The sequence below is a fragment of the Aphelocoma coerulescens genome, chromosome 7, assembly GCF_041296385.1.
Source record: "Aphelocoma coerulescens isolate FSJ_1873_10779 chromosome 7, UR_Acoe_1.0, whole genome shotgun sequence".
Lineage (NCBI taxonomy): Eukaryota > Metazoa > Chordata > Aves > Passeriformes > Corvidae > Aphelocoma > Aphelocoma coerulescens.
Window position 1 is genome coordinate 28,626,773 of NC_091021.1, and position 70,902 is coordinate 28,697,674.

The following is a 70,902-nucleotide window of genomic DNA, read 5'->3' on the forward strand; positions in this document are numbered from 1 at the left end:
CTTTAGTTCCCCTTGGTCAATCTGGGCCCATATATTTCTCATGCAGGAAACAATCTCGTTATTAAAGGGTTTCTCACTGGAGACAAGGATGCCTGGGAGATGACCGAGTGTTACTGTGCTGTAAAGAAGGATGATAAGGAGAACTTGGAGACCTATTGTGATGGTCTTTGCAGCTTCCCCTGCAATGAGCTGCCTCCTTTTCTGATGCATGCTAATTTATAAATAGCCCTGGTTCTGCTACTCGGAGAAAGCTTTTGTTTCTCCTTGTACTCAATATATGTGATACTCTGCAGTGGAGAGCAGATGTTCGTACCAGATTCTGCTCCCATGGAAATGGGCAGTAGAAGACTCAGAGGCGAGGGGTGAAATAGCATCGGGGTTATCTCTTACCCTCAGCTCAGAGCTCCTGTTACAGCCAGTCTGAAAGGCCAGGAGACACCCTTGGACTTAGCAGCACAGTCTCGAGCGTATGCCTGTGTCTCTGCTGGAAATGAACATCCTGTTGTTTGCAGAGTCCAGTTACAGCTAAAGCTAAAAAAAAAGTATCTGTCTGCATAAACAGGAATTTTCCTCAATTGCAGGAGCCAGCAGAGGACACTGCTTTGTCTCTGTCTCTGAAAGGGCTGAGTAATGGTTTGTTTGTTTGTTTTGTTCTTTTTGTTGCCTTCTTCCAGCTCCGTGACTTTGGTGGCGCCTTTGGCAGAAGAACAGTTGCCATTGCTTCCATTTTATCCATATCCACCAGAGGATTTTGTTTTCCAGATTGTTTGCTGCTGCTAAAGCCATAGCAATAATGCTCCTGTATGGCTTTACTTAAGGGAGGGAAGAAACGAAACCACATGACAAATTGGTCCAATTTATCACAGCAACAGAAACCTGCAATTCAGCTCAATCGCCCCCACAGGCCAGCTTAGACAGCGTCAATATTTAATGACCTGAGCGCCACTGCCTTCGCAGCTCGGGCTCCACCTCTGCCCCTCTCGTCATCGCAGGTACCCCCAGGTGTGTCACTCCACCAGTGTGGAGAGCACCCCTAAAATTCCTCTGGGTGAGCAAGGTCTGCCTTCAGCCTGCCAGGTTTGTGCCACCCAAAGGGGCACAGCCGAGACCTGCTGGCTACAACCAAACTCTGCCCCTTTTTCCTGCCTGGCTGGACTACCCATGCTGTAGGTTTATGACCAAGTAACAGCTCCAGGCTTTCTGGGCATGCCTGTGGTCTGTGGCAAACAGGAAAGGAGGAGTAGGACTGGACCGTCACAGCTCATGGCCTCTCCTACAGTCTTGTTTTGGGTAATTGTATAACCCAGACAGGACTGTTCACTTGGTAGCAAGGTGGAGGTGACTTCTGTTCAGATGTCTGTATCTGTTCCCATTATTCAGGCAGGAGTATTTTATTCCAGAAGGAGCTGCAGTGAAATAAAATGCCAGCAACATGTCCTGCACATGGTGCAGGAAGACTTGAAAAGAGGATGAATCAAGCTATGCCAAATTCCTCCCACTGTGAGCAAAGGTGGGCAACAGAGGAGGAGGCTGGGAATCTTTTACTGGGCCCAGGCTCCAAACTGGCCACAGCAACTGGCATCCAAGAGCATCTCCCAGCTCCACCCCAGCATGTGACCCCTTTCTGGCTCGCTCTTCCTGGGACAGTAACAGGAACAGGTGACAGGTTATACAGCTATATATCGCCATAGGCATGTTCCCTCATGGCTCTCTTGCCTCAGGTTTCCTGGTCTGTAAAATGCAGCTGACTGTGATTTCCTGGTGACAAGCACAAAGTAAAACAAAGCATTTTTATCAGGGCTGTGGTGGAGCAGAGGAATTTGTGCTGCTGGACCAGCAACTTGAGTTCCTCCAGCAAGACAGCATCTTCCACTAGGCTCTCTGTTCACTTGAAAACCGCCATGATTTAGGAATTTGCATATTCCAAAGGGGGAGTTCATTATCCACTCCACTGGCAGTGAGTGGCAGAGGCCATTACAATAAATGGCTTTTTGGGAGGATGGCTCTCTAATTCACTTGGTATTTAACACTGGCCATGGGGGTCAGCTGTTTATAAAGATAGATTCAGCAAAGCCCTTTTGTGACCATCTCCCTGCACTAAGGAGCTGTTAGAATAAGGGTGACTAGGAATAAACATAAGAGCAGAGGCATCTGCATCAAAATAGTTTGGGCCAGTGGCTGCACAGCTGAGGGGACAATGATGTGCACAGAGGACTCAGGTATTCAGGAGGGAAAAGCTGGTTTGCTGCAGTTCATCCAGAGGTGTTGGGCCACTTCCAGTGCCAGAGCTTGGCTGCTGAGGGATAGCTTCCATCCCATGGAGCACTTGGTGACTGCCCCCAGACCCTTTGCTCTTGTAGTTGTAGGGCACTTGTCTTGTTATGGCCATGACTCAAATGCCCAACAGAGCTGTGCAGAATAATATGTAACTCAACAGACACCTGCAAGTGCCCTAGCAAATACTTAATGGATTGTTCCACCAGTTAACTGTCCAAGAAAGGAATTGTGAGCCAATTCAGTGCATTCCAAATCGCAACTCTGTTAAAAAAAATTAACATAGAGCACAGCTCTTCCTCCTGGCAGCCATCCAGTTATTAATTTCCATGTATCAACTGCATCTGAATGGGCTTGGTCTTCTGCCCACTGTTTCTATTTATTTGTTTTCCATTCATCTCCACTAAAATTAAAACTCAAAGCCTTCCAGAGAGAATGGAAAACAAACATGCTGAACCAATACTGCTGCCCAGATACAACCAGCAGAAACCACTGCACTTTTTCCTCCTCTGCAGTGAGGCATGATCTAATTTTTGAGACTCTGGTCTTTCACCTGAAAAATAGCATAGGTAGCTATGGCATTAGCAGAGCCTCAAATTCTTCTTCCAGACACATCACTAGGCAGCACCATCCAGCTCTTGACTAGTGTTTACTGTCCTCCAGGTCACAGTGACTGCAGAGGCCCTGCACTGGAGATCTTTCTGGATTAAACAACTTCTGCTTGGTTTAAAAAGACAGAGCTGATGGTCCAGATGGTCACACCGGCTGAAGTTTACGAGTCAGGATTAAAGGGAAGGTAGGGATTGGTGACATCATAGTAGGGGTCTGCTTCAGACTGTCCAAACAGGAAGATTGAGCTGATAAAGTCCTCTACAAACAGATAGAAACAGCATCATGTTCACAAGTCCTGGTCCTCATGGGGGACTTCAACCACCCCAATACCTGTTAGAGAGACAACACAGAGGGAACAGGCAGTCCAGGAGGTTCCCAGAATGCACTGCTGATTACTTCCTTCTCCAAGACACAGAGGAACCAACTAGGAGAGGTGGAATGCTGCACCATGTCCTCATCCACAGGGAGGGGCCGGTGGGGAATGCAAAGTTCAAGGGCAGCCTTGGCTGCAGTAACCATGGAATGGTGGAGTTCAAGGATGGCAAGGAGGGTGCGCAGCAAGCTCACTGCCCTGGACTTCAGGAGAGCAGACTGGCTTCTTCAGGACCTGCTTGGTGGAGTACCCTGGGACAAAGCCCTGGAGGGCCCAAGAAAGCTGGTTAATAGTCAAGAATCACCTTTTCCAAGCTCAGGAGCAATGCATCACAATAAAAAGGAAGCGGGCAAAGACACCAGGAAGCCTTCATGGATGAATAAAGAGCTCCTGGACAAAGTCAAATAAAAGGAAACCTACAGAGGGTGGAAGCAAGGACAGCTATGTGGATACTAAAAAGCTAGCAGAGAAATTTTCTAGCTTTCTACAGCTGCCTGTGAAAGTCTCCTTTCTCGTGCAGACTAGCTGGGAAACAGTTTGAGATTTTGTAAACTATCTCACAGGTGCAGAAGTGTTTTGGTATACTGGGAAAAATATTTTGGAAATGGGTGTTATACCATTCAGCCAATCACTCTGGTAGGTGGTTGATCAATGGACCAATCATATCATTCCTCTATTGCGAACCAAGTTATAAAAGACGGATTTAATTCATTCATAAATCAGCCATTTATCCTGGACTTGAGTTCTGTGCTGTTCTTCTCGCCATCCCCGGTACAACAGCGACACAGCTATTCTGGGAGGCATACAAAGAAAGCATCCAGCCTCCCTCATGCTTGCTTGATTTCTTACTGGTGTCTTGGTTTGTTCTGGATCCATCTCTATTTCAAAGCACATCACCCAATAAAATGTTTTGCTCTAAAATCCCAGGCTTTTACAATGGCCTGATTCTTTATGCATCCCATTGTGAATAACTGAAAAACCAAAGGTTATGAACTTACTTTTAAAGTGATACAAATTACAAAATACCCTCATTTACAAATACAGTATTTAAATCCTATTTGCAACAGCACAATCAATAGGACCCAACTGTTAATGTACGGGAAGGGATTCTTACTAAGTAAAATGCACTAAAATAAGGCTTTGGTCTTTTTCAGTCTTTTTCAAATGTTTTCCTTCTTTAAAAGCATACACAAGTGAGTGCATAGTGCTAGATATGAGTCTGGTTGAATATGAAATTCATCTGCTTGTTACCTAAAAGGATTTCCTTCCTCCAATAAAGAGAGTTTCCAGTTCTGTGTTTATGGTATCGTCAGGAATTACATCATCCTCCATAAACTCATCCCCAAGCTTCTTCCACCATGGCCAACGAGTGTATTTCAGCATAGTGTTGTGGGTTTGTCTTGCCTTGGTAGCTACAGGGATTGATCGACTCATAAAGGCACCAAGATCTTTTTCTGTGGTCTCTGCTAAACCTGGAGCATCTGCAAGAACAAGGAGGAGAGTTTTCTGTATTTTGTTTGTGGTTTTATGAGTATTTACAAAAAAAAAAAGGAGCACTACCCTCCCACTTCCCACTGTCCTAGGTCACTCCTTTCCCTGTGCGGGCATCGCAATTTTATGACTACATGATAAATCATAAATCTGATTGGAGAGGCAATCCAAATAAAAATAAATACATAATACATGGGGCAGAAAGAAGAAAGGGGAAAGATGGACTACTTCTTTCAGGTGCAGTGGTGGCATCCACCAAAATGATTTCCTATGGAAGTATAACCTAAGAGGATGTCCTGGTCACTACTGCTGGATCAGTGTTCCTGGTACAGGGTGACATCAGCATGGTGTTCCCACTGCTCTGGTGCAGCAGCACTGTGAATTCCCTGCTTGGAGGACCCAGCACAGTGTAAGAGTGCGTTGTTGATTTGCCTGCTCAGGGAGTGATGAGCTGCAGTGACACAGCACGTGACAGACTAAATAATGGAATTCAGTAACTTGCTGAATTCTGCCCGGCTTGGGTGCTCTCTGGTGGCTGCAGTTTGCTACTCTCGTTCTTTCATGCAGCCACTTGTCTGGGATTAAGACAGCACAGTAGTGAATTCTGTTTCACCTAAAGCCAGGCCAGAGAAAATGAAAACACGGAATTCACAGCTCAAAGATTTTCCTCTTTATCTGGAAGGGGTGAGAGTGCTTTAACCAGCAGCTTACTTACAACACAAGAAAACAAACCAAAGCAAAAAAAATGTGGATGAATATGTTGTGTGAGACCCCCTTTGAAGAAATTCTAATGTCTGTTACAGTGCCACTGCTTTTCTTGTGAACATATCAGAGAGACACTTTCAGAAGAAGAGTAAGATGCTCCTTGAAAAACAGGTGTGTATACTTAAACCTACAGCAGCACTTGGATAATCTCTAATAAAGTCTGAATCTCAAGATAAGGCATATGGCAAATGAAGAAAGAAATTTCAGTTTTGAAATGAGGCTTTACCACTGCTCACTCTAATTTTCCCTCTAAATTGGTTTAATCCAAATCATAATCAAAGCCATGATCAGAGCAGTCACATACTCATTAGCAGCTCCACGTCAGTGTTGACCTGAGCCAGTAAAGCCTCTCTCCGCTGCGCTGCTCTCTGATCCAGCCTGCTCCTCAACAGGAACTGTGCCAGCTTTGCCTGAGCCTGCATATGCAGTTCTTTACTCATTTCTTCTGACATTTGGGAAGCCTGAAGGAAAGTAACAGTTTGTTACCATTAGGAGCTGGTTATTTTAAAACTTTTGGGGGAAGAATAATGCCTAAACAAGGAAGGAAAATGCTGTTCTTAATTGTTAACTTCATAATTTTGCTTCCTCTGCAACTCTCTCCAAAGTTATCCATCATCATGTATACAAATTTTCCAATTACAGTTTGCTTTGACACTTTTTATTAGATTAATGGTTAAAATCCCCAATATTCTAGCATCTTGCTGTCAAACAAGCAGGGTTAATACATACATACCTCAAATGGATTATCTTGATCAGAATTTATGAAGCTGAATATATTTCATCCCTACAGTATTTTATGTTGCATCATTAATGCAAATTGTGAAATGACTAAGAAACAGACCGGATGCAATTTGATGTAGTCATCCACCTTCTGCTGCAAAGCTAGTCTCTGTTCATCAGTCAGTCCCTTGGGTTCTTTCCAAGGAGAGAGAGGTCTCCTCCTTCTTCGTTTCTCCAAGAATTTACAAGCCTTTGTAAGGAACATATGAGAATATGACAATCACAGAGAGAAGGTTTGTCTTCCTACTTTGTTTGTAATTGATCAGCAAAAGAAAAGTGTTTTAGTACTGCATCTGCTAGAACCTAAATGCAGCTAGGATGCTGAAAAGACAACTTACAAGGTCAGCATGAACACTAAATAGTAAGTAACAACACTCGTAGTAAGTTACTGACTCATTTGTAGTATGGTGACATTCCAAGCCTGGGTTTCAAAGAAGCAGCTTTTATATTTTAGTTCATGACTGTATTAGGCTTTATAGCCCATACAAGGTTTAACCCTTTAAAGCAACTTGTGGCTCTAGACTATCAACCCTTGAGTAATTTTTTAATAAATTATGGCTACATTGACAGTAAGAGAATAAACAGAGTTTTATGAGGCTTCACAATAATCTGCTCAGTCCTAACTACTGTTAGAACAAAGTATAAATACTTACAGCTCTCTGAATGATGACAGCTGCCTTATACTCCTTAAGAGATTGCTTCTGCTGATGAAAAATTCTTCTTGCTCTATACCCTCGCCAGAATCTCTGGATAGTTAATGCTGATTTCTCCTCCATTTCCTCCATGTATTTATTCACCTGACCTACAAAGGTAACAAAAACCCAGTTACAAGACTGTAGGTTAGGTTCTCTTAACAATTAACATCGTTAATCATCAAACTAGATAGTACCAAAAAACTTGGGTGCTCTAAGTTAAAAGCCTCCAAGGTCTGCTAGCTGTTGGCCAAGTTTTGCAGATCATAGCTACAATGGAGCTTTGTAACACAAGAAAACTGGCTCTCCCTTTCCCCTGCACCATTTTGAAGGCAGCAGATCTTGATCAGTAGTTACTGAGCCCTGGGGGAATTAGCACATACTCTTTCAGATAACTGGGTCAGGAGAAGAGACAGTAAGACTACAGTGCAAACAGACATGCAAGATTAGGAAATAGATTTGGGGAAATTGTTCCTAAGGTGTCCCCTACAGTTTAATCTTCTGCTATAGTTTAATATCAATCATACTGGCATGGACAACTTCCAGTAAGGCCAGCTGTCGTTCATGGAAGAGTCTCATGGCCCTCTGTCTCTGAAGTTGCATTTGCAGTTTTAGAGCTTCATCTTCCTTCTGTTTTGTTAAATGCTGCAGCTCCTGTTTCCGTTTAGCTCTGCAATATAAAAATCATTAACAATTACCTTAAGTTGTACATTTCTTTAAAGTATCTCTCTTTTTATTTGTGTTAAGTGGTCCAGCATCAAGAAAGAAAATCCACAAAACACTCTGCTATGCCAGCTATTGGCTGCAGAATGACACCAAGCAATGAGAAGTCTCCTGCAAACTAACAAATTACCACACTATCTATAGCCATGAAAAACTCTGAACCACTCTATGAAATCAAAGTATAAATCTTTACTTAGGATAAAGTTCCAAAAACCCTGAAGGGAATGATGGGACATTCACAGCCAGAATGAACTGGAACAACAATTTTGAGTCCATCATCTGGGGCAGAGGTAAAGCAACATTAGCCATCTGCTCCAGCATGCACCTTTTCCAGTCCATCCATCAGCATGCATGGCACCTGCTTCCCATAATACATATCATTATTTCTGTAGTGACTGCAAAAGTAGATCAGAATTTTGGCTGCCAAACCTCACTTCTTAATTTTGGAGGAATTTTTTTTCTCCAGGAAATACAGACAGACAGATTTGTTCCATCAGCTTTGTTAAGAGAACACTATGAAAGAATTTTCTTGCAAATTCCTCCTGATCTGTTCTAGATTTGATGTTAGGATGTTGCCCTGCTCTGCACTGAAAAAGCTGCAGCAGATGTTTCACAGATGAGACAATTGAAAACCTCTGCAACTGGCCCTGGTGTGTTTAAGCTAAAAACAACATGTACATCAGTTATATACATAGCAACATATCTATGTAGAGTCTAACATATAAATACTTTACATACTTATGTATCAATACTAGTAATTAGTGAGATCACTTGGCCATGCTCTCAGTGAAGTATGAGGAGGTGTGAGCTAAGACTCTCCCTCCCTTCACTGCCCTTCTCATCCCCATGGACCCAACCCCATTAGCAGCTTAAGGCCTGAGAATGTACAACTTTACCCCACAACAAGGTAACAATGGGACTTCTCTGCTCCTATTGCAGCAAAATCACTTCCCCACTCAGGACCTGAGTACTCCCACTGGGCCCACAGCCCTGTGTCCTGCTCTCCTCTAGCACTTTTCTGGGGACAATGAAAGAAGTGCTTTAAGCACTAGGAAAGAAAACCAATGGACAGAGCAGAGTTATAAGGGACGCCAGAGGAGGAAAATGTCCACAGACTAGAACTAATGTCCAGCAATTTTGCTATTGCTGCATGGCACATACTTTTAGACTCACAGTACTACTGAACTATTTGTGTGTTTCCCATCACTAGTATAAATTGAGCTATAATTTTTCCACCAACCATAATTTCTCTTCAGTCTTTTTAACTGGTTGGAGAGAGATTGGGATCGAAGATGTTGTGTAAAAGAGATGATCTGGATTTAAAGATCTGACCCTAACAGATAAAAAAGCCTACACCACAATCTGACAGACCATAATCCTTTTACAACTGTAATGCAGACTTGAGGTGTGCCCATACACCTACCTAGAGAGACAAATCATGATACATGTGATTATATCAGAATGGTTTCAAGGAAACTAAAGGTTTTAGCCCACACATTTCTGCAAATTAGAGCTGTAAATTTTTACAATTTTAATTCAGGTAATTAATATTTTAATCCAAATATTATATTTGTAAGGCGAATGAAGTCACAGGACCAAACAGGACTTCTGGTGTCATTTTCTTGATAAAACTATTAATATTTTGCCCATCAATTTTTATCAGCTTTACTATGTTGAAAACTACAGAAATGTTTCATGAACTTCTCAGATGCACATCTGTGAAACCAAGAGTGTCTGTCAGGTATTTAAATGATTCTTTGATACTGATTCTTTCCTATGTAGTCTGCAGAACACATGGTCTTCATCCTCTGTTTCCCCTAATGATAGATGTATTTGCTTGCACGAGACCACACCGTGACAGGGAACTGCCTCTGAGCTAAAGTAAAACACACACAGAGTAAGATCTAAGCTTCCTTCAGCAGTTCATGGCACAGAGCAGCCTCCCTCTGGTCATCTCTTTAGAAATGTAAAATAGTTTCATTTTTGATGCATTATTAATAAAAATTATTGCCATTTTAAATGTCCTACAATTAACTACGTAACAGTGAACTAGCTTCAAAGAGAGACTACAGGCTTTAACATTCACTGAGGAGATATTTCTGAAACCACAGTTTAAAAGTTTATAACTCGCAGAGTTTAAGATCTTCCTCTGCAGCTGCAGGTGAGCAAAGTTTGGAGTTTCAGTCTCAGCGGTATTTAACCACACTTATTCTAAAATAAATCTGTGAACATAACCAGAACCTGACTGCTAAAAATTAAAAAGTCCTCTTAAAAACTCATGTTTACAATATTCCAAACACTATTTTTCAGTGCAATGTTTTGACCTAGACAGAAGAAAACCAATACTGGCACTGTACAGTTACTGTATTTGCTCAGTACACTGGCACTGAGTGAGCCATGAACACTGTAAGTTTCCATTCCTCTTAATATTAAACAAACACTTTCAAAAGTCCATTCAAATGACTCAAGAACTACTTAAAAGGCACACACTAATGCTTACAATATTGAAAATACGACACAAGGGAGTCAAGCAGCTTGGTGGTTGCTGATAGTCTCACCACCCTTTCACTGCTGGTTTTCCATGGTATGTCTGAGCCCATCATCCAAATTTTTTGGGCTATGAGTTTGGCTTGCAGGCTTGCAAGGTGCCTGATGATGGAAGGAATATTGGCTTCAAGTGTATAAGGAATATTTACTTCAAGGAGTAAAAAGGAGTCACAAGGATGCCTGACTGCAGTACAAAAGTGTGGTGATCAGTGGCCCTCAACAGACACACTGCTTGCTGCTGCAAACCTTTCAGAATTTAAAGATTACACCTTAGATAGTCCAATAACCTCTTAAGGCCAGTCTAGACAATAAAGCATAAATGTTTGCTTTGTATTACTTTGGTCACAATGCAATGTAATTTGACAACGACTTCTAATATCTACTTTTGACACAGTAATGATCAACATGCAAAAAAAGTTTGAAAAACCTGCTGTGGAGTCTGCACTTGATTTAGATCCCTTAACCTACGTTAGATTCACACTAAATTTCTCAAAAGAGCTAGCCTAACATGTGGTAACATTACTGCTGAAATCTTATTCAAGTGAGACAAGCATTATTTACATAGCTTCCTTCTTTTGTGCTGCTCCAAGGCAGAGGATACTATTTCTAGGTCACTGAAGTGACTCTACTTCTGAGAGCCAAAGATTTTAAAAATTAATGAAGAACAAGGTCTTGAAAGCACAACACTGAGCAAGCACTATGGGCCTCGGTTTCTGCAGCACTCTGGCATGTGGAAGCTCCAGGATAGCTCCAATATAATTTACAATTTTGTGTCAAGTTAACTGTGAACCAGTTAACTGTCCTACCACCAGTATATCATCTTCTAGTGCTATTTAGTGCAATCCCATGCCACAGTATGCCACACTTTCAGTTTTCCATATGGCACAAATTTTTACACAGAAAACATGAAAGCATCACAAAAGTAAGTTTTTTCCATGGAGAAGTCTGGCAGCTGGGAAAGGGACAGTTGGAGCTTTTGGCACCAGAAGTGGCAGTTTGGTACTGCTGAAAAAGCACATTGTTTGGATGTTTCTGCTAAAAAAATCTGTAGTGAAAAAGCTCATATTGGCATTACATTACCTTTATGTTTGAGAAATAACAGCTGACTGGGAAAAGGCATCTTCAATGAAGGAACACTTGATCAGCCCAAACTTAGGGCCTGGGACATGGGAACAAGTTCTCAGGGAAGCTATATCCAGGAAGGACAGGAAAGCGAGTGGGAATAGCCAGCATAGACTTATCACAGGCAAATCAGATTTGACCAGCTGAATTGCATTCTGTGATGACTTGCTCTGTGGATGAGGGGAAAGCAGTGAATATCATTTTCCTTGACTTTACCAAGGCCGTCATCACAGTCTCCCATGCAGGGCAGGGCTGACACTCAGAGAAACCTCCACAAACATAGAAAATGCTTCAATAAACACCACATGAAGTTCAAATGGGAAATTCTACACCTGGTACAAAATAACCTCATGAACGAGCACAGGCTGGGCACCAACTACCCAGACAGCAACTTCACTGCACAGGGGGAACAGGCTGGACATGAGCCAGTAGTGAGCCCTTGCAGGAACAAAGGCTACAGCTTAATGGGAAGATTATTTGGCTTTACTTGGCAAACCTGGAGCATTGGTTACACTCTACTGGGCCCCCCCATGGAAGCCGAATACTGACAAATGGGAGGGATAGACACTGTCCAAACAGAGACAATTAGGGCCATAGAATGTAGGATATATAAGGACAGGCAAGGTGTGTTTAGCCTAAAAGAAGGCAAATCTGTCTCTCACTACCTAAAGAAGTATTATAGAGCAGACACAGATAGACTCATGGGGGTACTCAGAATAAAGACAAGAGGCAGTGATAAAGAGTGCAACAAGGAAATTCCCACTGCCTGTAATGGAAGAATTCTTCCCAAGGCAAATCATCTAGCACAAAGAAAGGGATCAAGTGAGATGGTAGGATCTCCATCCTTGGAGACCACCAAAACAGGATGTGACCCTGAGCATCCAGATCCCATTTTGAGGCTGGGCCTACTTCAAACAGGACACTGAATTAGATGACCTGAATTTTTCCTGTCCCTTTGTAACTTGAGAAAACCCAGCCCAACCCAAACCTTCTTACTAGATTCTATTCTTTACCGTTTTTCACAAAGCCATGCTGTTTACCTGAAGCTTCTCTGTAAAGCGATCACTGCTTGGGGTAGCTTTTTCAGCCTTTTCCTGGTCTGAAATCCCCGCCACGCAGCCTGGATTATACAAGCTGCTTGATGCTGCTTCTGAAATTAATAAAGCAGTCGCTAGAATATTTTCTATGCATATAAAAACACTTTATTACAGCTTGCATAATTGGACAATCTCAACATTTGGCCAAACCCCATCGGCTTTAAAATGCATCAAATTGGGGAATTTAAAGTCTTACAAGACAGTTATTATCATGAACTCCATACTTGCCCCAAAAGCAGCTAATCTGATCACCTGTATTGATGCTCTCTGTGGTAAACAAATGAATCTACAGCACACACACACAAAAACCCCCATATATATAATCAATATTAGAAATTTGTATTTAAAACACATGAAGCACTTGATATTTCAGATGGTGATTCAATCAAAACACCTACACTAGAGAGGACAGAAAGACAAGTTTGGAGAAAGAGCAGCAGGAAAAATGTTACATTTGCAGTATGATCAGAAGTCACTGAAATGCAAACATGAAAAAAAATCAATTCCATTCTTAAATGGATGGAGTAAATCCATTCTAAACATACACAAATCACATGTAAATAGGATTTCACATCTGAAAGTCTCATTAAACTTCATCACCTGCATTTCTCCTTTTCCATTGGATTGTTCCAAATACAGCAGGTCCAAGAGTTGATTGAGGTCCCTGTCAAATCCTTTGCCAGTCCACTGTTTACTTAAAAGCCCTTTTAATCCTAAGAAAAAGAGAAGTAGCTAGTTCACTAAGGTGAATTTTTCTTTTCAGGCTTTCAAAGTAACAAACTGCAAGTCAACAAATCAAATGTGATTCTATGTGCAAAGGAGCATGAGAGCTGAACAGCATGAGCCATCTTTTGAGTGTCAATGCATAATCTTATCAAAGAATATCTGATGCTCCAACTATCACAGAGAAGTATTATCAAGTGATTTTGTATGTCCAAGGCAGTATTGTGTCTATACCACTGGCAGTCAAATTGCCAATGTACTTTCAGTGTCTTATCAGTAAGTCATTTTAAGGTAATAAAAAGAATTCAAAGCACCACACAAGTGCTGGGTGTTATTAACACTCTTCTCATATTTTTCATTATAAATTTTATTTATTTCTAACTGGAATTGTTTGATGTCTTATCTGTACAGCATAGTTTAACTCTGAGTGCATCCAATCCATGAGACAAAACAGCTTTTTGGGTCTGCAGTAGCTAAAAAGCACACTTGTACTCCCCCACAACACACACACGTGCTAAAATGTTTGTATCAGACAAATCCCAGAGCCTAAGGGCTCTGAAGAGAGTTGGAGGGAAGAGGAAGGAGGGCAGGAAGTAGGCACGTGTTTGCCTTCTGAACTGCAGATTCAAGTAACTTTTCCACCTTCAAATCATTGTCCATAAGCATATTCATACACTGGGCAACTCCAACACTCACATGTACTTACAGGATCTGGAGCACACAGAAATGGCACCTCTGTGGCACCATGTGCACCATTTTGGAAAGACAACAACAGTTAAACACTTCAGGAGAGAGACAGGCAGGAGTCTAAATGGAGTCAGTGAGTGCCCAAGGCTGCCTGAGCCCTGCAAAAGCAGGGAGCTAAGCTACACAAGGGAAGTGCTGCGGGTCTGACACAACCATTTGCCAGTCTCTGTACAGACTACATAGCCATATGCACCTTTTGGCTACTGACAGGGAATACCTCAAATGTGTCTCACAGATGTGTCAACCCATGCAGACAAAAGGCCAGGCCCTCTTGGAAACCTGACTGTGCTGGTCTTGCAGATGCCCTCACCTCTGGCAGGCTGCCTTCACTGGCAAAGGTCACACCAAAGCACCTCACACTGCCGACAGCTCTGAGCCACTGTGAAGCCAAGGGACTTCAATGGCCAGATGGTGGAAAGGCTGTAATGCTTTCTTTGTTGCTTTTATTCCTCAAAATCTCTAAAGGATTCCAAAGCCTGAGTTAAAACTAACAGAAGGATTCTAACTTAAAAAAAAAACTAGAGTAAAAAAGTAATTTCTTTTTCTTTTCTTAGTGGACAGAGGAAACATACAGGAGACAGATGAAGAGTTTCTAAATGACTGTGGCATACTGTGATTCTAGAGCAAAATAAAGCATCCTTTGATGGAGATTGCACCTCTTTAGACAAACCAGCATTCTACAGCTGGGATGATCAGACTATCACAGCAGCTTCCCAAGAATCTACAATGTGATACCAGCCTTAGGCACACTATTCTTAATTCCATACTATAAGGAATCCCTCCTCTCAGTTCCGTAGGCAAAAGGGTGGCAAAGCTGTTCACCTGGTCCAGAAATTTATCTGGCTGGTAGTGTATAATAAGTAGTCAGCACAAATGCAAAAAATGGGAATTGGGCATTTTTGCCTAGCATTCCCTCTTCTTAATGTCCTTGTCTTTAATGGACTGAGGTTGCTCACAAGTAGTTTTGATCAACAATAACATCCAGAATATAAAAGACCTGGCAAACATTATGCCTCTTCCCTAGTCTCCATGGGCATGATAGTGTACAAAGGGGTTTCCTGGAGCTCCCTGCTAGGCTAGAGACAGAAGCATTAAATGGGGCACCTGATTAAAGAATGAAAAACATGGAACAAATTATACACATACTCGGTCTCATCATCTGAAAGCATCAAGACAAAATGATAAACTCATTTCATGAATTCTTGGAAAGAGTTAATTCCAACTACTTGGATATCAAAAGACAGCTCCCAGATAACTAAACAGCCCCTTATCAGATGAGCAGTCACTGCAGCAGCCAGGGTCAAAAGGTTTACTTTATCTAAGTAAAACTTTCATATTCTGGATTAGTGAGCCTTAGCACTGTGGCAGATGTGACACAGGGCTCTCTGACTGTGGCAGTACAGGCACCCTGCCAGCAGATTCCTCAACAACCAACCTGCACAGGGAAACAGAAAAAAGTAAAGCCCATCAGGTTGGAAGTGACAAACAACAGCTTTAAAAGACAAGTTGCCACATGCAGAGTCCTCAATACGCAGAAGAAAATAAATCTAGGAAACAAAAAGAGGAGTGGTACCTTAAACTGCAATGAAAATGAATAGAAGGAAAAAAAAACCAAAGCAACACAGCACTGTAGTTTCCACCTGTACTGCAGAGTTATTGAACCACAATGGGAAACTTGTCTTTTTATTTTCATGGGGAATGTAAGAGGAGGCTCAGTGATTGGTCCCATGCATGTTTACAAACCTTTGTAGCGAGCTGTGAGTAACTGCACAAGCTGTTTGCAAAGTTTTGCCACCAACAACAGCAGTTTTGTGGCAGCACTTCCTACAGCAGGATTGGTGGTAGAGGAAAGCTTGTAAACAAGTTCATCCAAAACAGAGTGAAGGGTCTCTTCTTCAACTTGAAGCAAGACAGAACTTTAAAAATAAGAAAGGAAAAAAAAGAGGAGGGGGACAGAACAGAAGTGTTCACTAAAAAACATGAGCTTTTTAATGGTGACTTATTTTTAGCTATGTCAGGCTATATACAGCAAGCCAAGATGCCCAGCTAGCTGGACCAGGAATCTAATCCAGGCAGTACTACTGTTTCAATCAGCCAATTACCACTTCCTCAATTTAAGAACACTAAAAACCCAGCTTTTTAATGTTTTCAATTTCTACAACAAAGACTAGAGGAAAAAAAAACCCCAAACAATAAAACACAACAATGCTTGTATATGAAAAAAAATTATTTTACCAAGCAGTAATGAACTGCCTTTTATATTTATTATAAAGAAAAATAATGATATGAAAACAACTAACCTATTGATCCTCAAAATATTGTGTAACACAGACATCATTATAATTCCTGTTTCAACATCATCTGTTATTAACAACTGTAGGAAGCGATCATTTTGCAGTACTGCAAAAAAAAAAAAAAACAACCAAAACCAAGCAAACAAGAAATCATGTAATTACAACCAGACTTGAAAATACCATAAAACAAATTAACTTCATCATAAGCCATAGCAAGTAAAACCAGACACTGTTTCTGGAACAAATTCCTTCATTTATAATTCTTACACTAAAACTTACTGAGATAACTACTTCAACATCCAAAAAACATGCTGAACCCTGTTTTTTCTGCCTTTGGACATCTCTCAGGCACTGATGTTGCAATGGAATGAAAGCTTTAAACCCCTTCATGCTACACTAGTACCCTTTTCTTACAACAAGAGTGGAATTAACACTGGGGCAACAATATCCAAAAAGGTTACGGACCTCCACCTTGGCAGTTTGTTACCCCAGGTTATTTAACTGATGTTATTAAAGCACCATCTTTTTTATTCTAGTGTATCTCTAGCTACATATTCAGTAATTTTTCTGACCATGTGTGATTTTAGTTACACATCTTATGATCCTTAGGTTTTTGTTCAATACTAGAAACAAAACCAAATTCTTTTTCAAAATCAGTGAGATTAACATCAGTTTAAATGGAAGTTTATTTTGGTTAGAAATATATAGTTAAGTTTGCTAGATATTTGTAAACTTTCCCATCATGGCAAAATTTTCAGAAGTCTGTCTCCAACTCTATCTACTCGTCAGGGCCAGAAATGTACTCTGGTCAAATTTCTGCATATTTTTATCACACACAGGAAAAGATCAACTGTCCCTTACTGGAAAAAAAAAAACACAAAACTATTTTTAAAAGGTATAGACTTACAAAGAGAAATTACAGGATGGCACTTGAAATATTTGTCTCTGAAAGACTAGAAGGGGAGCTCTTGAGTATTTCCCTTTAGAGGATGTTTACCATTTTAGATATTGCTGTTGAGCTAACTACTTAGAGAGACTGATTTACCATCTACTCCAATTTAGAAGACTAGGTGGAGATTAGCTTAAGAGTGATTCTTGGTACTTGTAGCTGCCATAAATAAATGTTCAGGTGTTCTGTGGGTTGACATTTCCCTTACCACATGCTGCTAGTCGAATATGCCCACCGAACAGCCAGCAGATGGCATCAGTTACTATTTGGAACCAGTGTAAAAAGTCTTGTTTTTCTTTATCCTAAACAAAAGAGAAGTAGGTAAAAACATGTGTATGTATCTTCACCAAGGACTTCAGCTTGATGTCATGGGAAAGTTTGTATGCCTCAGGAATCTGGAGACCAAACCACCAAATTTCCAAATGAGGTTGGTTAAATTGTAGGAACTAGTAAAAAAAAAAAAACAAAACCAACCCAGCTTGTGAGATCTTTAAGGTCAGAGATCAATCAAGAAGATCTGAATATACTGAAAAAAAAAAGGCATCCATTTGGGGAAAAAAAAAAATCACAACAAGGAGAGAGAAAGCGTTGTTTACTCCTTAAATATTTGATGGCATAGGAGGGATAAGAAGACAAATAATGGCTCAGCAAATATGCATCACAGATTGAATGCACTAAGTGGGAAATATATTACTTTAAAGAAGTCAAAATTAAAAAGATTCCTGAAAATTGATATGGTGAAGCTTCAGCAGCACCTCCTAGTTGGAGGTCTGGGAGCAAATACCAAACCACAATTAAGCTGAAATTTGATCTATTTGCCAAACAGACAATGTTATGTGCTTGCTTGTGATAACACTGGACTGGAAAAAAACACAGAATCAATCATAGAATGGGAGAGTTGGAAAAGACCTTAAAGTCCATCTTGCTCCAATCCCATGGGCTGGGACATCTTCCATTAGACCAGGTTGCTTAAGCCTAGCCTTGAACACTTCTGTGGATGGAGCATCCACAGCTTCTCTAGGCAACCTGTCCCAGTGTTTTACCACCCTGACAGCAGAGAATTTCTTCCCAATATCTGATTTAAACTTTCCTCTTTCAGTGTAAAGCCATCACCCCTTCTCCTGTCACTACATGCCCTTGTAAAAAGTCCCTCTCCAGCTTTCTTGTAGCCCCTTTAGGTACTGGGAGGTGACATAAGTTCTCCTCAGAGGCTTCTCTTCTTCACACTGAACAACCCCGTCTCTCTCAGCCTTTCTTCACTGTAGAGGTGCTCCAGTGCTCCCCTACGACCAGTAGGAATTCAGGTTTTAACATGTGAATGCACATACAGATGCACATTCCAGTCTTTATTCCAAGTGTGAGCCACAGGCTACTGGAAATCTGAAATCTTGGTGTGTGGAAAAGCAAAGGGGCGTTTGACAGTACCACAGTGCTGACAAATGCTGTTACAAAGCACATGGCCTTATATTAAGCCTTAATTGAGCCTCCACAAATGAAACCCTGGGAAGCCTATTCCTAGATCCCTGCTGGAGCCTCAGTCCTCAGTCAAGGCTTAACTTTGTATTTCGTCCATACTGACAAGGAGAGATACAAAATAACACTAATAAGTTCAGCTGTGATATTATCTGCTCTGTGTTTTGGCAACATGTGAGTTTCTGAAAGCTATTTCAGTACTTCCCTTGACTTCAAAGACTTGTACAAAAAGCAAAAGAGAGCAGAATAAACTTCAAATCTCCACTGGTAGAGTGGGATTTCCAAAATTCCACTGAGCAAGCACCAAGTCTGGGTGCCCAGTCACCTCTGAAACCATGAAGTTTAAAAGCCAAAGTACTAATTATAACGTAGACTGAATTTGCATTCAAAAGAAATCTTTGCCCACAAGCCTGACTCAAGGAGCATGTAGGCTGAGACATAATAAGAAAGTATGGGGGAAATTACATATTGTGGATAAGAGTCTCCTGGGATGTCATTTAGGAAGCTTCCTCCTTAAGCATTATATGCACTTCTCAAGTACTGGACTAACAGAAACCATGTCATTGCACTGATGCTTTCTGAGAATTTATTGTTTGTGGTGTCTATCACAATACTTTGTAGGAAAACTTTGACTAAGAGCAAGAAGCCAGTGGGCCAAGAAATTAGATAATATGGGGAAATGGGGATATTAAAAGAAACTGTCAGAATCCATGAAGTTGGTTATTTCAATTACTCATGGGTTTTTGTTTGTTGGGGTTTTTTTTCCTTCTGATTCTAGAACTTGCAATGCTTCAGAAGCATGAGGGAACCTAGCCAGGCAAAACCCTTCTTCACTGCAAAAAAGGGGGGAAATTTGAGAAAGTGTTTAAATCTATAAATTAATGAAGTCTGCTTTTGGCATTCTCCACGTGCAAGTTCAGAAGCAGTGAGCATTCTTGGTATTTTTTTGCAAATTATGCAGCAGAAATTGAATGACAACATAAACTTCAGCAAATCTGATTTAAAATCTTAATACTTCCTAAACCATTTTTTGTAAAGCTGAACAAAATCAGTGGGAACTAAGTTATTACAAAGGCTGAACTAATGATATGCAAAGTTGAGACACTACCATGACTGGGATGCTGCCTTTTGTAGGGCTTTTTTTTTCCCCTCTTATACTGCTCTAATTCTTCAATCCTTCTTGTAATTGCACTTCTTCTCTCTACCTTTAAAACTTGTGAAAAGTAGTAGCCAAACTCTAAACAGGCCTATGGTAACAGAGTGGCTTTGCACAAGTCACGGAGCAAATGCTGCACAATGACAGATTTCAGCTTCAGAGCTCCGAGGCATAAGAAAAACTACTGCAATTTCTGGAAAATAAATTTTCATAATACCACGTCCCTAGAATAACATCCTACTTACCCAATATGTGACCTCAGAAAGTTAGCAGGCATTCTCTGCTCCTTTAACTATGAAACTTAAATACCTTGATTGCTCGGATAAATCGTGCTTGCAAGCGTTTTCCCAAAACCAGCAGGCTGTCTATAGCTGAAGGGAGAAACTTCTTGTAAAATTCCTCAGGATCTTCTTTCACCTCTAGCCCTACACAACAATGACTGCAGAGGAGAAAAAAAAAAAAAAAGGAAAAAAAAAAAAAATCAATCTGAATAGTCAAAGAACTGTTTGAACAACTTTGAATGAATGTCACATCATCAAAGAAATGCTTCAGTGCCACGGGATAATTCCCCCCTGAACAACAGCTCACTGCTGTGACTGGCTCCAAGGTGGCTGCCTCCAAGGAAGAGCAATCACTTGCAGGTTGGAGACCATATTACTACTTATTATGGCATCTCTCAGCTAAAAACATATCCAAGGCACTTTCTCCTTCAGCTTCAAAGAATCTGTTCAGGCTTCTGCCATATTCTAGGGAAGGGCTCTGATGGTCATAAAGAAGGAAAAAAAGAGGCAAAATAGAAAGGCAGAAAAGAAAATTATAAAGGAAGCCTGATAATGAAGAGAGTGCACATCAGGCAGTGAAAATATGTATAAAAAAATATACCACAAAACCTTCAGCGAGCCTGCCTACAACTTTTCTCTAACTGAGGAAGACATGTGGGCTAGAAATCAGTTCCTCAGATCTCAGCTCTCTTATTTTACTCACCACAACACGTCGGTTGTTTCTGGAAGACTTTTTACAAGAAACTGCATGTTTTACAACTGGTAAGTTGTTTCATTTCTGCACTCAGCACTGATATCAGTGCAACAAAAGAGTCTTCCTGACTTTTTATGAATTTTGCATTCTGATATCTTATCTAGGCTATGTTAGCTTTTTGGGAAAGCACACACATAAAGATGTCTACCAAAGCCCTTGGAAAACAAATTCTAGGCATGAGGCTGAGATTCATCTAGTTACAAAAGGACATTTTTACAGCTAAAATAAATTTCAGTATTCTCTGCAACTGAAACAGCTTATAGGGGATGATTTAAGTACCACACTACTCTGGTGATAACTCTTGCATCCCTTACTAAAATTCCTCGCGTTAAAAATTCATACTGCAGATATGGCATAAATAAGATATGGCCACATAATTACTTCATGCCTTAGAATCTTGTTCTCTAGTTAAGCCAAAACTAAATACAACTTGAGGAAAATTTTAAATTTATTCTTTTTCCTGACATTTAAAATTGAGATTGGATCACTGGGGGGTTGAGTTTAAAGTTCTCTTATTTACAATGCCATTCTCACAATTTCACTACATCAGGTTATCTAATCTGTATGAACTGTGTCATCTATTATATTTAAAAATGTAAATACTTAAAATGGGTATATTAAATAAATATTTAAATACAGTCAAGCCGAGCAGTGAGTCAATCAGGCTGAAGATGTTTTCAAGATGAAATCTAAGCAAACAAACCTTTTTAAATAACTACAATTCAGAATTACATAATTACTAGGTAAGAACTGTTGCACTGGTGAGTACCGTCCACAAAAGAAGGTAAAGCCAACATAAACCCTGTTCCCACCATACAGTTCCCCCAGCTCAATGAAACACAATGCAAATGAATTAAACAGGACCAATTAGGCTATGCCTGACCCCTCTGCTCTTGACTGCTCCCTGCACTTTAACCCTGGCCCTTCCTGAATAACAAGCCTTTTTCTGGATGGGAGCCAAAGTATTACAGCTTGAAAAGAGAAAGAGCAAGATGAAAGGACAGAAAGAAAACTAGAGAAAAACTTCTTAGCTTTTCTTTTTTTACCTTAGTATCTCTGCTAGCTGGGCAGCAGTAGCCCAGGCTCCACACAGCTGACAGTGGTCTCGCTTAAGGACCAGCAAGCAGTACTGAGTAAGACCATAATCATATATATCTTGCTTAATTTTATTTGATTCTTCACATCCTAAGGAAGAACTACTTAAAATACCTGTGGGAAGAAAGCAGGAGAGAGACAAAGAGGAACATAAGACTCTGATGTGCAAGATTTTTTTCTTTTTCTAAAATGTCAGAAGAGTATATGTACACAGAGCCAGGATTAAAGTAATTGTAAAAGTGCTAACAACAGCATAAAATATTTTGTCAGCAATTTTTGCTGCTACAGCTACAACTCATTTGTAAGATTATATGACAATTGGGAAGGATAGCTAAACTTAGCCTTCCATTTTCTCTCTACATATTTAGTAGCAAAACATACATTACCTGGGATATGGACCATTTGTATGAATTTCCTAGGCTAGATAAAACCACAACCACTGGGAGACATATAGCTTCCTTATAATTAAATCCCAATTTAGAACAGGACCTGACTTGTTTCAACTGTTCCTATGAGCAGTGGCTGTATAGCAGAAGGAAAGACAGGGAAATCACACAAGAGCTCATGATCTTGTTTCTATGTTGATTTAAAAACTGAATACTGACAACCACCCTGGTTCTCTGTCCAAAAAGTACTGGGAGAAATTATTTGACCAAGTGTAAGACCCCTGCCCATAGCAGCAGGGAAAAGGCCTACTTTATCAGGGCGACAGCTGAAAGGCAGAAAAACTGCTGTCCATTTGCTCCCCAGCTCCTCCTCCTCATTGTTGCCAAGCCAAATGCCACTCAGGAAAAGCTGCCGTATCAACCTTCCTTACAGAGTTTCAGAAAAACCTTCTGTATTTAAGGAAGCAGACGGGAGAAGGACTGTCCATAGTTCACTAGCTCATCCTTTTCTTTTAGGAACGGCATTAATTACCCTTTAACTTCAGCAGCAGCAGGGGGATGTCCTGTTCTCTGCTCTCAGTGATCTGAGCAGCCAAGGCCAGGACCTGGGGGTCCGTGGCTGCCATAGGGAACAGCCAGAGGCGCACACCACCATCGATTCCAGCCTCTTCCCTTTTTATGTTAAGGCGCGGGGTCCTCACGCCACTACTCCATCCCACCTCCAGCTCCTGCACCACCAGCTGGAAGCCTCGGGCCGCAGGACTCCCCCTGAGAAAAGAAACAAACATGGAGGGAGCCCCATTCGGGCTCCCTCCCGCGGCCGCGGGCAGCCAGACCGGCTCTGCCGGCAGGGAGCACCTCCGGCCGGGCAGCCTGAGCGCGGCCCCACGGGGCGGGCAGCGGGAGCGGCCTCACCTCACCAGAGCCGGGGAAAGGGCAGAGGGAGTGGTGCCCTCTCCTACCGGCGTCACCCCGGTGCCCCTACCGTCCCCGGGAGCGGCGGCGCCGGTGCCGCACAGCCCCCAGGCCGCGGGGCCCCCTCGGGGAGCTCTGAGGGGACCCACACGCACCCCCGACCTCTCTCACCGCCGCGCGGGGGCTCCCCGACTGCGGGGGGAGGGCGGGGGGATTGGAACGCCGAGCCCGCCGTCTCCAACGCGACAGCTCCCCCACGCCCCCCTCCCCTCACAGCTGTGTGGTCGCGGCCCCTCTCCGCCAACCAGCACTCTCCGCTAAGGGAGGAGGGCGTCATTTGCATATCCGCGTGCGGGCCGGCGCCTCCGGCACCCCCACTGGTGGAAGCCCAGAGAGGGACGCGCTCCGTGCCCAATCCAGCCCGGCGGAGGCGGGGCTCTGCGGGTGGCAGCCTATCGGAGCCCGCGTGGGCGGCTCCCGCCGGTCCGGGCGGTGTGAGGGATGCTCGGTGCGGGCGGCGGTGGCGGCCCCGGGGCCCGCCATGGTGTGAGGCGCTGCCGCGATGAACGGAGCGGTCCCGTCGCTCTACGACCCCAAGGCGCGGGTGCTAAAGCTGGGGGAGAGCTTCGAGAAGCAGCCGCGCTGCGCCTTCCACACCGTCCGCTGTGAGTGCTGGGGTTGGGGCAGTTCTCGGGGGCTGTGGGGGTCGGGGAGGGGTTCGGCCGCCCGCGGTCCCCCGAAGGGCGGGGGGTGGCTGCGGCCATGCTCGGTGGCTGCCTCTATCCCGGGATTCTGGGGCGCAGCTGGGAGCTGAGTGCCGTGGAGTGCTGGTCCAGGATTTCGGGAGCGGTGCAGGTTTCAGTCGGTGCTGGGAGCACGTACGGCCATTGTATCCAAGAGCTGCCCCTCGCTACCCGCTGGGCACTAAGTTCGCTTTTTATGCTTTTTCCATAGTGTCTCCCTGCTGTTCTGCTGGAAACCGAGCTGAAATGAACCTGTGGCTCTGCCCTCTTTCCTTGCGTTCAGTTTTTAGAAGTTCCCTACAATTCAGCAATCAAAGGTTAAAGGCAGGCAGTGTTAATCACGGAGCCAGTACGCCCTCCCTGAGTACATAATTACTATCTAGAGAGGTGTGTGCTCAAAGATTCTGAGGGTAGCTAGGGAACAAATGTTCCCAGGATTATAGTCCTTGGTAATTTAGGACTGTAGCTTCTGGTTTTGTTGTCTGGTTATTTACAGACTGATATCCCCAAGCTTCATTCTCACGTATGTTCTCTGGAGAGTGTCCTGTGTGCAGGATGGGTAATGTGCTCTCTGTGAGCAAAGGGAACGGCACTTAGGCAGATAGTCTGCAACTGTGCAAGCGGAGGAAAGTGGAAAAAAGCTATAAATGGATTTAAGCAAATGCTGCAATTTGAAATTTACCCTAATTTTAAAGAGGAGTAACAACCCCGTCTGGTACCTCCTACCCTTAGAGTTTCATGCTGACTCTTGTAATTTGATGATTTATTCTGAAATCTGTTTTGAAATCTCTCTTCCTTTCCAACAAATGAGACATAGAAACTGGCACGTTCATCAGTTCTATCAAATGCACATGCAGAAGAAATATCCTCTGATACCTGATGTTTTTCTTAACAGTTGAGTAAAGGGAAAACAGCTGCTGGTTAGAAGTTAAGATTAGAAGTATCAGTATCTTAATTTTCTAAAGTATTAACAGCCCAGTGGCCACATATTAAAGCAAATATTCTGATTTGATGAGAAACTTTGGAACTGTTGTATGCTTATTCCTGTAAGATGACATTTAAGGGTTTGTCCTAAGCAAGGGTAGCAGGGGCTGTCACCTGTGTCTGGGCTCCGAGCCTCCTGCTGCGCGCACAGCCCTACCCACCAGCTCCTGCAGCCTGGTTTTCCTGCCCGGTTGGTGTGCTGGCTGGAGCCATGCTTCCCAGCTGCGGTCTGTGCCACCCGGCCCGTGGCTGCAGGCCGAGTTATGGAACTGGGAAGCTCCCCAGCTGCAGGAATGCCGCCGCCAGTGACCAGCAGCGTGAGATGGGGCAGGCAGCCAGGCGAGGAGCGTGTGCCGTGGTGTGGCCATGGAGTGTATGCCGGCCGATGGGTCCCCTCCGCCCTCATTCGGCGTGCGAGGCAGGGCACCGGCATCCCGGGCTGCGAGACTGGTCCTGCCTCACCTGGAGCCGCGGGCTCAACCCCTCATATGTTATCACAGGCCTCGAAGAGTCTCTTGATGCCATCCTGTCTCCCTAAATCGGCACAGGCAGAGTTTTGGCTGTAGCCTTTCCCAATTTATTTGCGGTGGAAATAATGCTTTGTAGGTAATGGTATGTACCAGAGCTGCCGTGCTGATGCCTGAACACATGCTCATTTGCAATGTCTCAGAGTTTTGAAAAGGACCAGAAATGGATACCTTCTTTTGCTCAAAACTTACTTTAACTAGTACTTTAGATGCTGAAAAAGACAAAATGTAAATCAATGTTAAATTGGGAAGGAATTTCACTTGTAACAAAAAGAACTATACTGAAACCCCTAGTTTTTGTCAAGTTCTGACATGCTTGTTACAGTAAAGTCAGAAACAGAAAGAGGAATGCATATTGAGGGTTGATGTTGTTCTTTGCATTTTCAGTCACTTGTCTACATCTCCCATGTTTGGGATTAACGTTTTCAAGAACTATTTATTGATTCTTCTGAAGATAATTATATGAGGATTTATCTTTTGAAATATAAGACAGCTTGTTCGGCCTTTTTATCCATTAAAACCTAAAGGTGTTTTTCTAATTTTAACCAAAAGATTTAAACACTTATAATGAATCCTGAGAAAAGCAGCTTGACTTTGAATTCTACTGATTTATGGAATGATCTGCTCAGGGGAACGGTAGATGATGGTAGATGATACACTAACAAAAAAGGCTTTTACTTAATAGCCTCCAACTGCAATTAAGTGGTGCCTACATTTATAAGATTCCTGAAAAGCCTGTAAATAATCTAGTTTGTTTTTATATTTAGATGACTTCAAGCCTGCATCTATTGATATGTCCTGTGAAGGAGACCTTGAAGTTGGCAAAGGTGAACAGGTGACAATAACGCTGCCAAATATTGAGGTGAGTTGGTGTGGCTGAAGAGTGGCAGGCTTAAGGGAATGATTTATTTTGTTGTCCCAAGTATGTATCCTGACTATTGAAGTTTCAGTGCTGTTTCAGAGCTGCCTGTGTGACTTTTAGAGTAGAAAAACAATTGCTCTAAGAATGCAAGATTACAAAAGACACAAAAGGTTAAACAGCTGCACTGTAACTTTAAGTGTATTTGCCACACTGGAAATATGCTGTAGGATGACCCAGAAGTGTTGCGTGCACAGAAAAGCTTCATGTGTATGTTGGCAATGCAAGTTTCCCCCTGGTATTTATTGCTCTAGTGCAGTTCTAAAGCAGGAAAGACTGGAAAGGGAAAATTTACTACCTGCCATGCTTTACTGCTCTGCTGATATGGGAACTGAAACCCCTTTTGATGAGAGGAGTCCTAGAGAGAGTCTGCTTTCCTTGGGAAATAAGCATTTAATCAGTTTCAAACTAAGCTAAGCAAGTAAAATCCCATGCCAGTCAAACACCAGCTGCTTTTGGACATGGCTACTGTGAATCTTATTTGAATTAACCAGTAACATTTTTAATGGCTAGAAATGATCACTTGTAGTGAACTTGTCATCACTGATGGATTGTTGTTTCTAAGAAAAAAGACTACAGGAGTAACACTTACTGGACTTCTGATTCAATAGGGCTCAACTCCACCAGTGACTGTGTTCAAGGGCTCAAAGAAGCCTTACTTAAAAGAATGTATCTTAATTATCAACCATGACACTGGAGAATGTCGCCTAGAGAAACTTAGTAGCAACATCACTGTGAAAAAAACCAGGTGGGTGATTTACAGGAGAAACAACTGTGCTTTACTCATTGTGAAAATCAATTTGTTAATGAGTCTAAACTGAGATATATTACTACACATTACTATTTTTAGGAAAACATAATTTTACAAAGTACCTGGCCTTGTTCAAAGGAGTGAAAAGCCTTCTTTCTCAGCAAACTGACTTCATGTGTTTTGAGTCATGATGGCAGAAGAAATGGAAATTTATTTTTTTTGTTAACCAAAAGATGTTACATTATTGAAAGAAAGAGTAACTATCTTCTGGTGAGTTTAGAGGGAGGAAAAAAAAATCTGTTTGGCTGGTACTTGCCTACTGTCTTCTGACTTGTAAATGAGGAAATTTTAAAAAAAGAAAATTTTGTGACACTTTTCAGTAATTTTAATGGCTTTGTTTTCTCAACCAAGTTTTTAAATATTTTTTTTTCTGCTGCTGAGTTCATATAAGTGATTTCCATCAGAATTATTATTAAGTGATCCCTGGCAAGGGTAGGAAGGTATAAAAACAAATCAACTGATAAAGCGTTATAAAGTTATTAGCACTGTATCAAAAAATCATTTTTAACACATTTGTAGATGATATTAATAGTATAACATTAATATATTATGTGTATTAGTATAATGACTTAGCAGTATAATAACTTACCTAAGAATCTAATGGTGCTATTTAGAAAGGCGTGAGAAATAATTCCATGGTACCATATCCCCTTTATTCCTGCCTTTTTCCTTGTATCTTGCCTTCTAGTAATTAAAAATCTTTTCCTTTCACACACAGAGCTGAAGGAAGCAGTAAAGTCCAGTCTCGCATTGAGCAGCAACAGCAACAAATGCGAAATGCAACAAAGGTTCCAAACAACGTTAAAAACTCTCCAACAAAAGAAAAAACATTTCCATCTTCTCCTATGGATGATATTGAACAGCGTAAGCTCCACTGGCACATAAGTTTCAGAAACTTTGCTGTTAACAAGCAATTAGTTTTTAAGAAGTTTTTGAGTGTGTGGGTTGTTTTTGTTTGTGTTATTTGAGAAGCAGCTTTACTCTGATATGGAAATGGCCACTCTGGCTCAAGTGGGTAAAAGAGCAGTATTTGTAGCATGCTAAGGTAAAAATCCAGCTGAACCATTAGGCTTTATAATGCCAAGGGTCCTGCTGTTCTCTGCTTGACTCTGTCTTCCACTGCTACTTTAATCAAGTATTTAGTTGGTTGTATCATGGTACTGGAGCTAAGTCACTTCCATTTTGACATTGCTGTTTTTTCTTTCTGTGCACTCAGCAAACATGGGTTACAGTACCTTACAAACTCAACATACAGTTTAAATTACCGGATAGAGCCCTGTGAAAGATGAGGTTCCAGTGAAAAAGACAGCTAAAAACTTGCACAAATCAACCCTTGAGCAGTGCTGTGTACTGTTTCCTTGAGTGACTCTGGTTTAGTGTGACACTCATATTTCATTTAATAGGAGGCCTTATTTCCTTTTGGAGGACAAGGAAGATGGCAGGTGGTAATTACTTGCTACAGAAATGCTGACAGGTGGCAGTTTCATTGACTGGAACTGACATCTGCTTCCTAAGTTGTTCTGAATTCCTTTACACAGATTTTTTTAGATGTCTCATTATGAAGATGGTTTTTGTTTCCATTTTGGTCTTAAGCTCTGACCAGAAATCTATATGGCAGAACAGTACTAGAATACATCTAAGGTTGCAAAGAGGAAGGAAAACTGGAGCACATGAAATAAAATGCTTTTTCTAGGTGGTCTGTTCTTTTGGGGGGAGTGGTGGTGTCAAACATTGAAAGTCTCCAAAGTGGCTGCCAACATACCAAACTCTTGTGTAGTGCCAGTCCAATTTTGAGTACTATTTAAAATGCAGAAAAATTGAAAAGGATGGTAGAAATATTATCAAGTCATCTAGTCCATCCTCTGTCCTAAAGTCAGATTTCTGATGTAACTTTTAACCTCTTCTTAAAACCTTCCACTGACAGATCCTTGTACTTGCTGGCAAGCCATTCCAGGGCTTTGCTCTCCTTACTGTTTGGATTCTCCTGTATAAATAGTCTGACAGCAAGCCTATTACTACTTTCATATTTATCATGCAAGTACACAAGTACAGACCAGATTACTGTGCTGCTTTTGAGCAGTCCTTCATGGACTCAAACTCCTCTGTCTTTCCTGTTCTTTACGCAAAATTACACCAGTTGGTTTAATCTTTCCTTAGAAGTCTCCTTTCTAAATCTCTGATTTGTTGTCAATTTTCTTTAGCTTTCTTGCAATGAGTCCAAAAACTTCCTATAGTCCCTAAACACATCTACTGTTTCAACTAAGGTTTTAGCAGTGCTGAGTTGAGCAAGAAGGCTGTCTTACAGGCACCATTCATCTTTATACACAAAGAACAAATAGTATCATGTCTATAGTATCACAAGACCAAATAGTATCAAGTCATTTCTGCAACAGCATCGTGTGGTAGAACAGTGTGTAGGGATCCACTGTGACTCTCGGACTCTTCAGAAGCGTTGCCTACTTAATCGTTCTTCATCCCATGGTTGTGTAACTTACTATTCCTGCTTAGGTACACTACCTGGAACTTGTTACTAACTTTGTTTTCTGGGGTGGGGGGAGCTCATTCTGCCATTATCCTCTAGTGTATGTACAGCTCTTCCTTCACTGGTTAAAATTACTTAATTTAAGTTCTGTCTGATTAAATTACATCAAAATTCAAGGCAGAGGTCTTATTTCTCAGCTTTTGGTATTGGCCATTCACTTAAAATTTTTCTTATATTAGACATTGCTTAGCAGGAAGTAGAATTAAATGCTTATGACTTGAGTGGTGTCTTTCAGTTAGGTGTCTTACACCTCCAGATGTGTGGTAGATCATATTATCTTATACACATCCTTAGCAAAAGAAGGATGCTTAGATGCTTCCAATTCTTTTTTTTTTTTCTGCTCCCCTTATCTTTTTGCTTATGTTTGAGTAGCCCAGTCTTTTATTGTTCTTTCCTTTCTTTCCTAGCATTGGGTTAATTTGTCCCTGTAGCCATTGCTGCACTATTTCAGGTGTCATTTTTCTTGAACACCATTTTCTTTTAGACTGGCCTTTGATAGAACTGGCCTTTCCTTTAGACTGGCCTTTGATAACTCAGAGTCTGTTTCATGGAAGTTTGTGTTAAAGATTAATCTTTTTTCTCCCCTCTCCTTTATTTGAAGCTGTGCACAGTCTTGCATCTCAGTGACTTTCACCTTCAACCTATTCTGTATTGGGTAAATTTGAAGTGAGATGAGCCACTCCCCTACTTGCCTTATTGTGTCTGCCATACCAAAGCTGTTCCTGAAGTATTCTAAGAGCTTGTAAGACCATCTTAAATGTCTAGGTACTTACAATCTTGAATAGTGATGAACTTCTGCACCATAATTCCTCAAGTCCTCCCTCCACCATGATTCAGAGGTCTGTTTCAGACTTCTCTCAGCACTCATGTTTTGCACAATTATTATGTGTACCTTTCTGCAAAGATTAACTTCCTCTGGATGTTGGACTTAAGTATGTCAGAAATCCATACTGTGCAGCATTATTCACTCCTCCAAATCTATAATGAAACAAGGATTTGGAGAAACCTACCTAATACAAACTTTGGATGGTTCTTTTGGATATTCTTCATGCTTAACTTGATTTTGAGCAAAATGTCACATGGTCCAAACAACTGTATTGATTGTAATGCTGAACTGCTGGGAGGCATTTTTGGGTGCAGCTGCAGACATCTTACAGTGACTGATCTGTGTAACTGCAGTTTTTAGTCAGTGAAAGTCATCTTTTGCGTTGCTAAGGAAAACACAGAACATTTTCTGCTAGTTGCAGAAATTAAAGGCTGTGTGGGATGCATTACCCCATGGAATGTGGGGTTAAGCATTTGGGTTCACAGTCACCCTTGTTCTAACACTTGGCTTAAAAGGGAGAAAGTGCTCAAGCTATGAAAGAAGAGAATCACATGACAGGCTGGATACTCACTTGTGCCCTTTTCTTTGTTCTGGAGAGTTTTGGTGGGCTTGGTCTGGGTTTTTTTTAAGTCGCTGTAGTGTGTGTGCCCGATGTCTGTTGATTTTTTCCTTTTTCCCTCTTCCTTATATTTCAATTATGATGAATGTAAACTGAGAAACAAATCATATTGTTTGCAGAGCTAAAAGCAGAAGCCAGTATCATGGACCAGCTGAGTAGCTCTGACAGTTCATCTGACTCTAAAAGTTCTTCGTCCTCTTCATCAAGTAGTGAAAATAGTTCTAGTGATTCTGAAGATGAGGAAATGAAGCCCTCTCTTCCTATGTCGATGCCGTATTTGCAGCCTCAGCCTACTGTGTCTGCCATACCACAACAGGCTGTTCCTGACAAAGATGCCAGTCATAACAGATCCCAAGAGAGCAGTGGTCATATGATGAATACACTACGTAAGTACAAAGGGTGTTCTTTTCTTAGTGCACAATTCCAGACATCAAGATTCTGAAAGGAAACCATATTGTTTTTAAGTATGTCTCTGTTATAATTAAAACTGTGGGAAGTGATGCTAGGGTTTGAATGTTCAGCAGCAGGCTGAATTAGACTCTGGGCTAGAAGGTTCGTGGTTCACAGAGATATTAAATTAAAGCTGAAGCAGTTGAAAATATTTCCTATTCTGGCTTCCTCCCAGCTCTATACATTGGGACTGGAGAACAGTAATTTTGTATTGAAAATACTTGAACTAACAGGGCACTCCCAAAACATATGCTTCTAATTTCTTGAATAGAACTATGGGAAGGATACTATGGTTGCAATGCTCTGACTTACAGAAGAGATGGTGTATTCTTAGCTATGTCAGTTACTATTCATGGCAGTGTTCCACTGGCCAACATGGCAAAACTGTCCTTTACATATAAGGAAGGAGGTGATCTTCTTTTAGGTGATATTATCTTATTCTGCCCATTCAGGCAACTGAAAATGTAATTGAAGAGTAGCTGTGATGCTCAAGAGGGGTTGCTGCACAGCCTGGAATTGAATGCTCAATGTATTCAAAAAAAGGAGAGTTTGGAAAACAGTCACATAAAAAAACCCCCCACTAGGTAGAGAAACTTAAGTTCACTACCTAAATTACAGGAATACTCAGACACAGAAGTGAGTATTCAGCTATGGTAACTCTTCCAAAATGATTACATTTTTAATTAGCTGCTTAGCTGTTGGCTCTTGGTTTGAGGAGATTTCCATCAACCCTGGTTTGCAGCCTAAGATCTTTATGGTTTATAATTTCTATGTAAACTTGTTATACTGAAATTTTAGACTGGCAGATCTACTTTTATTTCAGGTCTTAATGGATAACTTGAATGGGATTTTTTTTTTCTTTATTTTTTCTTTTTGTTTTTAGCTAGTATTTAAATACTTAAATAACCTGCATTGGTATTTAATTATGTACTGCATTAACAGATAAGATCAGACTGAAAAGTCCTGTGACTTCATGTGCAGAGAACTAAATGCTGCTTTCATTTTACTGTCACTGCAGAGAACAATGTCTTCATGTTTACAGTTTGCATAACGTTAGAGTGCCGCTTATTTCAGCCCTTACTCACGAATGCGATTCCCCATTCTCCATGCTTTAAATAAAACTATTATGAAAATATGATTAAGCTCTATCCCCGGTGACAGAATCTCAGCTGGCAAAGCTTCCAGTGAGAAATACAAGTACAGGTGACTAAGTCCACCATTTCCAGCACAGGGAGAAAATGCTACTTAAACCATGACAATGTCAAGACTGTTTCAAGGGGAAGTTGGTGGCTTGATGTTGCTCCACATCCATGTTGACAGGTAGAACCTCTGCCTGTAACCTCAGGCCTCTTGAGCTTGTCCAGCTCTTGAGATTAATGCCATTTACTTGTATTATGGTTAGAGATTTGTTACTGCTTAAAACGATTCCATCCCCAACTTCCAGTGCAGTTAACACTTACAAGACACTTCCACTAGTTAAAGATCAAACCAGCTACTTCCAAGGAGATTGCTTTTCTCTAGCTCTGTTGCTGAGGGAACTTGGCAGGAGAGTGAAACCTGGAGAAACTAAATGGATAGCACATTGTTCTACTTTGAATGGCAAGAGTTCTCAATCAGGATTTTGTACAGTCATTTCTTCCATCTCAAGGTTTTGCAAAAATAAAATATTGAATCAACAAATGTCAGCACAAGCTGCTTGCTTGTCTAATCTTGCTTTGAGGTGTGCGTGCTCATGTCTGTGACTAGTTTTGTGCACCTCTGTAGAATCAGAGCCATACTGGGTAATTAGTGAAGTTGTTCTTTGACTTTCTGTGTGCAGGGAGAAGGCTGGGGGAAGCTTAGTGAGCAGAGTTTTATCTTGCATGTAGAAATTATACAGGTGAGATTTTGTAGAATTTGGAAAATGGAGGAAGTGGTGTCTAGAGAATGGTAACCAAATACTTCTGTCAAATACATATTTACCTCTTCAGGAATCTGGGGCTCAAGACGGCCCCTCACTCCCAGAATACTGTTTCTTCCCCTTGCTACCTTGAGAAGATGGTTATATAGGCTCACAACTTGCCGTATAACGAAGTCTGTAAATGGTGGCACTAATCTGTTCTTCATGAATATTTGATCATATGTTGCTTTATATCTACTTTTTGTTTAAACGAGGGTTGTGTTAAACAAAGTAACTTTCCAAAGAAAATCTAGCACAGATGGGCTATTCTGGGGCCTTGTGTTAGGTACTTAGTATTCAGCAGAACTTCACTTTTGATACTGGTACAAACATAGCTGTTTTACTTTGTCAAGTAATAATTTTCCCTTACATTAGTTTGGTGTGACCACTAAGATCTGTGAAGCAGTGATCACTCCTATGAGCTTCCCTGTCCCCTATAACTAGCAAGAATTCAGTTGAGTATATTATATTCACCGTTTTAAAAACTGAGGAAATAATGCAATTTGCAGTGCAATCTATTTCCCCTATTAATATTGCTAATAAGCAACTGGCACCATGAAAGCAAACAATTCAACAGCTCTCCCCCCCTCCATTGCTGCCTCGTAAGTACAATAATCTAGATGTTTCTTCATGGTCCTCATTAAATGTACTTTCTATCTTTGCACCAAATCCATCTGAAAGCCACCAGCTCTAGATTGTGCTATTTTGCCCTCTCTCTGAAGGTGTTTTTTGGAGGTAGGGTTGCAAAAATGAGGCAGAAAGTTTAGCCTGAAGTAAATCCCAACATATTAATTCTGACTCTGGAACTTGGAGTTCTTGCTTTTCCCATCTGCTGGTTTTCACAAGCATTGGTATTTTTGGCTGGTGTTACAGGGTTTGTGTAATTTCTATTAACTGTGTTGAAATAACTTTTGAAGGCTGCAGAAACACTATTTGGAAGGTTATCTTCTTGTTCACACTCCCTATCCTCTCGTAAAGTAGGTACTGCATAACAGGGCTGGGATTTCTAAGAATTCACTGTAATTGTCCTTTGATTGATAAGTACATGAATTTAATTTACCAATACCATTCTCTGTCTTGAAAGATTTTTTAGGATATTACATTGTTCTGAATAATTATTAACAAATAACTTGATTTTGTTCTTTCTAAATTGCTTTTTAAATTTATCTTAAAATAATATGGCTGTAAATATTTTCTCTATATAGAGGATTTGAAACAAAAAAATTGTCAACAGTAATACTTTAAAGATTGCTGGAAACAGCCATCTTCACTATTCTTTTTCTTATATAAAGTGTTTTTGTTGTTGCAGAGAAGCATGTACCACTTTCTAAGCTTTAGTGATGACACAGTGGAAAACAAAGGAAGGCTAAATGTGGCCATGTTAAAGACTCCAGTGTTCTGGAAGAAATGATATGCCTGAGAACAAAAGATCCAATCTGAGTGTCTTGTGGGGTTTACCCCCTTGAGGTTACTTTTTCACCCATCTGCAAAAGGGATCTGTGAAGGGTGCTGCAGCTGAGGAAAGGGCATGTGAAAATAGTGTGTTGACTCATTTTTCTCAGTTTCAGTGATTTTTCTTTTGTTTCCAGGCCATTTCTGCACAACCTGAGATGAATTTTTTTTCTTTTGTAATGGTTGTTTGGCAAGGGAGGTGTGGATAAAAGCATACCAGTTGGAACAGACTCCTAAAAATGTGTGGGAAGTTGCTAGATATGATGTAGATTGTGTAGAGCATGCTGCTGTATTTTTTGTTACTTATCTGTCATCCTGGGAAGATTCCCTCCCTCCCACCCCCTGAGCTTATGGACATCCAGGGTGAGCACAGTGTAGTCTTTTTACTTCCTCATTTTGAAATATATATATAGAGAGAGCCACCAAATTAAAGTGCTGTGTAAAATTCCTTTTGATGTTTTGTTTGCTCACTTGTTCCAAAACCAGTTTGAAATAGTAGGTCACTGATACATCTTTAAGTGGTATGTCAAAGAGCTGCTCTTCTTGATTGAGACACCACTTTGTTTTCAAGCACAGCTGAGTAGCATTCAGATGTGTTTCAAAAAAACCCAACAACTTGTTTTTCATAAAACTGCATTCACCAGCAGTTTTTCCACTTGTGAAGCATGAAAATGTGGGTGGCATAGATAGCTAGGTGTTGTCTTTTGTGATCTGGTGATATTAAATAAATGCTCTTGTGCAAATAAGCTAATGGCTTCCTTGCCAAGATTTTAAAATCGTAGAAAAGTGATATCTCTAAGGTTCTGTCACTGGGGAAATTGGTTCTACACCTATTTACTCTTTTATCATAGAATAGTTTGGGTTAGAAGGGACTTGAAAGATAATGTAGCCCAGCCTCCCTGACCTGTTTGGTGCTAGCTTTTGTAAGCCTTAACTGGGAAAGGCAATACCTTGAAAGAAAATTATTTCCTTGAAAATGACTAATCTATTGACTCTTTCTCTTCTAGGAAATGACTTGCAGCTGAGTGAATCTGGAAGCGACAGTGATGACTGAACAACTTTTTGGCCTTAAATGTATCACCTTTTTTTGCTAAATATGTCTTAGCATCTGTTTTGCACTAAGATTAGATTACCAGAGACTGGAATGAATGTCCTCAATTTTGATAATAGACATCCTAATTTTCTACTGACACATCATGTCTATAATACAGCAGCATTGATATCCTGTCAGTGCTATGGTTATGTGTTTATCTTTCAAATTACTGTATTTACAGTAAAATTGTGTATGATCTGATTTTGATTATTTTTGCCTCAGCCACCTGTTTTACTTGAAACTGATTTGTAACAGCTAGTTACTTTATATAAATAGCTATGGAATGGAGAAATTTCTGATATTTATGGAGGCAAGTTTCCTTCCTATCATTTAAATGCTGATCTCACAACTTTGACTTGGAGGGAGTGAAAGGGAGAACAACTGAATGAGGTCTGCTGTGTCAGCTACACTTTTTGTTCAGTTCACAGTTCATACCTTTAAGGAAACTGCTGAATAATGTGGTCCACTAGTGCAGTTACAGTTTACAATTGTTCAACACATTGCTGAATTATTAATTTCATTGTATTATGGGACTTCATATTTCTGAGCCTCAAGATTCCTAAGGGAACTTATCTATTCTCTGCCTTTTTTATGTAACTTGACTAGGGCGGTCTTTTTACAACCTTTTTGTATCTAAATGTAGGTAACTGCAGAGACAGCAATGAATTTCCTTCATTTAATTCTGTAATGGAAGTCAGAAAATTTCTTTGTAGAAGTATAAAAGTAATTTAATAAAGCAAATATTTATCATTTTCATGCATCAGATTCTGTTTTTACTGCTTATGAATTCGATTTTCTACCTAAAGTAGTCATGCCAGTGAAGGGGTCAGGCAAAGAAATAAAGCATTGAAATAGTAGCTAATAAGGACTCTCCACCCTGTCTACAAGACTGAAATGTTTGTTTCTTTTGTTACATGAGGTGACCCTTAGTAAGAGCTTGCCAAAAGTTTATGGTGATGTAGCTGAATGTTTATTACAGATTACATCCAAATGCCAGTGGAAAGTAATACTGTAGTATTAGACAAGAAAAGGTCTTATTTTTTCCACATTTGAAATTATACAAGACCTGAAGAACTGGGGATCAGACTCCAAATTTCATCCTGTAATTTGCTACTGAAGAGTTTTGTAACAGTAGCAAATGTCTGTAGGGTGAGGTCTGACAAGATAAGTCTCCTCTGTCTCACACAGAAGTCTCCTTTGCTGGGTTGCAGTGACTGGGTCACAGCTCTGTGTCTAAACTGTGAGGGTTGAATCCCATATGTCAGCCTGAATGCACAGACATGGAAAAAAATGCACACTCAGTAAATGTATACAATAGATGGTACTAGAGGAGCTTATCCCAGTAAGATATGGGAAATGCTGCTTTCCAATGCTTCCATACCTTGTGCTCTGCTCTAAATCACAGCTCATTAGTCTTCTGGCTTCCTAAAGTTGGTATCATAAGAAGCAAAATGTTCTTGTGTTTATACTCAAAGCAAAAAGCTCCAGTTAACAGCCACAGGCGAGCAAGTGTTAGAGAAGGGCTAATACCCAACCTTGAGGAAGGATGCTATGTAATAACCCCCGTAAGACATTTTAAACTCTTGAGGGAAAGGGTACTGAGGTCTCTGATGGATCCTAGCTGTTGTGTGGGAACTCTAGCAGAGTACCTGACTCTTGGCACATGCTGCTGATAAAAGTCTACTAGGGCAGTGTGAGGTGCTGAGCTGTTGCTCCTTCACACTAAGGAGCAGCCCTGTGTGCTCAATAAAGGGGTGCATGATAATGCAGTGTCCTGAACTGTCTTCTCTTTGCCTTCCACTGTCCCCAGTGGTTTATTTACATCAGCCTTCCCTTAGGATGATGCTAAATTCTAATTCCAGCCAGAATGCTGCTGTTTTTCCTGAATAACAGGGCATTCAGGATGTACAGAGCAAGCAGATGTGTGGAAGCACTGAGCAGGCCACAGTCTAAATCATGCAGAGCACATGTATTCATGGATTATAATCATCCTTCAGTGATAAAACTGTTGTGTGCAATCTGTATATAACTGCCCTCACAGGTACATGTGTGCTTAAATATAGCTCTGGGAGTAAAGAAGATTCCCAAGTTCCTGGGTCTCAGGACTGTAACTAAGCCTGTGCTATCTTTAGGATTTTATCTTTGGGTTGAAAGCTTTCTAGGAAGAGAAGGATGTTAGTGAAGCTTTTGTATATTGTGTAGTACAGAGTGGTGAGTAGCCAGTCTGGCATTTTGTCAAATGCACAATTGTGATAATTCAGGAAAGCTTTCCTTTAAGTAACATGACATGAGATAAGATTCTCTAACAGTTCTTGGAGAGAGAAGGGGAAAAAGATAACATGTAAATGCATTAAGGAATAAAGCTTTGCCTGCTATTTCCAGCCCAAATATATGTGATTGCCTCCCCCATTATCCATGTACCTGTCAGACTTTGGCAGGTGAGCTAAGGAGCTTGTTCAGCCTCTTGGCATGCAGTGGACTTGTCAAGAGTCTCATTTGTGACTTGCAGGGGCATTTCCTCCCCTAAGGCTTGGGTCACGTGCCCTGAGCGGTGTTGAGCCTCCATATCTCCTGCTGCAGGTTGTTCCCAAATGGCAGGAGGGAGAAGGGGATTGCATTGAGGTTTAAAAGCAACTTTCCTTTTTTGGACCCTGATTTGAAAATTCTATTCTTCTCCCTTAAAAGCAGTTTTATTCATGTGATATTAATTTAACTACAAAGTAATAATATCAGTAACAGCTGTAAGTTTCATGAGCACTGTTCCTACAACCTCTGAGTACCTCTTTCAAAATGACTTGAAATATATCTGGTTCTATCTTGTTGCTTTCAGTTACATCTTTACATCCAGAGGTTTAAAGCATTTTTATGTGTATCTCTAAGCAGCAGATACATTTGAATAATATTTTGAGATGTTATATATTTTTCTGTGACATTGTAATGAAGCTATTGTGTATGTTTTGGATTTGAAGAACAGCTGCTTATCACTTCTATTGATAAATCAGAAACACCTTCCCAATGCAGCTGAAAACTTGAGAAATTTTAGTCTTCAGTGCTAAGGACCACTGCAGCCCCAGTTCACCTGCCCCTTCTCTCTGCATGGCATGTGGTACAAGCACAGTTTGGTAGCTCCTTCCCAGTATTCAACCCCCGTTAAGTCCTGAAATGGGGATTAAGTGTGCTTTCCAATTGTACCTACCTTGCCTGGCAGCTTCCATTTTTTTAAGAACTCTGTCCCACTCTTGTTTTTCATGAATCCTGCCCTGGGGCATGTGGAGACGCTGAGGTCATCCCTTCAGGGTAGCTCTGGCACCACTGTATTCCATGATAAACACTGGGATTGCCATTTACTTGGGGGTTTCTGAAGGCAGGATATAATAATTTTTCAGATTAAAGGACTTTACTAAGTCACTTCTGTGCTAACAGACAGTGCACCACCTTGAGAACAGAACCACATTTTTAGGAATTATTTGTTGGGTCTTTCTTGATGGATTTCTGGGGAACCAAATATGATCAGATCATCTCAGATAATAGTTTGATTTGGTACTCAAGACTTTGATCCACAAAAATCGTACCATTTCGGGCCAACACTTTTTATTTTCTTTAGAACTTGTACAGGAAGGTTTCTGAGCACAGCCAAGCAGACTGTTGAATCCTCCTTAAACAAAAGAGATGAGGATGCATAAGCTGGACAGAAATGAAGAAGCTCAGACGAAGAAACAGAAGATAACTTGGGTCATGATGGTTGATAGGCTGAATGCTTGCAGTACATGTGAATTCCTTCTCTCACCACTTTTTGAGGTCATTCAGCCAACCACATAAGGTGCTAAAGACAGTCTTAAGTACATACGGGTTTCAGACCAGCTTTTTGAGGACATGTAAAAAGAAGAATGAGGAAAAATAGTTTTGAATATTGTTAAAATATATATTCTTGCTTCTTTGATGGAGGTAGGGGAAATGCAATACGAAGGTGAAGATGCACTGAAATGTAGAGGGAAAAAAAAGTGAGAAATGATAATTTCTTTCACAGTTTAGACCTCAAATATGATAGGAGTTGTCATCCACATCTGAGGGAGGATGTCTCACCTATTAATCTGCCCAGTTCAATGAAACTGCAGTAACAGCTGGTTGTTAACTGGTCAGCAGTAGCATCCCAAGGCAGCAGCTCCTTGCTTACCAGATACATGCCCTGGAGTGGCCTGAAGTAGTGAAAGTATCTAAAGAATCTGTTACTGTGGGGTTTACTTCCCCACCTGTGGATTCTCATGATGGAGAAAAGCTCCTGAAGGGCAGACTCAGAGCTCAAGGCTTTTGTTGGCATGGAGAACTACTCAGCTCCTAAGCAGAGATCCCAACTTCATACAGGGTTTGTGTAAAACCAGTGCCACATCTGCTGGGAACAGGGCTTGGGCTCTAGTTTTTTCTGTGGTTTTCTAAATCCATAGAAGAAATGAGTGTGCTCTCAGATTTTCCTTCTCTGAAAAGCAAATCCCTCTGCTGTGGTGAGGAAGGAATGGAGGTTAGAGGCAAAGATGAAGGAGCCTTTCATTCAACAGAGAAGGCTTTGTTGATGTACAACACATACCTGGTGAGTTAGCTGCTGAGACCTCTCTTGACTCACTTTGAACAGGGGCCCTTGTTACAGAACCTGTTCTCCATCTCTCATCTCCCATGCACTGAGCAGCTTGGCTTGTTCTCGTAAGTGCTTACGCATGACAGAGGATTACTTGCCCTGTCTAAGAGATGAGGCCTTCTTCATGCTGTTACTTAAAGTTTAAAGAAAAGTGGAGTGTCTTAAAAAGGTAATTAAAGAAGACCCAGCAGCAGCCCAAACTCTTCTTTAATATCTTTAGTTTCACTTCCACATGCTGTGTATCTTGTTCTACCAGTTTCAATGCTCTTGCAAAACAGTTGCACAATGGCTTCCTTTCAGCAACCAGCAGAATTAAACTTGAGCTCACCTAATTGGATGTACCTTTCCTAATATGTGCTGAATTTCCAATAAACTCTGCAGACCCCCCTTTTCCTTGTGCCTTTTCATTGCTATGACTTTTGGAATAAATACTCATGGGCATCCTCATATACAGCTCCCAGAGGGACATGGGAGCTGGTTGTAGCATGAAAATACCAACTCATCCCTTATCCAATTATCTTTTTTATGCCTGACTCTCTGCACATTGGCAATTTATGAAAATATTTAGGCATTTACCAGAGTTTTGATCCAAGTGTTCATGGTAGTATTAAAAAATCTCCCACTGTGAAGTGTTTCTAAAAGCTAAGGCTGTTTTAAAGGCCAATGTCTGATTGAAATTCCCCCTTCAAATAAAAACATTTTTGTGCCAGTTTGCTGGAATAATGAGGGCACAACAAACTATTTTGGAATTATCTGTCCTTCAGTGATTCTGCTGGAAATGTTTGTGTACCTTATGAACCTCTCCCACCACAGTGTGGAATAACTTCCATTCCCATGCTGCACAATGATCTGGGCTTTTGGGGTTTTTTTGTTTCTTTTTTTTTCCCCCCATGTGTGAAAGCTGACATTTAGCTAACATTTTACAACTGCTTTTTTTTAGAAATGCTGGTCATCAAAAATGTTTGCCAAATGTGACCTGAATGCAGGTGGGGAAAACGCCATGCAGATTATCAGCTACACTTGTGTTACTCCCTTATTTGAGCTCTTTCTCCCCTTACAAGCCAGACTTTGCCTAGTAGCCTTCACCAACACAGTGTTTGTCAAGGAGAGTGATCATCAGTGGCCATGGCTATGTTTAACTGAGGATGCAAGACTGTTAAGCTATTTAAGAAGTTCTTTCCACAATGATTACATTTTAGAAAGTACCACCTGGAAGCAGTGTACTGAGCTTAGCGGGGACTTTTTATCCCCATTAATTTGTAAAACAAAATGACTGCTAAAAGATTAGAACCCATCCCTGCCTTTGTACTTTCCATTTGACTCCCTCCTGGTGATGAAACAACAGCTACTCACAGGTGAATAAGTGAGGGCCCCAAGAGAGAAACTTGTTAAAATTTTAATAATGTCTTGCCTATATTTATAATTCTGTAGAGATGAGCTGAGCTGAGTGAACCAAAGAATCTGCCGTGTTACATCAGAGCCTTTGATCCAAATGCCCTCCATGGTGGAAACAGTACATGCTCATGCTGCACAAATCTCCCTAAATCCAAGAAAAATTCATGTGAGATTGTCTGTGCTGTACTGCAGAATGATTGCTGCCAGGTAACTTCAGCTGCTGCTCAGTGGGAGCAGCTCTGTGACAGGAGGCTGACAAACCACCAGTGTCCATGGGAATGCAATGATGGATTGATCTGCTGCTTCCTGGGGCTTTGAGAGCAACACCCAGGCAGGTGCATTTGTTACTGGAAGGGCTGAGGCTACAAACTGCTCCCTGCTGTGTGGTAGCTGTGAGTCTCCTGGGTCTTATCAGCAGCTCACACCACACAGAGACCTCCTGCCTGATAGAGATGCTCAGCTGCGAGAGGCTGCCTTACAGCTGTGTTTTCTTCACCTTGTGCTTCTTTGACAAGAAGGATGGGCTTTACAGATGGTAAATTTGTTTTCCAAGCTAAATGAAAACTGTAATTTCAAGCTTGCTTGCCCTGGCATTTCTCACAGCTTTCCAGTTTACAGGGATACTGGCAGGGTGCTCAGTGGGGAGGGAAATATTTTAGTCATCCCACAATAAGGTGAGGTGACTGTTCCAGGTAGTGCAGTGGCTCAGCAGCAGGACTCCTCACTGCTGGACTCTGCTCAGGTGACAGAGCCACACAATTTAACACCCAACCAGCTTGTTGGGCTACTACAGTGTTTCCAGACTGCCACAAACCCAGTTCCAGTGAAATCAGGCCACCTGGCCTCACAGGTTTCTTTTCCCCCATGCTATCATGAGCTTCCCTCCTCCCTTCTCATGCAAGAGAGTATTTATGCCATGAGTCTCTCACTCTACTCTTCATGTAGCTACTCTATATCGTTCGAGCTGATGTAACAGTATTTTACATTATTGCTATGCCTCTTCTGACAAAGGAATGAGGCCCAGTCTTCCTAAAAAGGTGCCCATTTTGAAGCATAAAGAACATCTCAGAAGGGAGACAAGCCTTGGGAACCACACCAGGTAGCCCTTTTCCCTCTGGGTCTGAGTTAGTCACACATCCAAGCTCACAGTCCTGTCAGGACATAACCCACCCAGCTGCATGGTCTCCCAGCCTCCAGCACTACTGTCCATGAAGAAAGAAAAATCATAAAGTGTAAATATTTGAGTCACAAACAAAGGCTGGGTGAGTAGGTTTAGGTGAGGCTGTGCTGACTAACCCACCCCAACAACAGGCAAGTATTGCTCCCAATTTGTCCTGAAGGAAATGGATCTGGCTGTGTTAAAGCTCAAGGTGGCGTTGAAAGGTGCAGAAACATTTTAACTGATCCTGGGCCACCCTGCCAAAATGATATCCCGGGCCTGGATCTGTCTGGATTTACACAGAGACAACAAAAAATCAGTGATAAAAAGCAAACTAGGAATATATCATTGTTGCTCTTGCATCTGACAGTCAAATCCCTTGAGGCAGAAACAACTTATGTGTGGCCCAAAATGACTCATTAGGAGCTGTTTCAAACAATTGGTGTCTTTGTATTGAAAAAGCAAGTCCTGATGAAATTGGCAAGGACACAATTTCAGATTACTTTATACTCTGCTTTGTAAAGCTGTACTCAGGGTGAATGACAGTTTAGCACTAATTGTGTATCTCTGGCAATTTGCAGAGAGACATTTGTCTGACCAGAATCTTGTTCCTGCTTTTAACATTGCTAGTTCTTGAACAACAAAACAACTGGAAATTAGAGCACTCCTCTCTCAAATGACTTTATCTGAGCTTTCAGGGTATGATAAAATTAAGTATTTAACTGTGAGGCCCTCTATGGAGAGTGTAAAATTTGTATGTCCTCAACCATAAGCATGGTGCAGTTTCCCCCAGACTGTGATGGCTGTTTGCTAGCAACCAGCAGAGCCAAAATAACTCCTTGGAGCAGCAGGCTGGCACGGGGCTGTGAGGAAACAAGATGGTCAGGGCACCTTTAGCAGTAAAGCAGCTTACCTGTTCAGTCACACTAACAAGCAGATGCAGAAATACAAAAGTGAGGCTTCTTATCACAAGCAACATGTGTGAGCAGGGTCTGAGACCTGGCTGCTTTGAATTTCCAGGAATTAGCTGGTAATGCATTAGCTGTGTTAAGATAAACCCCTGTGTTGGCAAGGCCTGCTGTTAACTCTCCTTTGTGCGTGTGTGTGTGCGTGTGCTGAGATACAGATAGCTCTGAAGAAAGAGCATTTGCTGCTGTAGATTCTGGTCTCAGCTTCAGCAAGATAAAGACAATTCTTACGCAGCAATTGTTCAGTGAAGGCCACTTGTTCAGTGCAAGGGAGAAATGGTTGATAAACTTAGTTTCTCATTTACAATGGCTTTAAATACCCTAGAGTAGGAACATGGATTTTAAATTCTGACCATTATTTAAATTAGTTGCAAAATTCTAACTGACTTCCACCTGATTAAAATGACAACTTGAATTTACAAATATCCAAGTGGCTTTCTTCAGGCATGGAAAAGTAATTTCCAAGAGGGTTCAGTAAATGCCCAATGACATCTGCAGCCCCTGTTCTCAGCTTATTTTGAATGACTGGTGTGGTTTGACTGGTCTTTCTGTACTTCTGTACTCTTCTACTGATTATCAGCAGGACTGCTCATCCCTATGCACTAGCACAGCTGGACTGTTGGTGGGAAGAGAGTAAAGAACCAGGGAGCACCCCTTTTCCTGGAGGTTTTGGTGCCTGGATGTGGGTTGAGCTAGAGCTGCTCCTCAGCATAGAGGAAATTTAAATTGAAGCCAGATTTTTTTTTTTTTTTAGTTGCAATTAGAGGACACCCCAATTGGTAAACGTGCTTGTATTTCATGTGCTTGAAGGTTTCCAAAAGCCTAAACCTGGCATGCCGAATAGTTCAACCTATTTGACCAGACTGACCCCCAGCTCTGGTTTGTACCCTCTCTGGGCAAACCTTTGCTTAAGTTTCAGTTCCTTCGGATACACAGTTTTCCAGGAGACTGTCTTTCCCCAAAGAGCTAGAGTCAAATATGGGTGACATGCATATATAACTTTGCTTAAAACTGGTATTTCAGCACATGGCACTGGGCGAGCAGTTTGTGGCATTTGTGTGCAAGACAAGAGATGGTGCTGTATTCAGGAATAGTTTGGCTCCCTGGACTTGTGGTTTGCAAGGAAATATGAAGCTATTTGTTTTGGGGCCTTTTCCCACAATTTTCTTAAATCTGTTATTTTTACATGCTGCATGCTTTTCTTTTTGTGCAGCCACAGTTTTCCAAGGAAGGCAGACCATTTTTCCACAGCCTCACCCCTAACTTTAGCCTGGAGAGAAAGAGGCTCTCAGGGGACCTTCTCACTCTCTACAAACAACCTGAAGGGAGGTTGTAACCTGGTGGGGGTTGGTTTGTTCTCTCAAGTAAGAAGTGACAAGATGAGAGGAAATGGCCTTGTGTAGTGCTAGTGGAGGTTCAGGTTGGATACTAGGAACAATTTCTTCACTGAAGGGGTAGTCAGGCATTGGAACAGGAGAGTGGTGAAATGACCATCCCTGGAAGTGTTCAAAAGGTGTGTGGATGTGGCATTTTGGGACGTGATTCAGTGGTGCTGGGTTAACAGCTGGACTCGGTGATCTTAGAGTTCTTTTCCAACCTTAATGGTTCTATGATTTTACATTGCATTTTTTGTTGTTTGTAGGAGGAAAATTTCACCTGCAATTCCCAAGATTGGCTGCAAGCACCTCATCCTACAGTCACCCTCACAGAACCCCTGACACAGCCTGAGAGCACCGGCTTGGCATTTAAGCTGTTTTGCAATGGCTCAGCGGCCATTTCAAGATTTGAAGGTAGTGACGACTGGGGAGAGCGGCAGGGAGAGTGCTGAGAGCCCGGCCCAGAGCAAACATCCTCCTGGCCTCAGGTCCAGGCACTCGCGGGGGCCCTGGGCTGCTCCGGCTGCTCCAAAACTTCTTCAGCAGCAAATGTCCGGGTCTCCTCAGTTTAACCCCGCCCGCTGCAGGCTGCCCTGACAAAAGCTGATGTTTCCCTCCCGGGGTGACCGCACTCACTCCCGCTGCCGAGCCCCGTGTTCCCGTGGCAGGGGAGCCCTGCTCCGGACGTTCCCGGAGCCCGGGGCCAGCGCGGATTTCCCCGCGTGCCGTACCCCGGTGCCCGCAGGTGCCGCCGGCAGGGCGGCCATGGCCGAGGGGCCGGCGCCACCTCCTGGGCACGGCTGAGGGGGCACAGCCGGGCTGGGGAAACGCCCGCGCCGCGGCTGGGAGGGCACATCCAAGTGCAGTCGGTGGTCGAAGAACAACCCGATGCCCTCAAGCCTGGGAGCCCCGCCGGCTTGCTAGCAGCTTGGAGGAGAGGCGGGCATTCATAAAACCCCTCAGTAGTGTTCTGTGTTCTGGATCTATGCTCGTCTCCCCTTCCTCACTTGCTAACGGGGGCTTTTATCACTTCCAGACCGGTGTTTCTCAACCCGCTCAGCTCGGGGCAGAGAGCCCAGCGCGGTCCCAGGTGCTTTGGCAGCTGTGGAAGAACGCGCTGAGGGCTGACTGCCGGCGCTGGCGTGGCAAGGCTTCGCACGGGGCAGCGTTCGCCATGCAGGCCTCGTGGCCTTGGGAGTCCTTGGACTTCTGCCCAGGAGAATGCTAACTGTGAGAACACAGGAAAGAAGATGCACCGATCTCATTCGTGTCAGGAAGCCACGAGAAAGGGGATTTTCCTGGGCGAAGGTGGTGGGATGTGTACTACCCCGTCAGACACAGGTTCTGAGGGCTGGGTCAGTACCTCGACCCTGTCCCGAGCGGGAGTCAGAGCAGGCGGTGCTGCACTCACCCTGCTCCCTATTTCCTGGCAGGATTTGGCTTGTGCCACGCAGGTCAGAGCGTGAGACTGGTGGGACCTGCGCCTGTCTATGCAGACATGCCCACAGAGTCTGTGGAGGTGTTCAGTAAAGATCTTATTTGCACTTAAGAGCCTCCCGAATTCAGTGTGTCTCAAGGAGGAGGGCGTAACACTCAGTCATTGCTAAGCATTGACTGAAGGTGGGGTTCTGGGGACCAGGATTTAGCAATCATGCTGAGATTTCACAGAGCTGTAGGAGTTAGGAAGGGGCATGGTACACTGCATGCTGGTTCCCTCCGTTTACTCAGGGTCAGCTTCAAGAGGTTTTCATGGTTGTTATCTGGTGGATCAAAAAGAAATCTCATCAGTATGTCCTTGCCCTGATAACTGCTACTCTGCATGGAAGGAGATGGTCTGCAATGAGTGAGACAACCAAGTAACCAGTGAGAAATGGGAGATTTACAAAAATGAATTGCATTTCTTGGCTAATATGCACTGATGAAGGAAGTCTGGCCTAGCTAAGCTTTGGGTATGATACTGTGGGAATGCATAATGAATGTCATGGAGTCACTGCCTCTGTGCCTTTGAAAGGGACTAGCACTCCCCTTCCCATCCTTCTGCCATCTTCCCAGACTGCAAGCCCTCTGCTCCAAGGCCCGTCTCTCACTAGGTGTGGGGATGACATCTTGCACAATGCAATTGTTGTATCTGGTGCTTTTAGGCACCAGAGAGCATTTCTGCTAATGACTATTCCTTGCAGGAAGCCCTGTGGTGGTGCTTCTGTTGAAAAACAGGAAACTATAGAAATAAATCTCTTCCTCTCTAGGGTGTTTTGTGGTTCAAGCAGGGTTACAATGCAAGGGACCACTTTTGCCTTGCCATTGACTTGGTGTGACTGTAGGCAAGTAATTTCTTCTCTCTGGAGTAACTTCCCGTCTCTGAAAGTCTGAGAAGCCGGTTTCTGATGTTAAAAATTGTGTGTGGAATCAATTGTGTAGCAGTAAAGGAGTGTTTTGTTCTTGTTCAATTGTCTTTTATTATTTACCACATCAAAGAAGAAAGTGATGGAGGTCATCAGCATACCTTTTGAGGAATACTGAATTCACTGAAAAACAGTTTTGCAGAACAAAATTATCTGTGAGTCTGGGTTGAGTTCAGTGAATTGTTTTGGGCAAAAATGAAGATGGAGAACTTTTTCAAGGAAGGGTTTTTTTGACAGCCTCAGAATAAAGTGTGACACATTTCATGGAAAGTGATGTTTGTTTAAATCACTAAAATTTCTAGGGAGGAAAATGGGATGTGTAGTGTGGCCTGGGGGAGGGAAGAGCTCAGAGTTGACTGAAAAAGCCTCAAAAAACCTTGAACTGCCTGAGGTCAGACTAACTTATGGGTTATGATAATTTCTTTTCTCAGCCATCATTCAAAGCTCTGTGTCCTCATCATTATAAGCCTGGACTGATGAGAGGACTCCCTGATGCTTTTCTTATCTCAGAGTTACAGTTTGCTGCTGCTCTCACCTGCAGGAAGAATTTGGCTTGCACCTCAGTGAAGAACACAGTGGAGTGATAACAATTTCCAAAGAACTACTTGAAACTGGTGACTGTATCCTACAGATGGGCTTTAGGATATGGAGCAAGCCCCTAGAAGGGCTGCCAGCCTTCCTTTCCTCATTGAGTAGGAAGTGCTCAGCATCATCCTCTACACACCTCTGACACACAGCTTTGTGTAACTCCAGGACACTGGGAGGGAGCCCTGTTTTCTGAGACAAACAGTGCCAGGCTCAAGCTGTTTTCAGTTGTGTTATGTTGTGTCCCTGCTGTGTTCTAATCTGTTTGAACTGCAGATAGATTGTCGCATGGGGAAAAGCTCCTAAGAGACAAACCCTATCTATCTGTTAGCTTGGTAACGAGCCCTGAAGCCTTGGAGGATGAGGGAGAAACTGCTGCAGCTATTCCCCAAGATTTGGTGGTGGCTGTGAGGTCTTTATGTTGGGAAACACTGTTTTTTGGGTTTTTTTTCCTTGAAACTGAGGGGCTGGACTTGATGTCTGTAGTTGTTTATGTCTGAATGTCCTGATGGGGAAATTGAGGGGTCCTTCTGTAAGAACTTGATTAGTAAGGGTCAGGAGTGATAAAATATCTGGAAGACATGTGTAACATCATCTTAAAAGCCTGGTTTATCCATCAAACATGGACGTCAATGAAGAAGCACTCTGCCCTACGTGCTGCATTGCATCCTGTGTGTCTCTGATGCAGCAGTGACTCGGGATGAGCTCTGCAAGTTGGAGAGCCCGTGTGTAACACCACTGCTGCAGCGGGCAGACGCGAGGCTCGCGGAGCACACGCCAGTCCCCGGACTGGCCAGGCAGTGGCACTGAAAGCAAAGCTAAAGCCCAGACGTCAGCCCTGGCAAGGTGTGTGCTGGTACACGGGAGGTGCTGGGCAGGAGGCTCTCTTGTGCTGGGAGGGTGGAGCAGGGATGTGGAAGGAAGGTCAGCTGCAGTTTGCAGAGCACAGGGAACGTTCTCCATCCCCTCGCCGTTTGGGAGTTTGCGCTGTTAGCCTAAGTGCTCACAATGTGCTTCTGCACTCCCAGCTGGCTTCCTGGGGCTGTAATTCACTGGGGCTGTCACCAGAGGAAAGCGAGGGTCTTTGTTGCTTGCTCAACTTGCCCTGCAGAATGACAGAGACTTCAGCTTTTCCTTCTGCAAGAGAGGTGTATTTTCAGCCCTCTTTTTATTCTGCCTCATCTGTCCCATGAAAGAGATGCTGACTTGGCTTGTAAGTGTATCTGCAGAGTGCCTGGGTGCAAAGAGAAGCTGAAGGCACATGAAAAGAAGGGAGTGTCTGCATGGCAAAGGTTCTCACTGTTAGCTAGTGACAAAGGCAAAGATTTCCTACTGATTTTCTAAATTGCAGAGTATGCACAATGCAACAAATGGTTTTGAGCTGTTGGGCTTAAAATGGCTGAAAATATTTTGATGAAATAGTTTTGTTCAGAAAACACTTCTCAAAAGGGGGGTGGTTTTGATTAAACTCTGCTCGGATGAAAGACAGAGAGAAATGATTGCATGCTCTATTACAGCGCAGAGCATGGGAGTTAACAGCACTCATCAGGACAGCAGGAGCTGAGAGAGAATGCTGAATGCGAGTTTGGATGAATGTATCCCAACTTTGTGTACCAGGCTGGGTTTTTTGGGTAAAGTTTTTATCAATTCATCCTATTGAAACGGTTCCACTTTGTAGAAGAGAAATAACAATTAGCCCTGAGAAAGCTGGGTTCAAGACACTGTTTGGTTGAAGCTGTGATGTTTATGCAGTGTGAAGAAGCTCCAGCAGCAGAGATTGTAGCATGCCCAGTAGCCTGCTTGGAGGAGACTTGCTGAAAACTCAACCTGGACTTGAAGAGTCTCACCCTGTCCTAGTTGATAGCCCCTCACTACTGGGGTACACATGCATTTCTTTCAGAAAGGATTTGAGAGGCCTTGTTTTTATTTTAAAATGGGCTTTTTCAAAGTTGCAAAAAATCTCTTTTGGGTTGGTAACCCATTTTCTACCCAATACTTGTCTCAGTAGAACAGCTATGGGAGTGAAATGCAGGATTTACTGTGCAGTGTGTTCATATCCATGCAGTATCTAATGGAATAGGACAATGAAACTCCAACTCAATAGGTATCTCTAGTTTCCAGAGAAATTCTAAATTGGAAACATTGCCCAGAATGCTTGCTAGAAATCTTTGAAAATACATGAACATAAGTTTCCTTTCAAACTCTATTAGGTATTATCTGTGAAGTAACCAGGCGAGCACAGGGCACAGAGCACTGAACCTCTGACCTCCTCAAATTAAAAAGTCTGGGTGAATATGAATTAAAATAACCCCACTGGATGGGCAGGCTCCCTTGCTGCTTTGGCTTTGCAGGTCAAACATGGTGAAAACAAACAATCTCCAACCTTGTGCCCCGTTTCAGAGCATCATCTGCCTTGTTCTTGTACAGTATCTCCTTCGCTGGTACTACAGCTATCCCCCTCCCATTTGTAGGGACAGAAAGGCTGATGGGCCAGTGCAGATGTACTGTGGGTTGCCAGCTGACTCCACTGGAGGATCACCTGGTGCCCCAGACTATCTGAGTTCATGTGCAGTGTTGTTCAGGATGTTCCTACTGCAACATGGGATTACCATCTGCAACCTTTGGTTGCCTTTAAGTGCTGTTCTTTCCTCAAGGTGTCTTTAAGGAATGCAGTTATTGCAACTTGACTTCCTTTGGTTTTCCAACCTCTGAACAAGAAATCGATTTTACGTGGTGTGTTTGGCCTGTAAATGAGCAGAGGAATCACAGGGGCTTCAGTTAGCAGTGGTCTGCACTCTGCATCTACCACGTCTGCAGCAGTGAAGGACTGTGGTGTGCAAACAGACCTGAAAGAAGCCTCTTCTTTGGCCTGTGAGGTCCTGTGGCTTTATGTAAGCAGCATGTAGAGAGTCCCTGAGACAGGAAGGGATGGAACCAAAGGGACTTAGTGTGTCCTAAAATATAAGCCAAACCTGCTTGGGATGCAGAAAGCTATTTTTCTTTCACTGCTAGCTCCACGCCTCTTGCCAGGTGGGAACGTGCAGGCAAAAACCTCAGCTCCTGTCAGTCCCAGCCTGGCTGCCTGTGCCTTACATCAGCATTCCCCTCAGCTAACAGGTATATTGCTTTCCTCCTCTGCTGTCTGTCTCTGATTGATGCTGTCATTTGTGTATTGAGACAACCAGAGCTTATAAATCCTTCCAAATACCCTGTTATTAAAAAGGGATCTCACCTTCAGCTTCAGGGTAGCAAGAAGGGCTCATTATGCTTCTGTTTGTTAGCTGTGCTTGTGCAGGCAGCACCTCTTGGAGATAGCGCTTGGGTTTGTGGTGTAACACAGGCAGTGAGTAGGTCTCATGTGTCAAAAGGCATCTCGAGGGCAGGCAGAGATTTCAAAGGCAGTAGCCTGCAGAAATTGAGATATTTGCACCTGCACTGTGAGGGCTGGCAATGTGGAGACAGGCATTCGTGACTTCCAAGTGACTGCTCTCTCCAGAGCAGTTCAGAGTGATGGCACCAGCCCAAGGACCCTTTCTTGTTGTTCCTTTCCTGTGGCTAAGGGTGGAGATGGGTGTAAAACCAGAAGCCCAGCTTAGCAGTTGCTAAGTCTGCCTCACAGAGGCTGTTTGCAGGGCCAGAAACAGCCAGGATGAGCAAGGCAGGCACTGTTATGAACCAGTCCTGCTCCCTCCTGTGTCCTATGGGCTCTGCTTCCATAGGGGAGGGCAGGTGTTGACCAGCCATACACCAAACCTCACTTACAGGCTGGAATACAAAAATATTTATGAGAAGAATCATCCACGTACAGATTTGGCAGTACTGACTGTCTACTTCATGTCACCTCCAAAAAACCCATAAAGCTGAGGCAAATGTCTATCTCTGCGCCCAGGTGGATTGAGTTTTCCTGCATTCTGAAGGTTTCTTCCCCATTTTTTATTATTTTGCCTCAGGCAGAAGGGTCTGGTTTAGGGCTAGTGTAATAACTATCATAACTTTGTCAGGCTGACACATCAGTATGGTGCCAATCATGGTTATAGAGACCCTGGGACCACTTCATCACAGCAGCTTCACTCCAAGGCTCCTTTTAATCTTTCCTAATAAAATTTAAATGACAGTAGCTGTTCCAGTCATGAACCAAGAAAAACCTCTCGTATTATTTCCTCCTTTTTTTTTTCTTAGTGTTGGGTTCCCTGTTTTATAGTGACTAATTTATATGAGAGCTAACATCTTCCAGAGGTGGCTATGTGAGTCTGAAACAAGTGGCACTTCTTTTTAGTGACTCTCTTCTCAGCAGATAGGATTTTTCCAGAAAGATGCAGAAAATTGTATAGTTGGGCTTTTGCCATCCTCTTCATAATCCAGGCTGAGGTTCCTGAGGCTTATGGGTGGTTTTGATCAGGAGCTGTTATTGAGCTTGGGTAGAAATTTGATGCAGGTTTTTCTAATCAGCCATAAGAGAACTGACCCACTGGTGATGCTGAGGTACCTGTCAGTCCCACATTAGGTGAGCCAATGCTCCTCATATGCTTCCACTTTTCTCCTCTCCCAAGCAGAAGATGGTAGAAGGAGGAGTTTAACAAAACTGCACAACCTTTTCTGTTTAAGCATGAGTGGCATTAAATGGCCTTCCCTGCTGGGAAGTGGGCCTGGCACTTGGAAGGAGAGGTAGAGTGGTTTTTAATAGATTTTTGGATCCTGCAGGCTTTACAGTCCACAGACTTGGAGCAGCCCCTGAGAAAAAAAAAAATTGGCACTGAAAGTCAAGCCACAGAAGACAGTCTCAGCCTTCCTAAAGTGTGAGGGGTCAGGGAGCTGTTTGGAAATCCTGTGGCTTGAACCTCTGTTTGAGCTGTTTCTAGCACTGAACACAGCGGGACTGCAACAATAATTTGGATTATGTCTATGTCTTTTGCTTATTTTTCATTTAACCTGCTGATGGCCTATGTCTTGTATTGCTTTTCAGATCCACTGAGAGTAACTGCTCATGACTGCATTAGTGGGAATGGATGTTTATGACTGGTCCCTTGGTGGTTGCAAAACCCATCATGCTTCATCAAAATATAACACTCAGTGTGGTTCAAGCAAGTGTGTTTTTCTGGTCTGTTCCTCAATCTGTTTCAAGCAGAAAGCTGGAGAATGACCAGAATCACTGAGGCTCTCAGAGTGTTGGTGGGAAAGAGGAAGGATGCTGGCATGTGTGGGGGTGTCAGTCTGGTGGGGTGGATGCTGCCCCAGGCCAAACACCCCATGAGTGATGAGCTCATGTGCTGGGGTTGTGTGCTGTGGGAGGGAAGTGCAGGATTGCTGGGCCAGATTCCAAGCATTGCTATGTTCCCATAGTGTCATTCATAGGTCATGAAGCTGGAGGGAAGGCAGGAGACTGCACTGGTAATGTGAAATCCAAGTGCTGTGGCAAAGAGGTGGGAGATGGGGATGGATGTCATTACTCATTTCTCTTAACCTTTCATACAGTGAATTTTCACTTGCCTAGTATGGGGAAGACCTGCTCCAGGTCCTGCACCAGCACAGGCCTCCTCTTTGACATCAAGACTTTTTCTTCCTTTCTTTTAGGAATTGGCCAAGTCTCACATGTAAAGAAAAAGTCAGTGAATTTAATCAAGGTATCTTCCATCTCCTTTCAGAATGCACACCAGGGAAGGTGATATCTGGGGCCTTATTAATACTGCAGCAGTGAAATGCCACTGACTCTATGGCACAAGCAGGCCTTGATTTACATGAGTATAATAGACTGGGATCTTCAGACTTCAGTGTCCAAGGCCTGCAGAGTTGGATTACATTTTCCTCCTTGGTGATGGAAATGAAGTCGTGGGGGAAAATGAGTTGTTTGGTCTCATCTGAATTCTTTCTGAAGTAGTGTTGCCTTCAGAAACTCTTAACTGGCAGCCAGTGCCTCTCCTTGGCAGTCTCAGCAGGAAAAACAAGGAATTAGTGATCTGGGAACAACATTTTTGGCATGTCTCAGCCATCCATATTATCTCATTTAGCTACAAGAGGGATTGTTACCAGGAACATCTGTGGTGTCTGGGTGGAGGGTGAGAGAGCATCTAGGAGACACACTGTGCATCCCAACCTCTGTCACTTTCTGGAGTCAATCCCAAACAGACCATCTTTGAAGGAGATTATATCTTTTGTTTAGGTTTCCTATCTTTACTCAATATCCATGTCCTTCTATCAGCCTACACCCTTCTGCATGACTGTTTGGCCCATACCCACTGGCATCATTGTCCTCTGGTGCTGATACCTTGCCAGCATGCCTTGCTGGAGATCTGGTCCTTTAGCAACACTGCATGTTCTGGGAGACTTGACCTTCAAAGACTTCTGCCTAAACTGTATCTGTCTCAAGAACTTGGATGTTGCAAGGCACCATCAGCTCTTTCTCTCCTAAGTTTTTTGGAGTTGGCTTATTCAGAAAATGCTGTCTAGACTGGCATTTGTTTTGCTGACTGTTTTCAGTACTTAGTACTTCTCAAGTTTTAGATGTTGTGGGGGAAAGTGAACTAAGCTCATATGTGTAAGGGATCCTAGCATGAAGGTAGCTATCCTGATCATTTGGCTGTGGAAATTGTTTTTGTAGTAAGATGGGAGTTTTGGCTGCTGCTTTTGCAGGAGATGACTGTGAAGACTATGTACATGGATGCCCAGTGGCCAGACAGGCCTTGGCTGCTTGTTTCCCTGTGAGTCAGTGGTTCTCACCTATTTCTTATTACAGTGGTGTTCTTGGGTACCATTTATTGTCACTTCTCTTCTGTAAGAATTTTTTTTAAATTACAGCAGAAACTAAGAAATTGTGGGGAAAGTTGGCATAGTTTCTATTTTTCCTCCTTCGGGTATATGTCCTCCTATGGCATATGTACTTGCCCCATTCTAAACTGAAAATACCCCCTAAGGGTTGTCTCCCCAGGGACCACCTTGTTCCCACTGAGGCAGAACCAAAGTCACTCGTGTCATATGGATTTCTGCCAGTAGTCTGAGTAGTTCAGGGGCTGTTTTCAGGGTGGATGAGGACCTTGCTTCTCATTTTCAAGGGACTAAATCCTTTTGAGCTCAGTCTAACCCGTATAAAGATTTAAAAAGATGCCTTGAGTTTGCTACAGACTAAAGCTATCCAGAGACACTTTCTTGAGTCTATTGCTTTTGGTGGCTCTCTAAAGAACATCATAAATGGTCAGTTTTGGAGCTTAGACTCTTAGGGGATAACTGAGGCTCAAAGAGATACAATAACTCAGGCAACACCTTTTAAAGCCCTTTTCTTTTCTCTTACATTTAAAATCCTGTACCCCTGTGCCTTTTTTTACCATGTGCAGTTTCTAGCAGAGAGCACCCAGAGTTCTGTTTATAAGGGACTTGGGTGTGAATTATTACCTGTGAAGCTTGCAGTCAAGGTAGTGGGTTATAATACTAATTAAGGCAAATGTCACAGCAAGAGCATGCTGACGTTGTCAGAATTAATGGCCCAGAGCATTACTACTTAGCACACCTTTCGAAGTTAATGGAATCGTATTAATTGGGATCTTGGAGGGACTGAGGGACACAGAGTACATCACTCCTGAGCAGCACCTCTGTTATTACATTAGAGCTGGAATAGCATCCAAGTTCCTCCTTTAGGCCCCTTTTGCACAACCATTTCACAAATGGGTGGCTCTGATAAGGCCCAGGGGAAGGTTGTTTGGTTCTAGGGTAAGAGGTGAAAAAGTCTGTTCCTGCTGTGGTTGCAGAGAATCACTCTGCCTCCAGAAACCAGTGCTGGGGACTGCCAAAATGCCTCTGGCACAATATTGAAGGGACAAGGAGATGTGTTCAAAAATACTGTGTACCCTTGTCCCTGAGTCATTCTGCAGATTCCTCTCCCCTGCACAGCGCTTGTTGCAATGAGCACAACCCAGGGTATTGGTGCAAGGCACAGTGTCAGAGCACTAAAACAAAAGTGTCTGTCAGCAATTCTGAGTTCTTTTGGATATTAGCCAGCTGTGGTAGCACTGAGACCAGCACAATGCATGGTTAGACCTAATGCCAACAAAATTCTCGTTCTGAAATGGAAAACAGCAAATCATGGGGGGCATTTGCTTTCTTTGGAGAAAAAAAAATTGCCTGAGAAGCTGATATTTATAGAAAACCAAAACACAAAACTTTTAATACAGTGCTTTGAGCAGATGAGGTAAAAGAAAAAAACCCGAGTTTTCTACTGAGGATTTTGATTCTAAAGCATAATGTTCTCATTTTCATCCAAGTTTTTCACATGGGGGAAATAATTTTTAAGCATCTCTCATATAAAGTAATTAACCATAGATGAGAAATGGATGATTTCAGAAGAAAAGGAATACATACTATCTTTAGATAATGGTACTAAATCCATTGTGCACTGGAATGGAAGCTTTTATGATACTGTAGATTTTCTGTGCCATTTTATCCTTGTTGAGTTTAGATTTTAAAGAAATTACTTAGCTATGAGAAAACATGTTTTTCTGTATTAACAGGATTACAATTATTAATTGTCCTTTGCAACGTTAATGGGATGTATGTTCATGATTACTATTGACAAAATTTGTAGGGTTTCACATTCTCTCCTGGGTTAGCATAGGGGAAACATTCATATTTGCTAGAAATGGTGATGATTCGATGTCAACTCAGTCACCCACTGCATGGAAGTAGAAACAACAGCATGGTTGAGCCAGTGCTGCGCCGATGGGAAGATCCCTCTTAGCTCCATGCTGGCCTCTCCTCCCACCTCGGAGGCTGGACTGCAGTATCTCTCCAGAACTCATCCCATATGGTGCTGGTCAGCTGAGTAGGAGCTGGAGTATGTGAGCCCTACATCTCTTGCAGGCTTCCTGCATGATATTGTACACACCTCAGCCTCATTGCTGGGTCTGCTGTGCAGCCTGAAACTGGCTGCAAGGGAGGACAGGGTTTGCCAGCAAAAGCCCTTCTGCTCAGGGCACTTTCTCTCAGGGCTTGTTACCCTGACCTGAGGCTGCAGAACTGCTTTGCTCCCAAGCAAGCGCAAAGCGCTCCTGGCTGTTTAAATCTGTCGCAGTTCTGTTTGAACTGAAAGATTCCTCTGTTCCTCAGCGGAGTGTGTTGTAAAACAGTGACATTTGTTAAATGGAGAACACATAGGGCAAGGGCTCCATCAGCTCTGAGGAGACAGTGAGTAATGATCTCTTAATATCTGAGAACTTTAAAGCTACTATAATATTCCTCAAAGTCAGGGTAGTGTGGTGGGGCCCTGCACAGCTATCCTGTGTTCAGGGCAGGTCGCCGCTGAGCACGCAGCCAGACACTGTTCTTCAGCATCATCTCTGCAGAGGGAAGCATTAGTTGCTGTGCAATGTGCATCACACCCCAGACAGATTTATTATTTACTTGTGAGCATTGCTGTAGCACCCATCACTCAGCTGGTTACCTGTGCCTGCCAGACACTGAGCACTTTGCACTTGGAGTCGTGTTTGCTCTGCCCTCTTCCCGACACATATCAATGTGCTAAGCCTCAGTGCATTTGGGAAGGAGGTAAAAGTTCCACAGCTGTCACCACAAAAGGAGGAATGGAGGGGAAGGTCATGTCTGTCAATGAATGGGAACTTGTGGTACAGCTGGACGGGGATCTTGCTGTTTTGGATCCCTCAGACTTGTGATGCTAGTGATCTCTGTCTGGTGCCATGTCTTATCCCTTGGGCAAGGTCCTGGCTCTGCAGAGCTCAGAAGAAAAGGCAGGACAATAACTTAATTTACGCTGACTGTCTCTTCCCCTCTTGTGCGGATCTCTTGAGCCATCCTGGGCACATGAAGAATCTGTGAAGGCTCTCTTTCGGCCACCATGACCTCTGCTGCCATGCACAGCACAAAGCTGAACTGATCCTCGTCTGTCACATGAAGATGCACATTTATGCTATTTGAACCTTGGCCAAATAACAACTAAGTGGTAATGAACTGTATTTTTGGCTTCAGAGTCTCTGGGACAGAGGGATGGAAGCAGAGAGATGATTTATATCCTCAAGCCTGTTATTTAGAAGCAGTCATGCTCCTCATCTTTCTGTAGACAAATGGGAAGAGTTGTAAATTTGCCATATACAGTCCCTTGAGCTAATGCTTATGAGAAATGTAATTTTAAAACATTCATTTGTCCTGGAGAACTGATCCTGAACAGCACTGCCATGGAAATAGGTACAAAACCTAAAAATAGGTGGATACGCTCCATACCATCCTTAGTATAAAGAATTTACTATCAATATAGACTCAACAGAAGAAGCAGGAGGGAAATTAGGTCTTCTGAGTGGCAATTCACCTTATTAATCACTGCCACTGATGACTAGTTAAGGACTAATTAAGGGCTAACAGTGGGTCAGGAGAAGTGAACCAGCTACCAAATAGGCATGACAGCATTGGGCATTTATTCCCTGACGGATCACGTAAACCTGGAGGTGTACCCCCTCCTTTTAGTAAGCATGGGACTACTCACATTTTAGAATTAATCAGAAAAACAATTATGCCTTTTTTCTAAGGGAAGATCTTGTGTGTATGTCTGTGGGAATACAAGCATTACATGAGATAAGATACAAAGTGTGTGTGTGTCAGGATCAGGCCTTAGAATTTTTTGCACTTCTTCCTTTCTGGACACTTTTATGAGGGCAGTGTTGTTCTGTAGAACCCACCCCATGCAGAAGCATTTGTTAGAGTAGGAGTGGTGAGTTTTGTTTGCAAATAGTCTGGTGTTTTAGTATCATCACTCCCCCATGCCTGTGCTTACCACCCACATCAGGAGTTTAAGGAAAAGGCGAAATATAGCTATTTTGTGTACTTTATCTGTTTTCCTTGCAAATCTTCTTTCTATCTGAAATGGGGAGTTTTGAGAGGTAAAAGTCAATAGATCCAGTTAAATGAATTGGATTCCCTTTTAATTCTAGTAATTGTACTGGCTTGACTGGAGTTGTTACTGATTTACAAGAAATTGCCATTTGTGCCATGGACTTCTTCTGTGAAGGAATAAGCCAAGCCTCTGTAATACTTCATGTCTCAGTTTCTCCTCTTCCACCTTCACAGTCTTGTTCCTTGCTGTGAATGGAAAGAACCAAGTACAGTGAATCTCCAGTGTCTGCTCTGGCTCGTGGGCAGAGCTAATGACAGGTCCTCAGAGTCCCAGCTAAAGACTATGGCATGAGCCTTCTGGCTGTCCTGCTTAAGGCTTCCACTCATATCTGAAGCACACAATTTTTTCCTACTTGAATATTATAATGAAGTATGGGGATAAGACTTTGCCTATTTGTCTGGGGCTGCATCAAAGTAATGCTACAAGCAGATTGCCAAATTCCTTTGTGCTCTGGATCTGCCATTCTTCTGGTGTGTACATGGATCAACCATGCCTTGAAGCTCTGCAGGGCCTGATGAAATGGGGCTTCACAGGGTAGCTGCAGCAGACTTATGGTCCTGGGGATGTCAGGGTTCTGCTTGCCTGCTGGTTCCCCTGGTCCTGCTTGGGTGTCTCAGTGCTGTGCTAGTACACTGTGTTCCTTTGCTAGCACTGTTACCTTCCTTAGATCTGTTGCTCTCTGGCTGTTATCTCCCTTTCCCACACAGCTGTTAGGTGCATTTTCTCTTTTAACTGGGTGTTTCATGTATCTGGCAATGGTGAATGTCCTATATTTTCCAGCACCACTTTTGTTGCTATCTGCATTTATTTATGTCTCTCCCTCCCAGATATATTGTTGCTGTCATGGCATTGGGTCCTCCCTCACTGCAAAGAGGCAGAAAGAAATAAAAGACTTCATAAATTCCCCTACTTCATCAGCTGCTGATTCCAGTTCACCCCTAACATTTTTACTGGAGTAATTGTCTTGTTTACTCTCTGTCTGGTACAGACTTGTCCACAGTGCATTATGCTTCCTGGGAACCTCTCTGTAAGCCTGGTACTCAATATCTCTTTCTAGTTCCTTAATAATTCTCCTAACTCACTTCGCCTTGTTTTTATAGGTCTTCTAGTCCCCTTGCAGGTAGTTCATATCTTTAATACAATTCTCTTTATTGCTTGTACTCCTCTTTGCCTTCTGGCCTGAACACATTGGCCTCTAATGCCTCGGGTTTTGCTCCTAGTCTAGACTCCTGTAATTAGCACTGAGCTCACAAAAGGTGGAACAGTAATTTTACAGAGCTGCCCATGAACCTGTGCATGTGAGAGAGCTTCCAGGGGCAGAGCCTGGGTTTCTCTGCCCCCCAAACTCTCTGTCCCCCAAACTGTCTGCCCTTGATGCTCCAAAGACCCTGCTGTTCCTTTCCTTTTCTGTGGTCTATTGTTATTTCAAGTACTAACTTTGACTTGTATTAGACCTGTTTGTCAATTACCCCAGTGGAGCTTGGCCTGCAGGTGTCTCCTGCTTGCAGATAAGAAATGTGCCCCTCTGATAGTACTAGGATGGCTGTTACCTCTCATTTTTAGGCTTCTATCTGCAGAAAGTCCGATGCCAGGTCAGTGGGTGCAGAGGGGTGGGTTTGACTGGGTGTTCTAAGGCATGTGGAAATTAACATTGGTCTCTCTACATGGACCTTTTCAAAACTTAATGTCTAAGTTAGAAAAAAATCTAAGGGTATTCCAGTATTGCACTAAAGCTGGGAAGAACTGGTGAAATTAATGACTGATGGAAATGGATACTAGGGTGTTCCACAGATCAGGGTCTCTCAAAGCAAGTGTGAATCCTCATGTTAGTTTGTTCTGCTTCACAGGTCCCTTTTATATTTGACATCATTGATTATGTGTACAATTCTTCAGATGGATTTGGGACTGCTAACAGAACAGGAACATCTCCACAGGCAGCACGTTAACAATGTGAAAATAAAAATCCTTTCTCCTTCACATTGCCAAGATAAAACGAAGTGCTCTCCATGTCCCTGACCTGTCACCCAAGTTCCCATCTTGCTTTTTTGTCTGTGGCAGTAACAATGATAAGTGACCCAGCAGGATGGCTTTCCATTGAAGGAAAGGCCTGATAGCTGAAATGCTGTGAGGTTATTCAGAGGAGCAAAGATCCTGAGGAACAATTACATCTTTTCCTTAATGGCAAAAAAGCTATGTCAGTATGACTTCATCTTCCTGGTGTGCAAAAGCTACAGATGTGCTTTTAAGGCCCTGCAAGAGTTAGCATCTGCATAGCATGTCCTGTGTATAGTATTGCTCTGCTTTGTTGCTGGAACTTTGAAACACAAAAGCTTGCATTAAAGTGGAGGAGACCACAACCAAATAATACATAAGGGCACTACACAGGAGTATGTGTGATTCTGGCATAACAACAAGAGGCAGTGGGGGCTTTGGCTTTGGAGAGGAGAATGGTGCTGAGAAGTCCAGGATTCTTCTGTTTTCAGAACCAAAGTATGCCATAGAAACCTGTTTGCCTTTTTCCCTGGGTATCATTACAAAAAATTAATAGATATAGGTAAGAACACAGTGTGTCAAATAAAGTATTAGAGACACTGTTTCATAAGAAGTTACAAGCAAAATTAATTTCAGTTGTCTGGGAAGTAAGTGATACCCAGGCTTCAGGGACACATTTTGGATGGTTAGACTATGAAATGCATGCTCCTGTCTCAGAGAGGGGGGTACATGTGTGATTTTCTATTCTTGATTATTAATGTGTATATTTTCTTTGTCTTGCTGGAAGAGACAAAAACAGAAATGAGGAGTGTTCTGAGTAGTTCCCCATGCCTGTACTTGTGCAGGACTTGGCACACAGCCTTCTGAATCTTCTGAGGCAGAGGTCCTTTCCTCTCCCTGCAAGTCATCTAACAATGGGTTGAGAAGACTTCCTCCCTTCCCAAGGAAAGGGTTGGGGATGAGCAGGTAAATTGCCTGCCAGAAGAGTTGGTCTCCCTTCAGTGACTAGAAGAACTATGTCGATGAGGGTGGGTTTCATTGGGTTAGACTACAGGTGTCATTGGGTTAGACTACAGGTGTCACTTTTGTTTAGCTGCAGGTACATGAGAGGTGTCCCACACCTGTGGTAACACTTTCAGGGATACTTAGTAGGAGTTACCTGACTGCTTCTATGCTTAAAGACTCTGGGAATTCTTTTATTCTGTAGAAAACAACGGAGTACTGAAGGAAAAAAAGTACTTTCCAGTTTGAGCAGTTGAGGAATTGAATGGTAAGATAAAATCCCATCATTCTGATTTCCCTGTTAGCTTCCATCTTCTGATATCATGCTTATTCTGACATCAGTCATGAGAACTTCTGGCTTGTGGAGTTAATGCTGCACTATGCCTTGGAGCAGGGCACACCATCATTTCTATGCTGTCTTTGTTTTAAGGATTCATAGGAATCCTGGACCTGAGGTGCAGTCTGGGAGTGAAAGCAAGACAGGCATCACAAGGAGATGATCCTTTTTAAGGAAATTTTTTTTTTCATTCTCGTTTTCAAAATAATCTATATTGTCTTCCATTTCCAATTCCTCAGCAGTTTCAGAACATTTAATTAAAAGGTCATATCCATTTATGCCGGGTACCCTAGATAGCTTCTTCCTCCACTTTCAAGAGAAGCTGAATTTCCCTAGTGAGGATAAATGGGGAAAGTATTAGGCCAAAGTGGGTAGACACAGTTTCTGTGGAACACGTGGAGGAGGAAAGCATATGTAGAAAACACATCTCCTGACAAGACTGCTCAGGCAAGACATTAGTCACAGGCTGGGAGTCAAATGGCTTCCTGAATAACATCAGGAAACAGCAGCTTTCATCAAACGACGCATCACAATATGATAGTTTGGGGCAAATTGCTTAATGCATATGCATTTCAGCTTCACTCACTGTGAAATAAGGACAACACAGTGTTCACTCATCCCAAAAAGTAAATACATAGGGAAGGTAATAAGTTTGCCAGATATTCATGTCATGGAATGATTCATCAGTGTACTGTGCACTGAAACTTAGGTACTGCTGCCTGATCTTGACAAACATATCATTTCATATGGAGATATCTGGAAGCATCTACTTAATCATCCTGGATTGGAGAGGTTTCGCCAGTGTCCCAAGTGGGAGGTTCCATTCTGTTCATGAGGAGTGTTCCTGCCCTCTTATACTGACAATGAAACTTCTGTACTTGAACACTCTGAATACCAGATGCACATTTTCGATGCGTGCCCTTGTGCTCGCACATGAGGAAAGCTAAAGAGGCTCCATTCTTGTACCCCTTAACCAGAAGGTTATTAAAATGTGAACTCCATAATTAAAGCTGTAAAGCCAGTTTCATAACTCATGTAGTAATGTTCCCTCTATTTAATAAGGCTATTCGTTGATCTGCAGCAGCAAATTATACTTTTTGAGCATTTAAGTAATACTTCCACTTGGCTTCCAGTTTACGAGGCAATTTACTATTTCCCTGGGCTCACTAGTGCTGACTGTACAAAACTTCTGGTGTTGGGCATTTAGTCAGCATAGAAGCTTGAACAAAGTTATTGCTATTTTGTGCACAATATGGGAATGTTTCCTTTCAGAAATCTCCCCTTTGCCCAGCTACCACCAATATCATTGGAGCATATCCAGTTCTAGAAGACAAACCCAAAAGGAATGGATTAATCCAAGTGAGTTACATAGGCAGCCAACATCAGGAACAGTTGGCCCAAAGAGGACACAGTGCCAGATTTCTAAAGCTGGCCTCACCTGGTCACTGTCTCTTCAAAAGCACCAAAGGACGTGGTGTCTCCCCTGAATAATGGGAAGAATTCAAACAGAGGAATCAAGTGCCTTTAAGAAAACTGTTTCAGAAGGATCCATTGAACAAGAATTGGTGATATTTTTGTTTAGCCCTAAATGATTTGAAGACTATTTTTAAATTATCCTAAAGCTGTTTTGGTTTTCTATTTAGGTCAGCTCATATAATGAGAGATATTGCTCCCCTATACAAACCTTCTCTCATCTGTTGTCATAAACCATGGCTATCAGGATGGTCACAGCTGGAGTCCTCCACAGGCAGCAGAAGTTCCCTGACCCCATCCACTTGCCATCATGGTTGTTGAAAGTTTGCCAGCACGCTGGAGCTGATTCCTGGAGACAAAAATATCCTGCTTGTAATAGTCCTTTTCCCAAATGGGTCCTTCTTCAGCTAAAAGCCCCCTCTAGCCTGCATTATTTTGGAGTATTTCAGAACATTTTTGAGGCATTTCCTTTAGGTGGCAGCAGGAGTACAAGAATATTCAGCCTTCCTGGTCCCCTGTGCTGCTGCGATGGCATGGCTTTGTCCTGAAGAATGTAAAACCAATTTTACAACCCTTTCATAGCCTAACACACATGAGAGTTTATTTTCATTATTAGAGCAACTTACTGATGAGCTGAAATCATGAGTCAAGACCCCATCACCTGTCTGGGCAGTCCTTTGGGTCTCTGCATGTAAATGCTATGACAGTCTGGACACTTAACAATAATGGAAATGATGCAGACCCTGCCTAGACATCTATCTGGACTTGGTATTGCCAACACATAACATTGTGATGGAGTGTGAAAGGAAAGGAGATGGGGAGGAGAACGCTCAAACTTGTGTTGCATGTTCACCTCTTCCAGAAGTTGAGGCAAAACTGTCAATATGCTAAACACAATTGCAGTAGAGCTGCTGAACCTCAGAATTCCCCGTTTCTGGGATAGTCCTCCTTTTTGCTTATCTGCTGGCAGGCCAAAAGATATTTCTCTATACCTCCCCTCATTTTCAAACTCTCTTCCTTTGTTTTTTGCTTTGGAAGGAAATTCCCAGCTGATGTGTCCATCACATTTCCTAGGAAATGCTTTGAAGTTTATGGTCCGCTTGTGAAACAAGGAAACCTGCAACATTATTTCTCTTTGAACACCAGTATACCATGGAGTCTGTTGGGATGAGGAACAGTGATCTGGAACTGTCAACTCTGAACCATAGAATGCCATTCAGGCATTTCCATCGAGCTGGAAATGAGCCAGTAACTGTCAGTAGTGAGGGGGACCTGTCTCAGGCCAGTATGGCCTTGGGCTGGTGGGAAGCAAGGCAGAGGCTGAGCTACGGCTGTCGTCTCTCCCACACCTGAAGTGACTGATGTGGGATCTAGCTGGAGATCCATGGCTGGGGGCCTCAAGTGATTGCTTGTATGCTGCTGCATAAGAGCCTGCTCTGGTTCAGACTCTTGTGCTTTCTGGACTTGCTAGCCTCAGAATTCTCATTTCTCAGTGCTGCTCCAGTAGAGAAATACAGTCTCTCCTGTGTGTTGGGCTCCTGCCTTCTCTAGAGGGCCTGGAAATGGCCTCACCTTTTTGAAGAGCAAGCAGATACACCTGTTGCAGTGACTTGTGAAAGCTGTTGGTATAGTTCCCAGTATCCTGATGTTCTCTGTCACGCTCAAACCTCCTTCCATTCATCTGTCAATGAACTACTGTTGCCTCACACCCTCCTGGAGCCTGGCCATTTATCCGGCTTTTATAGTGAGTAAATAATATGCTCAGTTATGTGTCTGGAAGTAGTGTTCTGTACAAATTCCTGGGGCAATCAATATACAGAGTCATTTTATGTTAGAAATAGCTTGCTCCAAATGGCCATATATATCTTTATTATACTGTAAATTCTCACACTGTCACTGGAAGCCACATATGCCTTATTGCACAGCTTTGGTTGCAGAGCAAGCTTCTTCCCTCCTTCTATTTCCGAGCTTCCTTCTCTTTCCTCCCATCCACTTGGATCAAGTCTTAGGAATTGAATGCACCCCAAAATCTCCTTCTCTTTCTAATACAAGTGTCCTATTAGGATATTTTTCTCCCCTTGAAGGCCTCACTGAAACCTTCTTCCAAAAAACCCAAATCAGCCTTTGAATGTCCATGCCCTATAGCCTTACTATTTTAGCTGTGTTTGCTTTGTCAAAATTATTTGCATGGCAAAAACCTTGAGAGCTCCAAGCCAGCACTGGGCCCTGCTCTCCCAGGTGCTGTAAGCAGAGCACAATATGGCTTTAGTAATCTTGAACCAACAAATCTACCAGAGGGAATCTGCATCCGCTGGTTATGGTCTCTCCATATCTGGGGACTAGTCTGAAAGGCTTGTGAAAGATAAAAATGTGGACCTGGGCAGTCAGATACAGTGAGGACAGTTCCAGCCACATCATGGAATATAAAATGCATTGGCACTATGGGCAGAGATGGAGAGATTGGCAGTTACTGCCCCTCAGCAGCTGGGGGGCTGCTTCACAGAGATGTCCATTAGCTAGAAAATACCTGGCAGTGGTATAAGATGGGGTTTTGGTAACTGGGGGTCTTCTCTGCGGGGAAAATGTAAAAACATCATGTGAGAGGCAGAGTGTGGTGATACAGATAGAGAATGAGAGTCTTCACACACAGGCACAGATGCTGTTCCCCAGAAGCACTCTCATTCTCCTTCCTGTGATGGGGAAATGAAAGCTATTCGCAGGGTTAAAGTTATGGACATTGGAAACAGCAAAATAAACAATAATGGCTTGGAGAGAAGACAGGAAGATGAAGCATGGCAGTGCCTTGGGGACAGTCACTGCTTGCACAGCATGTCTTGCTGCTATACACCATGTCTTGCTGCTATACACCATCTCAGAGCCCCACCTTCAGAATTTGAATTACTTTAGGGTAGATATTTCTTTTTTACTGTTTTTAGCCCTGTTGTGCCCAGAGAAAGTGATCAGGGGTTGTCCTGCTCTGGCACAGCTGTAGCAAAGCTCTGGCTAAGCGAGAGCCAGAAACTGCCATAAAAGAAAGGGATTATGCTCATGGGGGAGGAATATGGGTTGTAGTTTACTGTGGGTCTCAGCTAAGCTCAGAAAAAGAAGCTTCTTTGCAAGTGCAGCAGATTTGAGCAAGTTCTGAGGAGGCACTAAAATGTCTTGCTGGGAAACAGTTTTTGTTTTTCAGAATGAGTGTGGATATCAGGTGCATCCACTTCGCAGGGCTTGGCCTGGATGGAGGGGCTGGAACATGGCCCACAGGTCTGGGGCTGAGAAGTTTCTCCCCAGCCAGTAAGAAGTCCCCTTGGAATACAGGTATTTCTGTATGCCAGGAGCTGGTGCTCTGCTTAGCACAGAGGCAACACATCTTCAGCTGTGGAGATAGTAGTTGTGACTGAGTTGTGACCTTGGACCACTGCTCTCAGGGGACATGTGCTGCCAGCTCCGTGGCCTGACAGAGGGGATTAGTGAAGCTGCTCAGCGTGGCTATGTGACATGTTTGGGAAGGCTGTTTGTAGAGCCCTGGCCCTTGGGACAAGGCCCACATCTCTGTGAGCATCACCTCCCTAACCTGGACCAGGTGTGAAACCCCACCACAGCTCCCGAAGGCCAGCACTGCTTGTGTGGGGAGGCAGAGCTCTGCTGGAAAAGCCAGTGTAATCCTGCAACATGAAGTCACAGCTGGAGGCAACAGGCACATCCTTTGCTGGTGTAAATCACCGTGACCTGATTGATTTCGGGGCCAGCCTTGGTATTGAAGATGTCGCAAAAAGTTCTTTAGAAGGAGTCTTTAAAGAAATGTGTCCCCCTTGGTCTTCTGTTAACTTGCCTGTGATAATACATCTGCAGTTGCTATCACTGTAGAGCTTGCTCAGAAGAAGAAGAAAGAAAAAGAAAGAAGAAGAGAGGCTGCTGTTCATCTTATTGACCGCTTATTCACTTCTTTAAAAGTAATTAGGAGTTTAATCAGAGTTTCTATGGATTTTTTGGGGAATCTGTAATTAAAATCTGCACAGTCAACTTGCATTATGTACTTAACTTTCTTCCAGAGCTGCTCCAATATCTTTAATATTCTCACGTCCTCTAATGGAAACTGTCAAGTACCTCAACATAAAAACAAGCAGCAAATCCCCTGCAACAGGCTGCCAAAATGAAGCCCCCAACAGTTTTTTTTTTGTTTTGAGGAAAGGTCTGCTCTGTGATAACAGCCCAGGCTGTAGGTTAACAGGCCTGATCGACTCCAAGCTGATTTTTCTCTAATGAATAGAGATGTTTCTTTTCATCAGCATAGAGTGCAGTGTATGGAGAGGGGGAAGGGAAGCAGAAGAAAAAAAGCTGTCTGACTGTGTAGGGATGGAGCCAGTCTCTTGATAAGCTTTCAATTAAGAGCAGATTAAAATTAGGTTTATCTTCTCCTGAAAATGGCAATGACGTTAATATTATAATACAATGTAATAACTTAATAACCCAGTTGGAAGTGACTCATCCACATTGGAAAGATCACAATTTTGCTAGTTCTGCGAAGGTTAAGTGTGTCCATCCCTCATTCCTGCAGGTATGCAGGCACCCATGGGGAGATGGGAAGCTGGACAGTAATTCACAGCCTGGCTGCTTCTCCTCCCAGGAGGTTTGGTGTGACTGACAAGGGAGATTTATGGTGCAGAAGTGTGTGATGGATCCATGTGTAGAAACAAGTGGTGAGGCTCAGCAGAGTCCTCCACTGCTCGGTCCTCACTGCTTACTCAATCCCATTGCTCCACCAGGGACAGGACAAAGACCCAGAGCTTTGAGGTGTAGCAGCTGGTGTCTGGCATTGCTACTAAAAGATCCAGAGTCAAACACCCCCGGCTGGCTGTTCTCTAGTTCTCAGTCCAGCCCATCACATGTATTAAGGACTATGGAATCTGCTGGCCATAGCGGGGGTTTATTCTCTCTGTTCAGGTAAAGGAAATAAGTTTCCTCTGCCACAGGGGACTGTGTGTGAAAGCTGCCCTGTGCATTGTTTGCTGCCCTGAGCTCAGATGTTAACCCCTGAAATTAACCCAGATTGTCACCTGAGAAGAGCCGGATTTAACTGGTGTCATGGAAGAGTGCAGCCGCTCGTTCTGCTCAGGCTGGATGATCTCAGATGTGCCATTTGGCTGCAGGGACAAAGCTGGTAAATCCATTCCTGCAATCAGGAGACCTGATTTGCCTGAGGATGATTTGCTCATCTCGTTTCACAGGATGATCAACACTAGCCTGTAACTTGTGTGTTGGACAAAGGACTTGAGTCTGTGGCCTGCAAGGTGTTTTATGGAGGAGGGTATAAAACACTTCTCGTCTCTTGTCATGAAGGTTGTCATCGTCATTGTCTTGGTCCAGAGCCTGAGCTTTACCCATGAGAAGTGATCAGATTAAATTAGTTGTCTTAGTAGAGCCCTCAAGACCTCTAAATAATAAAGTGTAATGATATAGTTATTTTCAGCTGACAATGTCTAAGCACTTGAATAAGTTAGTGTGATTTTGTGTGCTGGCCACTCTGTTATGTGCTGGAGGTTTTCTGCCCTCCAGCATGTCCATGGCTTGCTTGTGTTTTTTAGTTTATTTAACTGAGAACAATGAATTAAAACAGCTTCTCAGTAAGACAAACACTTACCTGTGTCCAAATACAAAACCTTTCAGGGCAGTATTTACTCATTCCTGACCTTTAATGTGGGCCTAACCATTTACCTTTTGAGTGACTCACTGTGATTGACTGCAGGATGGGTCTGCTCAGTCCATTCCAGGTGCAGGGTGGACAAGTTCAGTGGTAAAGAAAGTGAAAAACAACAAAAAGCAACTGAACTAACAAGGAGCTGCCAGGAGAAAAAAGAAATGCCTGGAGAAAAAGACCAGATTTCTTTCCCTTGGCATTATAGGCTAGAATTTTTTCATCAACAAAATGGAGCGTATAGAAGTCTTTGGTGATAAAACTCTAGCTTTAATTCAGAAATGCCTCTAATGCACTGAAAAGTTATCCCACAGAGAGTGACAGCCCAACAGTAATGTGGTCATGACTAACCCAGTTCCTTGTGGTCTTCCCTTTCTCACTTCTGACCATGCAGCTGGGGATGTTAGAATGGGAAAAGAAAACTTTGCAGCCTCTCCAGTACTGCTTGAATGCTCTTCTTCCTTAATTATTTGAGGATAGTGAAGGTAGAAGTTTCTTCTTTGGATTTATGCTGCTTTAGAATGTTAAGCTGTGGGCTGCTTTTGGGTACTTCTGTGTCGCATCAGCCATGTCCCATGTCCAGTAGAAAAACTGCATAACTTTTTTAACACTGTTAAGGGAAAATTAAAAACATGGGGTATTTTGCAATACAAGTCTAATTTTTATTGTGGCAACAATATAGGCTATTTTCTTGGTCTTTGGCCTGTATTATTTTTGCCTGATTTTGAAGTAGTTATTTTTTAATAGTTTTCCATTGACTGACACAGGAGGCTACGTGTAAAATTATAATAGAGAAATTCAAATGCCACACTTTATAGAAAAATAAGACATTCATGCTGAATATCATAA

General features: G+C 42.7%; 2 protein-coding genes and 1 long non-coding RNA gene across 8 annotated transcripts; 2 read left to right on the forward strand and 1 right to left on the reverse strand.

Moving 5' to 3' along the window:
* Window positions 1-917: 917 nt before the first annotated feature.
* Window positions 918-23,565, reverse strand: IQCB1 (IQ motif containing B1). Of its 6 annotated transcripts, none has more exons than XM_069021054.1 (14): window positions 22,867-23,223; window positions 21,900-22,062; window positions 20,128-20,257; window positions 17,398-17,491; window positions 16,247-16,346; window positions 15,690-15,862; window positions 13,077-13,189; window positions 12,420-12,529; window positions 7,515-7,657; window positions 6,949-7,097; window positions 6,357-6,485; window positions 5,820-5,976; window positions 4,511-4,740; window positions 918-3,216 (listed from the first exon to the last, which is right to left on the reverse strand). In XM_069021054.1, the coding sequence occupies exons 1-13, from the start codon at window positions 23,120-23,122 to the stop codon at window positions 4,511-4,513; spliced, it is 1,947 nt and encodes a 648-aa protein (XP_068877155.1). In that variant the 5' UTR covers window positions 23,123-23,223; the 3' UTR covers window positions 918-3,216. The 6 variants fall into 6 exon arrangements, with proteins under 6 accessions (XP_068877155.1, XP_068877156.1, XP_068877157.1 ...); XM_069021055.1 differs by lacking the exon at window positions 918-3,216 and adding an exon at window positions 3,223-3,523; XM_069021056.1 differs by lacking the exon at window positions 918-3,216 and adding an exon at window positions 23,421-23,565 and having other exon boundaries at window positions 3,932-4,740; window positions 22,867-23,102.
* Window positions 23,566-23,749: 184 nt separating this feature from the next.
* On the forward strand, window positions 23,750-36,910 carry EAF2 (ELL associated factor 2). The gene is made up of 6 exons (XM_069021058.1): window positions 23,750-23,914; window positions 26,271-26,365; window positions 27,034-27,170; window positions 27,952-28,097; window positions 31,340-31,606; window positions 36,069-36,910. The coding sequence occupies exons 1-6, from the start codon at window positions 23,812-23,814 to the stop codon at window positions 36,113-36,115; spliced, it is 795 nt and encodes a 264-aa protein (XP_068877159.1). The 5' UTR covers window positions 23,750-23,811; the 3' UTR covers window positions 36,116-36,910.
* Window positions 36,911-42,632: 5,722 nt separating this feature from the next.
* On the forward strand, window positions 42,633-48,097 carry LOC138113393 (uncharacterized). The gene is made up of 3 exons (XR_011152134.1): window positions 42,633-42,714; window positions 45,949-46,096; window positions 46,719-48,097. It is a non-coding gene; the product is annotated as an uncharacterized lncRNA (long non-coding RNA).
* The last annotated feature ends 22,805 nt before the right edge of the window (window positions 48,098-70,902 follow it).

Bases quoted from the DNA above. Each gene is read 5' to 3' on its own strand.
- IQCB1 (XM_069021054.1), bottom strand. From the start codon at position 23,122: ATGTTTGTTTCTTTTCTCAGGGGGAGTCCTGCGGCCCGAGGCTTCCAG. The intron at 22,063-22,866 runs GTAATTAATGCC...TTCTTCCCACAG, and splicing joins GCTGCTGCTGAAGTTAAAGG to GTATTTTAAGTAGTTCTTCC. The intron at 5,977-6,356 runs GTCTGTTTCTTA...ACTTTCCTTCAG, and splicing joins ACTACATCAAATTGCATCCG to GCTTCCCAAATGTCAGAAGA.
- EAF2 (XM_069021058.1), top strand. From the start codon at position 23,812: ATGAACGGAGCGGTCCCGTCGCTCTACGACCCCAAGGCGCGGGTGCTA. The intron at 27,171-27,951 runs GTGGGTGATTTA...TTTCACACACAG, and splicing joins ATCACTGTGAAAAAAACCAG to AGCTGAAGGAAGCAGTAAAG. The intron at 31,607-36,068 runs GTAAGTACAAAG...TTTCTCTTCTAG, and splicing joins TCATATGATGAATACACTAC to GAAATGACTTGCAGCTGAGT.